The sequence below is a fragment of the Solea senegalensis genome, linkage group LG7 (assembly GCF_019176455.1).
Source record: "Solea senegalensis isolate Sse05_10M linkage group LG7, IFAPA_SoseM_1, whole genome shotgun sequence".
Classification (NCBI taxonomy): domain Eukaryota; kingdom Metazoa; phylum Chordata; class Actinopteri; order Pleuronectiformes; family Soleidae; genus Solea; species Solea senegalensis.
Window position 1 is genome coordinate 3,641,832 of NC_058027.1, and position 70,358 is coordinate 3,712,189.

At 41.2% G+C, this 70,358-nt stretch overlaps 1 protein-coding gene and 1 long non-coding RNA gene across 3 annotated transcripts; one reads left to right on the forward strand and one right to left on the reverse strand.

Annotated features, from left to right (window-relative positions):
• Positions 1 to 3,180: 3,180 nt before the first annotated feature.
• Positions 3,181 to 4,279, forward strand: LOC122772778. Its single transcript, XR_006360815.1, has 2 exons — positions 3,181 to 3,520; positions 3,987 to 4,279. It is a non-coding gene; the product is annotated as an uncharacterized LOC122772778 (long non-coding RNA).
• Positions 4,280 to 9,786: 5,507 nt separating this feature from the next.
• lgr4 (leucine-rich repeat containing G protein-coupled receptor 4) lies at positions 9,787 to 39,709 on the reverse strand. Of its 2 annotated transcripts, XM_044031133.1 has the most exons (18): positions 38,807 to 39,708; positions 29,935 to 30,006; positions 22,881 to 22,952; positions 22,170 to 22,241; positions 18,626 to 18,841; positions 17,424 to 17,495; positions 16,296 to 16,364; positions 15,322 to 15,393; positions 15,029 to 15,100; positions 14,836 to 14,904; positions 14,657 to 14,728; positions 13,979 to 14,044; positions 13,813 to 13,884; positions 13,658 to 13,729; positions 13,444 to 13,569; positions 11,889 to 11,986; positions 11,341 to 11,394; positions 9,787 to 11,244 (listed from the first exon to the last, which is right to left on the reverse strand). In XM_044031133.1, the coding sequence occupies exons 1-18, from the start codon at positions 38,986 to 38,988 to the stop codon at positions 9,836 to 9,838; spliced, it is 2,937 nt and encodes a 978-aa protein (XP_043887068.1). In that variant the 5' UTR covers positions 38,989 to 39,708; the 3' UTR covers positions 9,787 to 9,835. The 2 variants fall into 2 exon arrangements, with proteins under 2 accessions (XP_043887068.1, XP_043887069.1); XM_044031134.1 differs by lacking the exon at positions 17,424 to 17,495 and having other exon boundaries at positions 38,807 to 39,709.
• Between the last annotated feature and the right edge of the window lie 30,649 nt (positions 39,710 to 70,358).

The window sequence follows — 70,358 nt, forward strand, 5'->3', positions numbered from 1 at the left end:
TGACCAATTTTGGATGACATACTATACTGTGCTTTTTTTGACCGATTTAGGACAACATACTAGACTATGACTTTTTTGACGGATTTTGGACGACATACTATAAAATGACTTTTTAACCGATTTTGGACACATACTAACCTATGATGTTTTTGTCACATTTGTGGTGGGAGGTTGGGGCTGGGCTGTGTTCCCCCGTTCCCACTGAGAGACTACAGGAGGGGGTTATGCCATTTTATTTCACTTTTTTGGCCAGAAACAGTTATAAAAAAAAAAAAAACATAAAAATTGACAAGGATTTGGGGTACAGGTGTCCAGTAACTGATGCTTAAAAATGATCTGCACATAATCACAGAGGTCTGTGTGATTAATGCGTTCACATCATTTTTTCATTGTTAACTGACAAAAACCAGACTTTACTTGGCAGAGTTTCAACGCCTCAACAGTCACACAGTTTGGAGTTTGCCCTGCTGTCAGCCATGTTATCAGGCAGAGCAAGTGTGTGGGTTCCAGGCTGCTTCACGGACAAAGTCAGTGTTGATGATGTGTACAAGCAGACTTCAGAAAACCCCAAACTATCCCTTCAACTGCAGCTGTTAATCGGTCTTTAGTATAAATGTGGGAGTGGCTGAGACATTAGTGAAGTAGTGAACAATAATGGTATTTAGAAGGTGCAGTGACCTAAACATGGATCATCTAAAGTGTTTGAATAAAGAACGTTTATTGTCGTATCTTTTGTTCAAAATGTGTGTGTTTGTCCCAACACTGAAGTGCTACAAATAGCTGCAGTTGAGTTAGACTGACTGAAGCATGAAAAACCAGCAAACAAGTCTTTTCACTAAAGTCACATGTTAACAATGAAAACCAATGCAGACACATTAAACAGAGGCTCTGTTGACAACTGCTGTTAACGACCGTCTGAGATGATGGTATCACAGGTGAATCCTACTTTACTGCTCCATAAATACATATGTACACCATTTATGTTTGTTCTGGAGCTGCAACTAGCAATTGTTTTCATAATCGATTAAACTGTCCGTTATTGTCTCGATTCATCGTTTGGTCCAGAAAATGTTGATGCAGGTTTTTTAAACCCAAAAATGATTGAGTTTGAATGATTTCTTTGTTCTATGGAGCAAAGAAAGCAGAACTTTTAATTTTCTGCATTTAAGAAGCTGGAAAATCAGAAAGCTTGATATAATTCTTTTAAAAAACAACAGTTTCAGAGCTAAAGATGTTGTTCGTTTACACCTGACATTGAAATGTGTCGGGATACACAGTATTATCGGTATTGGCAGATATTGGCTTTGAAAAGTTTTATCGGTTATTGGAAAACCCGGCAAGATCTGCCGATATGACTAATGACTACAATAGTAGACTGAAAAAGCTTCTACCTCCTTGACTTCTGTGCTAGCGGCCCCCTAAAGCTATTTTTGATAAGATAATTGATATCCACATCTGCTGCGACATAAATATGGAAAATAGTCTGTTCATTTCACTGCAGAAGAGTATTGATATCGGCCCAAGCTTGCTGATATTTGGCATATTGGATATCGGCAAAAAGTTCAATATCGTGCATCCCTAATTTGTATTGTAATCACATAGCGCATGACAATACAACTTGACATACAGCTAATGTTGCGGAGTGTATTATTAGTGGTGGTGGAAAAACAAATACAGTAAAATATTGCGATATATCGCATTTGAGACACCAAGTATTCAATTTTTTTAGCATATATTTTTTCAAATAAATGTCAAACTTTTTTGTGGATTAGCATTAAGAAATATTTAAATGAATTAACATTTCAGTCCACTAGATGGTGCCAAGTGTTCACTTTCATTAGCGCTGTTGTGTCAGTATATCGCAATATATGATTTCGCAAATATCATGATAAATCGTATCATGGTGTCTCTGATGATTTAAAAAAAAAAATATACAACAAGTAGGGATGCAACGATTACTGCATTATTAAACTATTACTAAATTAATTGTCAAATACTTAAATAATCCTTTTTTTGTTTTCGTTAATTGTTTTTATTTTATTACAAATGTTTTCCGGTTTCTTTGCTCCTAATAATAAAGAAAGAATTACAACTGAATCATTTTTGGTTTGTGGATAAAAAAAAAGACATTTGAGAATCATCATTTCCAGGTTTGAGAAACACTGATCAACATTTCTCAAACATTTTCTGGACCAAACAAATACTCGATTAATTGAGAAAATAATGACATTAATATTTCCTGGATTCTTTGTCTTTCTGTAACAAACAGAAAACAACATAATTTGTATGTGAAGAGTAATGAAAGGTGTGTGTTTACATGTGGAGCAGTGACGTCACGTTAGCGTTAGCAGCAGGTGTAATCTGAAGACCTGTGATCGGATCGCTCAGGTCGGATGTTAACAGCAGGTGTGAACAGAGCGTCAACAGAACATCTAAGAATTGTGTGGATCATTTTTAAGCAACAGTTACCATATGTTTGTCCCCATTGCACCTCCCGTCTCCTCCTGCTCGCTCCGTGTGTGCGCACGGAAGGTCCGACTGGCAAACAGGAAGTGGATGATTCCAATTAGATTTATCGAGAGGGGAGGGCGCGGACCACACTGAGCCAGGAGGAGTCCACTTTTCCTCGTTGTGTTGTTGTGCTTTGTGATTTTCAGCTGTGTTTAATATGCGTTTGTGTTTTATTGTTATTTGTTGGTGTTTTCTTCCTATTTGCACTTCAGAGCCACCGTAGAAAATGTCTCCGTGGAACACTCCATAATGAATAAATCTATGTAATTCTTACTAGTAATAAATGAGTAAATAAAAAATAAAAAAGTATAAAGACGTAATTAAAATTATTTAATTAACCGCGGTTATTAGTTTATGTGTTGTTACAGGAATCATGTTGTTTTCTTGGACGCTTTTTGCTTAGAAAATAATGACAACATTAAGTACTTTTATGATGATTAAAAAAACAATTCCATTGAAACATGAACCAGATTTTTAGAGTTATTATATATATTTATAATATAATAGTTATATATAGTTATAAGTACAATTTAAGGTTAATATAATAATCATTAAATATTAAAATAAAGTCAGAAAACCAGTAGACTCTAACATGATCATATTATTAGGAACAATAACTCCGCATTCTTTCACTCAACATGTTTGTTTGAACTTCAATCCACACAACGTCTCATTAATACATCGATAGTAATATTTAAAAAAAAAAAATAACAATCATTTATTCACATGAAAGTTGTCACATTTTACAGTTCCCTGACAGTGGTGCTTCGCTGTGGATGTCCCCACCTGATGTACTGCGTTATTCTGTCCTCCCCTTTTTAGCCCAAAGTGACCTGGTACAAAAACAAGATGGACATCACGAACGAACCCAAGTACCGGATGCTCAGCAAGCACGGCGTCCTGACGCTGGAGATCCGTAAGCCCTGTCCGTTCGACGGGGGCGTGTACACGTGCAAGGCGGTCAACGACAGCGGAGAAGACACGGTGGAGTGTAAGCTGGAGGTCCGCTGTAAGTATGTCCTATAAGTCCACAATGGATGAATGACAACGCGTGCAGGTCCAGTGTGTAAGAATTAGCGGCATCTAATGGTGAGACTGCAGATTGGAAGAAAAACCAAAGTGTGTCAGGGAACTACGGTGGCCTTCACGTACCAGAAAGGATGACACTCACAACCTCTTCACTCCATAAAGCAAGGCCCTTGCCTAAAATGCATGTAAAAAGCTATTATAGACTTATACAAACACAAAAGATTATGCTTTTATAATTTTGTTGTAATGTTTATAACGTATTTAAATGTTTACTATTATGATTAGCGTATTCAATTTCTGCTAATGAATCTCCCTAAATGTTATGCACTGGAACTTTAATGGGCTCAATTCTGACACTCTGTTAAAATCTGATTAAATTAGGTATTGTGGACAAGACAAGACATTTGAGATCATCATTTTCAGGTTTGACCTCCTGTTTTTTTCAGCTCAAGTCTTTAAAGAGGAAAAGAAAAATGAAAAGTAAGAGGCTCCGGGCGCTGAACCGAAGAGCGGGTCCAGCCGTCTGTGAATCGTCCCGAATGTCCCTCTTCACTCTTCACCTGCATCTTCATCATCTTTTTTTCTGTGCGTGTTAGCAACTCTTCCCTCTTCCACCATCAGCCTGTGTCGAGTCACTCTCACCGCTGTGCTGATGTCGTCAATATCATATCATGAAGTCGTGGTTTAACCCACTGGAAAGTTTTAGTCCAAGAAACAAGACGCTTATTTCTCATTCATTTCAAACTGGACAATGGATGATGGTGTGGAGTCAAACTCATTTATGATAATGTGGATTATTTTGTGTGATTGTTTGTGTGCATAAAATGATTAAAAAAAAACACACACACAATACGGAGTTGGTTTTTTCTCATCGCGAGGTTAGAGCTCAGGAGCGGTTGGTGACGTGACACTAGATGGTCTTATATAAACAAACAGTGTTGCCTAGGCAACTCAGTCATTCCCATTATACTGTTCTAGCACTACTCAGCTCAGCTCAGCTTGCTTTTCCATTCGCGAAAGTACCCGGTGCTTTTTTGTTTAGTGCCTGCTCTGACGAGGTTGCATGCGAGCCGAGTCGATACTGAAGTCGACAGAGTGTCGCCACTGGACGAGTCACGAGTGCGACGTTCCGACAAAAGAATCGAAACCAAACGATTCCGAACTGTAGATCGAGTCAAAAAGACGTAAAAATCCGGAAAAAATGCATTAATCTCAAAAACATTCAGCAAAGGAAAAGTATAAAATACGTTGTTTTTTGTGTTTATTCGACCTTTAAATATATGTTTACATTGACATTTAAGCATTTAGCTTAGACTCTTTTATCCAAAGTCTGGGAAAGAAATCCGTCATCTTGCCTTCAGTGATCTTTAAAAACAACATGGAGCGAAGACCTGCTCTTGATGTTAATATAAAAGTCATTCTGTGACCATGAAAACAACAATTCATACATTTGAATGATTCTACATGATTTCCTTTCTGCCTAATGGAAATAATTCCACCTAAATCTTAACACACTGGACCTTTACGTGACGTGGATCTCCCAGGTAAATCTGGACGTGTATTCCGGGATTTGTCCCAGTTTTTCTCGGAAAATCACAAGCTTGGGAGGATTTAGCAGGCTTTAGGAAAAGACAACCACAGAGCAATCAACTGCACTTAAACTAGATTAGGTAATTACGCGGTGGCGGCGAGTAATAATGACATCAGTCTGCTGCGATGGAACTCAGGCGATGTAAAGACGGACGATCACAGACACTTAAACACGTGTGGACAAAAGGAATGAATAAAGAGAGCGGAATCACGCCAAAACAAAAGGTCTGAAGAGCCGGCGAGACAGTGCTCTACAAAGCCACTGCAAATACACACCAAACGAGTCCGATTTCCACATTAAAAGTGAAACAGACTTTTATTTTGAAATAGTCACAGGAAAGGAAATGTATCAGTGAGGTTACAGGGTCACAGCAAAAAAAAAAAAAGAAGCATACAGCATTTTTACTTAATGCAAGTTGCATATAAAGATCGGTGTAATGATAATTATTTCTTTAAATACTTTTATTTGTGGGGAAAAAAAACTTCCATCAACAAATTATTCAGCGAAACCCGAGGAGAATTTTTCTGTATAACCCACAACATTTTATCCAATCAGGGGCCAGAACATCAGAAAGAGGCGGTCCTTTCTGCTCATGAGCACATTCATGAGGAGCAGGAAGAGGGAGGGGATTTTTAAATGCACAGGAAGTTAGAAACATCAAATATGGCAGCAGCTTTAGTTTGAGGGAGAAATTCAAGTTCAAATTCAACAAGGCCGCTATTTCCACCGGCTGTGGCTCATGAGACTAAAAACAACAACATTGTAGATTAAACGTCACGTTTCCCCACGAGGCTTTGGCGCAGCCTGCAGGACTGTTGTCACCGTTTCAATTATCAGGGGATCTAACCGCTTTATTTTTATCGTCCCCGCCCCTCAAAAAAAACAAAAAAAAACACTGGTGAAACTGGAAAAGCTGCAAAGATAGAGCGATATTATTATAACAACAAGTCGTTTGATGCTTGAGGAGACGCCGTTTCCATCAAAGTGGTTTCCAATTTTTATTTGTACACAATGTATAGAATTATTTTCGCTACTTAAACAGAATAATAATAATAATAATAACAATAATAAACCTGGGGAGATCTCACATGAAAAACTACAGATAAGATTTAATTTAAACTGAAATGGTCTAAAAACGAATCCGTTAAAGGTGAAACTGAAGGGAAAATTCATAGTTTATACTTTGATTTTAAAAAATAAAAATAATAATAAAATTAATTATAATAATAATAATCACAGTTTACAGTACATATAATCCTCCCACAATAAGAAATAAAAAATAGACTATTCCTTTACAAAGCACTGCTGGTAGCCTCTACAGGTGAGGAGGTAGCTTCTTTACTTAGCATCCCATTCTTGATTGTTTGCTTTTCAAATAATTTACATAGAAATTAAAAAACTATATATATATATATATATATTTAAAAAAAGTTTAAAAAAAACTTGGTTGGCGCAGCAGTCGACGCACCCAGTCGAGGCGACAGGAGAAACAACGCGAAAATAAAAACCTAGAAAGATAAGGAAGATGATCAGGGAAACAAGAATGACATCGCCTAAATTCCTGAACGCTCACATGACACGCACTTGTGCGTACACGCTCCGAGGGCGTATCCACCTCAATGTGTACGGTCATGCTCCGGCACACCGAACATCAGTCGGTCCTTCGTCACTCACAGTTTCTACTCGGAACAAGCAGAGTTCTTTAAAAATTCAAATGGGATAAAAAAAAAAAACAACCTTATTTCCCTGCTTCTCTTCCATCATAGTCATTGATTCTGGTGCAAACGTATCTGCACACAAATAATTAAAGATGCAAACAAGACTGCCGGTACTTGTCTTCAGATGTCTGTGGTTGAATAATGAGCTCGACCACATTTCACTGATAATAATAGTGATTTCAAACTTTGACTTGGCACCGCTCTCACACTCTTGTTTACTCAGCTGGCCGACAGTCACGAAACGCCGCCGCGCAGGAGACGAATTACCCCTCGCTTGTTTCACTTGGACGCTTTTCACAAATTGTGTTTTCGACGTTTCAGAATAAAGGTGAGTCGGATTTCAGACCTCCCTGGTTGCCGCCGCGCTGTGCGTCGAAGAACGTGTGCGGTTAAAGGATCCAGTGTAACACTTACTGTCAGATATTAAAGTATGTTTGTATACGTGTATAATCTTTCTAAAAGGGAAAATTATACGGTTCCAATAACCTTAGAATAAGCCTTTATATGTACGTGAGGCAACGGCCTTGCTTTGTATGTCTCTACAGCTTAATACACAATTGTGTATTTAAAGGAATACCTCACCGATTAGCATTTAGCTAATGAAAAATTGTGCTTCCCAACCTTAGTTTCCTCTGAGCTGAGAAATATCTTCATTCTTTTTTTGTTGGGAATGAGGTCCCGCCCCCTACGAATGGGTAATTAGTATTGCAGTTTCAAGCCTCGAATGTAAACAGTGTCCGCCATCTTTGCTAGCAGTTACGCTAACAGCACCAAGTGTCACTGGTAGGCACGTAACTAAATAAAGATATTTTTCAACTTGGGAAGCAGAATTTTTCACAAATACTTCCCCTATTCTAGTAATACAAAGCTAAATGCTAATCAGTGAAGTATTCCTTTAAGTAGCAGCCTAGCTTTATAAAGCTCCCGTGTTTCTATAGACATGTTTGAAACAGACGCTTATTATGCAAGTGGAGAAGAAGATTGGCTCCGCCCACATATAATCCAAGATGTAAATCAACATAGGAGAGTGTGAGAGCGCATTTAACCCTTCCTGATAAACAAAAGCCAATTCCTGCAATCTGCAGTCTCACCATTAGATGTCACTAATGGCGCTTTTCCGTTACGCAGTTCGAGCACGACTCGGTTTGGAATCGGTCACGTTTACCTCCTCATGATGGGCAGGAGTCGGCGTAGCACGGCTGCACGAAACTGCCGTGACGTTGTTCTCGACGCGACGCGAACTAGCGACGAACGAAGTGGGTTTTTTTTCCCTCGGTGCAACTGAATCGTTAGAATCGGTTCGTTAAAAAGATTTGTTCACCTAATCGTTCAATACTTCCGGCTCACGATCGCCAGCTGTCGGCCGCGCTGTCGCTAAATATTGAGATTTTAGACGTTTCTTTCGCTAAATGTTGCAGATTAACGCACATTTTCAGGATTTTGAAGTCTTTTTAACTGATCTACAGTTTGGCATTGATTCTTTTGTCGGACGTGAGAGGCCGGCAGTCTGTTGACGTCATATTTTCGCTTGGAACCTCGCCAGGGCAAAAGAAAAAAAAAACCATCACGTACCAGGTACTATCCCTAATGGAAAAGCAAAAAAAAACAGGTTGAGTCGAGTAATTCTTCTTCTTCACACCGGCCCTTTAAAGAAGATTAGAAGCCCTTTTTTTTTCTTTTTTACAAATATTGCTCTTTGTTGCAGGAGCCAGAGAAGAAAACTAATACCATTTGATTTCTGTGTGCTCATTTGAGCATAAATAAAACTCGGAAACTGGATATGTTTAATCTGAAGATAATCTGAAACTCACTAATTCCGATGTTGCAATCTTGACATTTGAGGCTGTTGAACAACATAGTATCAAATCCACGAGTGTGTTGCAGCTCTGACGTTTAACTTAAATCAAGGAGCATGATGGAAAGAGACACAAGGCTTGGATTAGGGCTGCAGCGATTACTCGATTATTGACCCGTTTCTTTCCACGCAACAAAGAAATCATTCAAACTAAATCGTTTTGGTTTTTTTAAACATTTGAGAACGTCATCATTTTCAGGTTTGGAGACCAGTGATTTCACACTTTACAGACAAAACAGTTTGAGAATGTAAATAATTGCAGGCCTAGCTTGGATAGAAAAAAAAAAAAATAGAAAAGAACAATAATTATTCTTCAAACTAAAGATTTGGCAAACACTAGTTATACTGTGAAGTAATTATTCAAAGGCCACCTTTCTTACACCTGAAATCACCTCTGCTGCTGCTGCTCAATCAATAAATAACATCTTTTTAAACCACCCAGCACGGTCGGAGCTAAAACAGTGATATCTGCTATTTTCTTTTTTTATGCATTTTATTTTATTTTTTTTAAATCACATTCTTAGTCTTAGTAACTTGAAAGAAAAGAAGTGTGTGTGTGTGTGTGTGTGTGAGAGTGGCACATACCGTCCTCACACTGTCGGAGTTATTGCTGACGTTGTTACATTACTGTGGTGGGTGAAAAAAAAAAAAAAAATCGCCTGAAAGTTACATCCAAACAGAAAAAAAGCTAAGTTGATTACTACACTTGCTACATTTATTTTCAAAAAAAAGTATGAAATAAAATAAAATAAAATTAAAAAATCAAAGTATAAAATAAAAAAAAAAAAAAAAAAAAATAAAAAAAAAAAATAAAAAATCAAAGTATAAAAAATCAAAGTACAAAATAAAATTCAAAAAAAAAAAAAGCTTAGAAGTACAAAGACAAATCACAACATCTTTGACACGTACATTGCAACATCATGACATCCAATCAGGAGCAAGAGGAAGGCACTGAGTGACGACACTGTGTGATGATGTGTTTCCATGTTCATCTCTGTTTAAATAAGTGCTGGCTGATAGTGTTTCAACGCGCTCGTTGGCACATTTCCGACGTTTGATATAAAAGCATTTACATATTTTTCTTTTTCCGTAGCGTCCGTGTTCACGCGGCAGATGAGACGTGAGGCGCCTTTAGTCCTTGACTCGAGGTATGTTGTATGAGTAGTGTACGAGGGGAAGGCCTCTGGTCTGACAGAAGCAGGCCCTGCCGCAGGCCTGGACCTGGTCCGAGCTGTCCGACACAAACGAGTCCCCCTCGTCGGCGTACTCGGACTGAGCGGAGGGCGTGCCGCTGTCGGCCCAGAACCCGCCGGCGTGCTGGCACACGGCCGCTCCCGCCAGGAGGGTGGGACAGCTGTGAGACTTCACTAAGTGTCTGCAGACTGCCGAGGACGAGGCGGAAGAGCAGGTCCTGGCATGCAGCGCTGCGTCGCACTGCTCGCACGCGACCGTCTCTCCACAGAGCTGCGAGTACACGCCACAGTCGCAGCCCAGGTGAGTGGAGGAGCCTCCGTCTGTGAGCTCCGACCCGGCGCCGCCGTCGTCTCCGTGGCCGTCGGCGCCGGCCTTCACCTCCCTGCTCAGACCCCCGCGCCCGCGTAGCCTCAGCCAGTCCTCCCTGAAGGCCGGGCTGAAGAACACGTACAGCACAGGGTTCAGGCACGCAGGCAGCGGGAAGAATATGAGGGTGACGGACTTGGCGATCTCCGGGCCGCCGGCCGTGGAGCCGGTGAGGAGGGGGGCGAAGGAGAAAGCCGCTACCGGGCAGAAGAAGATGCAGTTGGTGAAGATGAGCCAGGCTACGTGTCGCAGGGCACCCGTCTGCTCTGGGTCAGCGAGCTCCACCCTCCCCAGGTGACAGTACATCTGCGTGTACACGGCCGCGGTGAACAGGTACGCCAGCGCGTTGAGCAGCACCAGAAACACGGTGACGCTCAGAGCTGGGCTGTCGCCGCCGGCGAAGGGCAGACACAGAGGAGACGCCGACTGCTCGCTGGTGCTCAGGAGAGGCAGGCACGCGGCGGCGGCGGCCAGCAGCCCCAGGAGCCCCGCGGCCAGGCCGAAGCGCCGGTCTCCTCTGAAACAACCTCGACGCCCGCTGCCGCTCCTCCTTGGCGACATCATGACCTTCCCGAGAATCGTCCGCACGGCCACGCTGCGCTCCACCGCCGCCAGCGACAGCAACAGCACGGCCCACTCCGACGAGAACACGGCCAGGGCTCCCGTGATCTGACAGCCGGGCCCCATCTCCCACCACACGCCAAACTCGGCAAAGGAGCCCCAGGTGGCGACGTCCAGCACCGTCAGCACGCCGACGTACACGCCCGTGAGCAGGTTGGCGAGGGCCAGCAGCCCCATCAGCAGCCGGGCCGGAGGCAGAGGCACGGACAGGGAGCGGGGGAGACCTGCAGCTCTGTACGCGGGGGAGAAGGTGGCCGCCAGCACCAGCCCGTTAAAGACCAGCGACACCAGGCAGATGAACCAGACAGTCAGGCGGATCATCCAGTTCCCCAGGAGGTGCTCGCAGGGCTTGAAAGCTCCTGGGTTCAGAAATGGGACACTTGGTTTAGCTCTCGCGCTCTGAAATATTCATTTATGAAATAAAAAAAATAAAACAAAGCAAGTTTCAGGCTCACCGGGCGAGGGAGAGCAGTGCATGATCATAGGCACGCGCTCCACGTCCTCCTTTGCTGTAAAATAATAATGAAGAAAAAGTGAGAGATGCAAAGGTTAGACTAAAGAAACATGCTGAACTCAAACGCTGGCCTCAAAATATGTATATTTATAGCCTGCAAATGCTGTTTATGTTGTGGAAAAAGGCTAAAACTACCTGGCAACCTGAAATATCTAGAGAGGAGGAGGAGGAGGAGGAATACTTTCCTATATTTTATTGCAGGACCCTTGCAATAAAACTCTAGCTTTATATCTTACAAACACCCCCTTGTTTGACGTCCATCACTGCTGCTAAAATGTCATTAATCACTAATAACCTGTACTGCGAATTGAGATTCAAAAGATAAAAAAGATGACAAATCTGCGATGGTTATTTCATTTAAAATGACGCTGACATGCAAAGATTCTAGGGGGCAAAACACTGTCGTAAAACAAAAAGCACAGTGTTTGGTTTCATGAATGCTGATGCATCTGCTCCACAGCCTCTGCTAAAACTTCAAAAAATGCCCACCTGAAGATTTCTTCACGTCACTTTCCTCGGAGGAGCTCGTCAGTGAGTCACATCCGACAAACGCGCAGCACTGGTAGGCGTACGGGACCGAGATGGACCTACAAACACACACACACACACACACACACACACACACACACACAGAGGTCCGGTGTTGATAATACAGATGGTGCAGAATCTTAAAACCACGCTTGGGGAAAAAAAAGCATAAATAATGTGTTTGTCTGCAAATATCTGTCCCTTCAGGTTTTTTGTTTTTTTTGGGGGGATGTTTCCATCGTGTGTTCACCATTTGAGGGGAAAACAGACTCAGCTGGCGTTCTCATTAAATGTTCGTGAAGAGGTGCAGATGCTGGTTTAAGGGTTTTCTGTGCGTCACAGATATTATTATTTAGACTATTTTCACTTACATTTATTTACACATGTGAGGCATGTTTGCATAAAACTAAATTTAAAAAACTAAGACCGATGTGGTGGATCACAGAAGTTGTCCTGCACTAAGCAACATATGAGCACGTTTTCTTGTTCATTGTTTGTCTCGGCGCTGCATCAACTATTTGGTGTGAAAACAACCTCAAACACATTTTAACAATTATGAATTTGATATGAACTTTAACTACTTTTGGGGCTTTTTGTGTCGTATTAGAGGCTGAAACGCTTAATCGATTATTAATCTAATAATTAATCTTCATTACTAAATGAATCGACAACTATTTTGATAATCGATGAATCGTTTTGAAGCTTTTTTTCATGATTAAAACAAGATTTCCGATTGTTTACGCCTCTTATGAATATTTTCTTAATTTCTTTGCTCTGGATAACAAAGAAATCATGAAAAGAACACAAACAAGACATCATCATTTCCAGGTTTGACAAACACCGATCAACTATTCTTTAAGGTTTCCTGATATTTTATGGACCGAACGATTCAAATACTCGATTAATCGGTTATGAAAATAATCGTTTGTTGCAGCTCTAGAGAGCAGACAACAAAAGTCACTAGTTTTAAATTAGAGATGGGATTTATGGCTCTTTGAAGGGAGCCTATGGATCTTTGTATAAAATGTATAAATAAAGCTCCTTTGACTTGTTAATCATGCCACACCTTTTTATATCTGGCACAATAAAAAGAAACTAAGCAGTCTACAATGAACTTCCATGCAAAACTATACTAAACTTCAAATTATTATATTACTATAGAAAACTCCTAGTAAACAATATTGGAGACCGGCTTGAAAGAAATATTATTTTGGCATATGTTACGTTTTGCTTTGCCCATCTTTTCATCCGAAATGCTGCTGCACTTTTTTGTTTTTTTAATCAAACCTGACATGTTGAGGTTAACCAGCCTTAAACCTCACAAGCCTGAAAGATTTCCCTTCATCCTCTCACTTCCTCCGACATCTATCACACTCCTAAACGAGGAAACTGATGAAGTAACTTTAAATCTTCGAGTGTTTTTGCCCCAAACTATTTCCCTGTGTCAACACATAAAGTGTGTAAAGTTGATTTGATTAAAAAACAAACATCCGGCAGCAGAATTTTTGAAGTTCACCTGAGTTTGGGTAGATTTTTGGCACTCAGCACGTTCTTCATCTGCGGGTTTCCCGAGAGTTTCAGCTGACCGAGGGCGCTCAGTCCGGTCGTCGGAATCACGGCGAGAGAGTTCACACTGAGATCTCTGCACACACACACACAATAACGTTCAACAGTCACATCATAGCAGGGTTCTGCGCTCGTTCGCTCACACACACACAGGTCGTACTCACAGGTTGGTGAGTCCAGTGAGGGACCGGAAAGCGTCTGAGTGGATGACTCGGATTTCATTTCTACTCAGGTCTCTGTGTAAAAATCAGAATCCAGATGTAAGCGTAGTTTTTTTTTTTTATAGTTTTACAGAGTATGAACGAGTGAGTTCACTCACAGTAAACGCAGAGCGGAGAGACCCTGGAAGGTGTCTCTCTCGATCTGACCGATGTAGTTGTGCTGAAAGCTTCTGTGGATTCAAATCCAAGAATTCAGCGTTAGAGACGAGCACGTTTATGACAAAGAGGTCTCATTATGGGGGAAAAAAGACAATCTGCGCTCACATCTCCTGCAGGTGGACGCAGCCTTGAAGAGACGGGAGCTCGTTGATCTCGTTGTAGGACAGGTCTCTGACGAAGAAACCAAACAATGACACAACGGAGACGTGTTTCCTAAGCATCAGTGCATATCAGCTTTAGTTTCTAACGTTATTACATCCTCAGTGAGTATAATTTGTAGGGATGCTCGATATTATTGGCTTTAAAATGTTTTATCAGACATCGGCACGACACAACAACGCCCCTCGACATGACTCATGACTAAAAACAGTGGGCAGAATAAACCGCCACCTCCTGGACTTCTGTTATTTATGTTTATTTATTTTGTATTCTACATCTGCTGCAAAATGAAAAATATTCTGTTTATAATATTCTGCTTCATTCGAGAAGAAACTGAACTAAATCCCTAATCATTTGCAATATCATAAGTAGAAATGTGGGTTAGAGCTGACTCAATCAATCGATTAGTCAACTACTTTAATAATCGATTGTCCGATTTGAAGCTTAAAACAAGATTTCTGAGTGTTTACGAATATTTTCTCTATATAACAAAGATATTTGGGGGACAAAACACGACATACGACATTTTTTTTAAAACATTTTATGGACCAAACGATTACTTGATTAATCAGTTATAAGCCGTGGCTCTAATCTGTGTCACATATGTATGAAACGGTCTCTTACAGCGTCCGCAGCAACTTGAGATTCTCACAAAGATTTGCAGGGATGGACGATATCTTGGTTCCGGACAAGGTCCTGGAAAAAGAGGTCGCGTACACAATCACAGATGCTGTGTAATACATGCATGCATAATGTATGCAATTAGAATTAAATATCCATTTCAATCCTAAAGCTTAACTTACAGACTCTCCAGGTTGTTAGTCCACGTAAGGATGGGGAAGTCCTGCATCATACTGGCCCCACGCAGCATTCTGAAACACACACAAATGAGGACACAAAGAAAAAGCCTTTAAAAGACACATTATGACGGACGCAGTTCAGACCAAACTAGTGAGCAGTGATATGTTAGAATGCGAGTTTGACATCAGGACTCACAGGGAGTGCAGGTCAGACAGATTCTGGAATGCCGAGGCGCCCACGAAGGCCAGAGGGTTGTCATAGAGATGTCTGTGAGGGCAGCAGAGGCAGAGGGGGCGAGTTCAATCCCAAATAAACATTTACTATGCAAGAATGGCACCATCTTCTGGACAGTCAACCACTGGAGCCTTACACCAGTATCACATATCAGCTGCGACTGTTCATAATACGTGTGCAACAACGGCAACGTTAGCGTTTAGAAACACAGTGGAGTGATTAGTGAGCAGTGTCTGGGTGGAGTTTGACCTTACATGGTTCGCAGCAGGGGGTTGTTATGGAAGGCCCCTTCAGGTATGGAGGCAATATTGTTGCTGTGAAAGCCACTGCAGGAGAAAGGTCAAAGAGAATCGAACGTAAACACTCACTTTAGTGACAAGAAAAGACGCTTCGTGCCAGATTTAGATCAGATTTAGATCCGTGTCCGACACACGTGTGAACACAGAGCTCATGCGGCACGCTGGTGTTGCAGTTAAGTCCTCTGGGTTTGAGTCCAGGTAACGAGTTCGCCAAAGAAAAGTTCAAGTCGAGTCCAAGTCAAGGTCGAGTCTGAGCTCCTCTCTGGCACATTTAAACTGCTATGAATAAATTAAAAAAAATAGTACCACAGCTTAAAAGAACTGACGTTTAATAGAATTATTAATGTAAAATTATGATAAATGAAGCATATTTCTATTCAGATACTAAGGTTAAGTTACTTTACACATCGGTTACTTGCCTGCACTTATACACAGTTACAAACACTGTCATAGTGGTCGTTCATACATTTTATTTGTTTGTTTTGTTTGTCTTTTTTGGCTTTGTCAGCTGGTGACTCACAGCTTATGATTCTTCATTTTAGGATTTAAATCCGATCAACTTTTGACTGTTTTGTCAGTTTCATTTCACCGGTGAGTGAATCTCTATTATTATTATTATTATTATGAATATTATTATTATTATTGTTATTAGTATTATTATTATTATTAATAAAATATATATATTAACAGTCTTACTTCCTGTCTGATCTGATCAGCGCTGTCGCTCACAGGTTTAAGGTAGAAAAATAGGAAGCTGGTTCATTTTGTTTTTGTGACTCAAAACGAGAGTAAAAAAAATACATGTTGTGGTGTTTAACCTTCAACATAAAAGCACAACTGTTACACGCGACTTGAATTGAACCTTCGTCGCTGTGATGACTTAAACATTCACTGATTGAAACATCGGAAAAACGAACAGAAACACTCACAGTTCCTTCAGTTTGGGCAGAGCCTCGATCGCTTTGGGAAAAACCATCAGGTTGTTGAAGTTCAGATCTCTGCGATGAGACAGAAAAAACATTATAGGACAAATCTCTCAAAGCTCAAAGATACTTTTCACAATTGAGGAAATATTTGTGAGGTTTAATGATTTCTGTGTTATATGAAGCAAAGAAACCGGGAAGATTTCTTTAATTATTGTAAAAACACTCAAATCAATTATCAAAATAATTGCCCATTGTTTTTGTACTCAATTACAATTAAGTGTTGCAGCCCTACACTGGTACATTCAAATAAATAAAGAGTTGTGGTTAGCACCACGTCACACCCTTATTACAACAACTTAGAATGACGACTGTGTTAAAACCACTTTTACTAATGACAAATATGACATTTTTTCCCCACTGTGAAGCTAAATCTTGTATTTTTAGGCTTTTTTATGAATGATTCATCTTTGGATCGTTTTGTAGAAACACATAAATTGGCTGTTTATGGTATGACCAAAGATTTAAGTGATTTTCTGCTAAATTGGTGGAGTAACGTGCTCATTTCAACAGTCGCTTTGTGGTTCGTGGTTATTTCACTGTGTGGTGCAGCAGTGAAAGGGCTCCCCCCTCAAACGCGGGTTCCGTTTTCATATACGTGTCATGGGGTATACGAAATGTACTTTACAGACATTATAACAACAAACGCTCAAAAACATTTAACACAGGACTTCTGAATTGCTAATATTAATTATGATGTAAGCGTAACTACTTACATTGAGTTATGTTAGACATATACACTAGATTAGCAAGTAAAACCAGTGGATTTTGCAAATTTAAATGCATCACATTGGGAGTTTTTAATACAAAAAGAACATAAGATAAGAGTTATGAGGACGTCCCGAGTACAGTAACAACAGTAGCTATTTGCCATGAGGTGAGGCTGTGTGCCAGGAGGAAGTGAACAGTGGGAGGGCAGAGCTGATAAGCATCGTGGTACTTTGCTCTATTTATCCAAGCGCAATTAAAGGAGGAAGAGGGACACAATGATGTCTGGAGGACGGGGGGGGGCAGAGGTGGGGCGGGGAGCCACTGGCACAAAAATGCTCGCGAGCGGGTCAACGGTCCACTTACAGTGTCTCCAGGTTCAGGAGTCCAGCAAAGCAGCTGTCGCCTATCGCTTTAATTCTGTTGTTATGAAGATGCCTGGAAAAGAAAAGGCGGTTTTACACACATCCGTGAGACTTCTCTCCGTGCTTGTGGCTCCACATTCATCAGAGCTTTTTGATCAGGTGCCTGTACAGTACGTGTGTGTATATGCAAATGTCGGTCCCGTCCTAATAGATATAAGGTCGTCTCTTCCTGTTTATCCCGACTTGTTTACACAAACCCTGTAGCTGTGTCTGTCTGAGGGCTTGTGTGTGTATATGTGTGTGTGTGTGTGAGAATCTATGACAGCAGCAGTGAAATGAAATGAAAGTTGTTGTTTTTTAACAATCCCTCCGATTGTTACGCAACACAGCAGATGGTATTTATTATTACTATTCGAAAGTTCTCTTGTGTAAAAGCTGCAGAGATTTTACCACCTGGCACTGAACACTAAGGTAATCTTGATTTTACACGACAGTCTGAGTTGAGCAACCTTTTCGGTGATGCAAGTAAACAGCGCGGGACATGAGCAGCAACCTGTTTTGTTAAAATTAGAAATGAAAAGTGATAGAAGAGTGTGTTTATGCTGGGAACGGGACACACAGTGTCTCATATATTCAGACGTAAAGTAGAGAAACTGCACGTCGATATGTCGCGTCAGGACAACGGAGACGACGTTTGGGAAATTAAGAACATGGGCAGAAAAAGTTAGTAGAAATTTACTAATCATTTGCTTTTGAACTTGAAAGATCTCCCGATCGACTTAATGCTCAATGACTTTTCTCCCGCTTCTCCCTCGGGTCATTTTAGTCAACATGAGAATGTTCTCAGTGCGTGTGGTTAATTAAGGTTAGGAGGAAAAGTACACCAGCAGGTTGTTCCTGCTCGCTTATTTAGTGTATATGTCTGCGTGGACTGCATGCACAGTTCTCTCGGTCTGTCGTGGGAAAGGGAGCTCACTTACGTCGCGATTGACTACCTTGTTTACACACGTTCTTCTGCATAATCTCTCACAGAGAGTCGATCCACTGTAAGACTGGGACTTTATCGACTTTAAACCAATATTCCCTATCAAGAGGACATTTTTAAAAATACCTCTGAAGCAATTAGAAGCCTGAAAACGGCTTTTGACGTACACATTTTGCCATAGTGTGCAAATGTTAATTAGAACAATTAATTGAACTTACAGCACAACTAGACTGGTCAGGTTTGCGAAGGCGTTGTCTGGTATGTGCGAGATGCGGTTGAGCGCCAGCGTCAGAGCCTGCAGGTTGGCCTGGTGCCTCAGGGAGCCGATGGGGACCGTCGTCAGGTTGTTGTCGTCCAGCCAGAGGTGGCGCAGCTGCTGCAGGCCTTCGAAGCTGTCGTCTGGGACCGTGGTTATGTGGTTTGCGTCCAGACGCCTGAAAGTCACAGATTCATTGCATTGAAATATAAGGCTTTCATTAGCTGACCCAAAAATGACCTTTATACATAAATACGTACGCTACATGGTATGAGATATATAATATGATAATTGTTTCATAAAACGCTAAATGGAGATTTATTGCACTTTCCCATGAAATGGTCACAGCTGATGACAGTTGTTGGGAAAAATTGGAATTCCAGGGTGTTTATTAAATACTGTAAATGTATGTGCTGGTTAATACGTAATTTATTTATATTTCCAGAATTCTACTGTCTTTCTACTGTTCAGATGTATTTAGTTACCTGTATTTTGTTAAATTCAGGTAATGGGATTTAAGATGCATTCAACCTCGGTACTCGGTTAAATAAAAGGTACATTAATGTATCTGCTACTAAAAGTTTTTTTGTTTTTTTTTTACTTTCCCAATTTTAGATCCTGGATTATTTCAACCACACTCTGCACCTGATTTTTGCTGTGCATTTACCACAGAACTTGTGTTGACTCCAGCTGCTTTAGCCCCGCTGTCGGTGCCGTGCATCGCAGAACTTTCATTGTTAACAGTGGAAAGAGAAAAAAAACACTTCCTTTTTCTGCTCGGACAGTAGAATTCACCTGCTCACGCTTTTCTATCCCAGAAGTCCTCACCTACCGTGTCTCTATAAAAGGGACAGGCTTGTCCTGTAACGTTAGGTACTTAGTCTGTGGGTTGGAACATTATCTATAATAACTCTTTGGTAAATATCCTTCTGTTTTTTTCTTTCTAGTATCGTAGTATTTGACGACCAAAATCATCTTTAGTTGCAGCTTGATGCATACTTAAGGAATCATGGGGAAATAATTGCTAATCAATACATAAGTCATTAGATTTATTTACATTTACAACAAAGGGAGTGCGGGAGCCGTGCTTTTAAAGTGAGGAAACGCAATTGAAGCCAAGCACAATGGAATCATGGAGATAAGAATCGCTGAGATCTGACAGGAGCTGTCTGTGACTGATGGGGCAGCTACAAACCAAAGGAAAACAGCCCTTTAAAACCAAATGTGATTATCTACAATTATGACAAAGTGCAGGGACCTGATGGTGAGTGTGACTGTGGTGGGTGTGACTGACGCCGCCACTCCGGTATTGCAATAACCTTGACAGCCCTATTCAAGGCACGTCTGATTAATACCAGCACCTTAAGATAACAGGTTACGGCTTTACTCTGTGGCGTCACTCCCTGTTTGCAAGCACTGCACTCTGACTCAGACAGAAACTCCTGCCGTCTGCCACTGGGTCTCCATTCTTCAACATGAATGAAACCCAAGAAAACTTATTTTTAAAAACGAGGCGGATTTCATGAATGAATGAGATTAACTGGTCTAATTTGATCATCCAAAAATGATTCAGGGAATCCACCGAGCGAGAGCAACACCCCCTGTAAACTGAATTGAAAACTTAATGAAATTCTGATTGGAAGCCAATATTTCAGTGGTTATTTCAGAGTGTTATAATTATGAATAATTCTTCTCAACTCATCACCATCACTGCACTGTTTTCTCCCGCTATCCTCCGTCACCGGGTGTCTCACCCTCCCTCAAAATTCCTCAAGTGTCTGGGCTGGAAGGAAAAACAGTCTTGATTGACATTTAGCTCTCCAAGGCTTTATACAAACCGAGTCCTGCCTCTGCCAGAGCGTATTACTTCAGCTACAGACCTTAAAACCCTCACAGAGAAAAGACATCTGTTAAAAGGAAAAGAGGCGCAAAAAAGAGAAGAGGAGGGGAAGCAAGGAGGGATGTAGAGGAGTGATAATAGCTGAACTTTCAGCACGTTTCTCCAGCTGGATCCAGTCCTCCTTAAAAACCTCAAAGGCGCAGCGGTGGAGGGAGGTGGCACGGACGAAGCCATGTACGCGCTATGATCTCAGTGCAACCGACAACCGAAATCCAGCGCCGAGGGGCGAGCGGAGCGGAACACTGACAGAGGGCTAACAGTCGTGAGTAAGGCCACGGGCAAACAGTCGAGCTCCCTGAAATAAATAAACCAACAATCCAATAAAAGGGAGAGAAGACAGAGAGAAGTTAGCTGCAGATCTGCCGAACAAGACTGACCTACATTTGCACAGGGCTGTTGCTGGGCTTAGTGCACAACAAACACTGCAGCAGCAGCAGCAGCAGCAGCAGGGGTAAAGCATGTGATAGGAGAGGAGCCGCCCCTAAATGACATCAACGATGTCCAAGAGTAAATAATGAGATTCTGATTCCTGAACTCGAGCGAGATCTTTACCCTCACACCATGCTGTTGTCATCAGTTTTAGGACATTTTAACTGTCTTTAAAGCAGACTGTGTGAGTTTGATGTTCAACATGATCAGGACTGAAAGTCGTTTCATGTTTTCAGACTTCACGTTTACTGTACATTTACGGCGTGCTTTGCGCGTGCACTGCGTTCATGTGCGAGGAATGGGAGTCTGGAGCCGAGCTGAACCCTGGGAGGTTGCAATTCCCATTCCATTTACCGGACTGATCGACTTCAATCCTGATGGCCACCCGGTGTCAGCAGTTTGGTGATCGCAACAGCTTCAAATCCAGCAGTTGTTAAGATAGTTTGCGTTCGGATGAAAATGGTCATTGAACTCAGCAGCAGTGCAACCGAGCGCCTGCCCTGGCAGAAACTGACAGACCTTAAACGCATCTCATCCACTTGAAACAGACAAATAAACTCTACTAAATGTCAACATTTGCATATTTTTTCTATTTAGATATTTCCAGGAATAAGTGGATAAAATCACTACTAATGTGGTCTTTTTGATTGAATTGGTGAGTAACTGTCTTGAATGTGGTTGCGAGTTTGGCTCAAACACTGTGAATTTCACCTTGGAATGTCGCGTGTGTGAAATATCCAACAGCGAGCTCCGGCGGCTTCAGTGTACCTTCTTGTCCGAGAGCTCGTGACAAAACATCTGCCTCATCAACCTCGAGCTGCACAGAGAACAGCCGGCCGCACGTGAAACTCAAAATTAGGACTAAAGTGACGTTATGGCTTGAGATTGTCATAATAGAGTGACTTCTTATATAAACACGAATGACTGAATCTTTGCTGCAGCAGCACCACCACCACCCTTTTCATTGTTTACATGTTCCACCCACATTTTGAAAGAAAGAGATTATTTTCGGTCCTAAACCAGAGGCTGTAGTTATTCCCCTGTCGTCGGGCCACGTATGACACTACCACCAATTAAAGCGAGATGTCTGACCAGTACGACAACGGCATCAAATAATTATTAAAATATCTGCAATGTGTTAAAGCATGTGTGTGTGTGTGTGTGGTACACATCTTACAGTGACTGGAGAGAATGGAGGCTCTTCAAGGCTGCAGCAGGCACCGTCTTCAGCTGATTATTCTGCAGCATCCTGAAGATTCAAGGGGGCGAAAAAAAAATCATGATATTAACTGAATGCAAAACTGTGTGTCCCCACAGAGGACACCCCGGGGCTAAGTCCACATCTGAATAACTCCTCTGTGTGCTGTTGTTTATGTCAATCCACACTGGTTGCAATTAACCCCCGACTTAACCAATCATTCCTGTCACAGTGTTAGTGAAAAGAAACGACTCCAAACTCCAGGGTAAGTCTCCCACAAGCCTTTGGCAGACTGATGCCCTGACTTTTTTTTTTTTTCATTTCTGTCGAGTATAAATCATAGGTATAAGCATATGCAATGCTTATATGTGTTTGCTTTTCGATCCGGTATCAAAGACCAAACCACAAAGGTTAAGCTCACTAAAGACTAAACAGGGTTCAGTGTCCACATCTTGTCAATGATGCATTTTTCTTTCAGAGACAGAGAGACTGTTTGTAGTTGGAACTGTACGACTATGATTAACATAGAAATAACTGACAGCATCACAGTGTTACCACAGGCTGCAGTATTTGTTCTCTCCACCAGTGTGTGGAAAAATGCATGCTGTCAGAGGCGCACAGTGTGTGTGTGTGTGTGTGTGTGTGTGTTTGTGTGTATACCAACACTGTTGGCTGGGGTTGTATGCTTACAGGACTTTGAGCTGATGCAGGCCAGACAGTGCTTCAGGGTGGATGAATGACAGGTCATTCCCCGCAAGGCGGCTGAGTGAGAGAAAGAGACATTTCATTAAAAAAAACGACATTTGACTCTGTAGAAATCTAAACGGCCACGGGAGTATGTCGCAGTTCCGAATAAGGCGGCGCACGGTGTCGAGAACTTCACATTCGGTGCCTCGGTAGATCAAGTTTCAGCTCACAAGCTGAACACAGGGTCTGGGGTGTCAAAGACATGTGGCTGTGTCATGGCCTGTTGTCACTTCATCTGGCACCTACAAGAGATTAGAACTTTTCCTGGATGTCCCTTCCTTAGTTCCCTTTCGGGGCCTCTCAACCATCACTACCCAAATACTAGGTCAAATACTATAGAGAAATAAAGCAACAAATCAGAGGTCAAATTTGATATAAAATAGGTGTCAAGATATGTTAGTGAATGCAATGGGTAGTATTTTCATAAAATAAAATCGACTTGCACCCACCATTTCAAAGCTATATACACATCTGTTGGAGTATTAACAAAAAAACATCAGTGTAAGAGTGGTAAATGTTGATTTATGACTGACTTTCCATTGAAATCAGCAGCATACTAATGCAATTTCCATCTGTCTTACCTGATTTCCTCTGCTAGATTTCAGCAGAACAGCACATACTTTAGTCACATGGATCGGAGCCAATAATTTGCTGTACTCAATCATTTTCTACTAGACATATAAGGCTTAAAAGAGACGGAACAAAATACAAAAAAATGAGGGACTGAGCCACATTATAACCCCCCCACCCCCCTCTGGTTCTGGCTCTGTGCTTTTCAAAGTTCCACATTGAATTTGTTTATGTCTTTTACGGGTGAAGTAACTTGATAAATGTGTCAATGGAGGAGCAGGAAAGACGTAACATTATCTTGCGAGCTGAACACAATTGTAAAAAGACTTATGTATGTGTGTGTGTGTATATATATATATATATATATGTGTATGTAATGTGCATATAACTGATTTGCAAGTCAAAAAGGTAAATCTAAGTTCTGAATCACTGCTTTTTTGACCAAAAATTATTCAATAAGGCCAATCCCCTGTAGGAATTGGTATCGTTTAAAGCTGCAACTAACGATTACTTTCGATTGGTCCTTTGGTACTTTCGATCGATTGGTCCATAAAACGTCAAATCAGTGGAAACGATGATATTTTAAAATGTCGTGTTTTGTCCTCGTACCAAATCAGTTTTAATTATTTCTTTATTGTGTGAAAAAGCTTCAAACAGTTTAATCGATTATCAAAATTGTTGACGATTCATTTAGTAATCGATTAATAATCGAGTAATTGTTTCAGCTCTTGTATCACTAAGAATTTTATAAATACTTCTACTTGGCAATACTGCTTTACATCCTGCAATAATGAATAAATATTTATTAAATTACCAAATTAATCGCCAACTATTTTGAGGTTTTTTTTAATAGTTAAAAAAAGCTTTTAGCTTCTTAAATGTGAATATGTTTTGGTTTATTTGCTGCAGAAATCATTTAATACCAATTATTTTGATTTGTGGACAACAGGGATCGCACAAAACCACTTATTTTGCATCCGATACCGATATCAGTTTGTGCCATTTCAAGTTTCCCATTCTTATCTTGCATTAAAATTGTCAATAAAATAATGAAAACTGTGGCGTTGGTAAATTTGTTGGTCCTTTTTTCCACATAGAAATATAGCAGGCACACAAATATTAAACATTTTAAATATAAAAGAAGAAAACTGTGAAGCCAAGTGAAAATATGCAGACGGCCAGTAAACCCCCCAACTGGGCCAGTGAGGAAAAAAATGTTACGTAGGACACTGATTTATCATAAGACAGCTGCTTCAGCCTCAAAATGACTTTAGGGGGAGGGGACACCTCCCTTTCCTGCTCGGTACAGGAAGTGTATAGGAAATAAGGGTGTAAATAAGCATGGGACAGACTGACTGGCACACAGAGCCCAAGTATACTATCTGCCCTGAGAGATTAGCAACAGATTTATCACTGCAATGTAGGCCAGGCTGAATTCCCTGCAACAGGAGCTGCTGGGTGTGAGAATCGAGGCTCTTACATGACCACATAAACGTCATGTTGACTCAAAACTGGACATTTGTTTGTACGCAATAAATTGCAACGGTTTCACGGGTCAAACTGCACCTGTTTGTGTTTATAATCTTGCTTTCAATTTATGAATAATAAAAAGTCCAACAAAGACTCCACCAAATGCAGACCAACTGCTCTGAATGCATGTTTACATGGTGGTTTGGGCCAGTCACAAGTTACTGTCTACTCTCTGATTTGTGGTTGACCAAAGCTATCATATGTGGACGCGAATGCTCACCAGCTTTATAAAAAAAAAAGCTGGCAAATCACACTGAATTGTCTGACACGAACTTTGACAACACAAAAAAAAACAACATATTAAACCCATTTATGTGACTCCCTGTGTCTCCTAACAGTAGTGGTGTTTTGTTCCAAACAACTTTTCAATATTGTGCGACAAACGTTCTGCAATGGATCTTTAACTCCAAGAACACTTTCTGCACTTATAGCATAGACCACAGTACAAGTTGTCACGCGTTTATGGAAGCCTAAAAATCCACATTCTTATGCTTCATTCATTCTTCTGGCACATTCGGGGTAATCCAACAGAATTCCATTACAATCACAGTCCCGACCAGCTAATCGACACATGCTAACACGGTCTGACAGAACTTATAAGTCATCGTTCAGGTTTCACAATACAAAGAGCTTCTCCTTTTCCCATCTCTCAGCAAATTCACTACATGTCCCTCCAGGCTTTGATAAGGACAGAAGAATGTGCTAAATCTCACTAAGGAAAGGATAAATCCTCTCCTTGTGAAACACCACTCCCACAGGTTTACCTTTGTCAATAGTAAACTGACAAAGAGCCCTGTGGGGCAGGCTGACGGCAGTAAGAGGCACGGACATGTGCTGCTAAGATTGCAAAAAAAAATAAAACACCTCACTGCTCCAACAGTACAATTTATTTTTTACTTGGAAAACCAATGTGGCAAAACCCAATCACAATCCCTCCTCCCACAACATGCTCTCACATGTACAACACACACCTTTTATTACCGTTGTTGGTATAGGCAGCTCGTGATTATAAACCAATGACTTCATATCCAATGTTTATTTTGTTACTGAAAATGTCATATGACCAATGTCTATAATCTTGTCTTTGTAGCAGAGTTGACAATTGCTAGAGTTGTCAGTGACTGAGTGGCTTAAATTATTTACATAAAAAAAGTACAAGCCTGTGCAAAAATGAACTCCCACTAATACTTGTCTGACACGTAATGCAACAATGAAGTGTAATAGATTTGATACTGTTTTGATTTAGGCCACGGACAGGCTTCTCCATGGAGGCAGCAACAAAGACTTTCAGGGAATTGAAGTGCCAAAACTGACATAATAGAATTTCTCTGAAACTGAACTATGTAACAGACTGTGAAATAGGGGCGGCTCGAAATATCAATTTGGTTGTATATCGTCATCCATCCTCGTGCAATATGAAAAACGATATGCCAGGGATAATGTAGATATTTTAATTAATAAACGAAGGCCTTCTGAAGTAAACGGTCACTGAGTGTTTCAAATGAATGACGGAAACTTGGGCAGAAGTTTCCGATGATGGCGGAGAAAGGCACAGTATGTTAAGAGATGCCCCATCCACATTCAATACGATGAGTTTATTATAGACTTTGTTTCTATGTTGTGAATAAATAGAAACATTCTGCACTTCTCTGGGATGTTTTGTTTTCTTAAGTTAGACAGATATTGTGATGTCTCGCTGAGAAAATAGGGTTTTATTGTTTTCCTGGGCTCTGCCAAGCGGATCAGCACTTCCTTAATTTGATGTCGTCATCAGAAATCCTCACCACTCCTCTCACCACCGTAGCGCCTCCTGGTGCGTCACTAGTCCGGGCACATCCGGTTGCGTACATTCTACCACAGAAGAAGAAGAACTACTCTCGTTGTAGCTGCTGAGATGCAGAGCATCCACCGTGCCAGAGGGGGAGCTGTGTATCTGAGAGCTGGCCTACCAATTACGTCACTTCCAGGTACCTGGCTAATCACAGGACAGTGGGAAAGCTCTCGTTGGCTGGCCAATCACAACACAGTCCACGTTCTGGGGGTGTGGTTTTGGTCTGAAACAGCGCGGCTGACGAGAGCGTCAGTGAGGAGATATTTTGATCGGCTCGTTTGCAGCGATTAGGAGGTTTTTAACCATGAAAACAAGTTAATATATGTAAGTAGACCTCCATAACTAACATATATGTGTGATACAAGCATTCAATGTCACCTTTAACTCTCTCTCTCTTATTTAAAAAGTGTGCCACAATGGGTCACTCTGGTGTGCTTGACCGTTCGAAAGTGAGGCCTGTGTTCTCTATCCGCACTCAGGGAAGGCCACTATAGTAGACCACACTACAAGACGACATGTTGAAAGATTTGGGTGCACCTAAATTTTGTGCTGTGTAGTGCAACCCCTGCAACAAAGTGAGTCTGGGGCCCTGCAGAGAGACACAGTTCAGAGCCTGGACCGCAACATCCATCCATCTTCTACCAAGTTATCCTCTACATGAGGGTCGCCGGGGGTGCTGTGCCAATCGCAGCTGAAAGGCAGGGTACACCCGAGACAGGTCGCCAGTCCATCACAGTGCCACATACAGAGACAAACACAAACAACCATCCACTGCATGTTTTTGGACTTTGAACCCCGGTCTTTTTGCTTACCACTACACCAACCATATGGCCCATTGGATAGCAACATAGAGCTAATAATCAGAGGGGAACCAACCATGAGAAGCTTCCATCTTATTCTCTGTCAGTGCCATAAAGACAGGGAGTTACTATTTAGGTAAACTTGATGTAGTCGGGACTAGGGAGGTTAAGTAATTAACTGTGAATTTAACCTATAAAGAATGAACGAATGAATGAATGAATGAACTGAAAACATGTGTTTCTTTTCATCTGTGTCATTTGTATGGACCTCACTAAAGGTGTAGTTGGTGATATGATGGTATTACCATTTTGTACCATCGCCCTTGTGCTGCAAATTCAAGATTTTCAAGTTATAAAAAGGTATGAATTTTTATTTCATTTCATTTTATGGGATATAATCTGACCAAATTTGACCTACCTCGATTACCCCCCCCTTTATACCACAACACAATCATACCACAAATGACTGAGAAATGAGCAGAGAAATGGAAAAGAGAATTGCTTAGACAATTGCAGAGAAAGATACACAGAATCAAAATTATTATGTTTACATTCATTTGAAATGAAATCCGTTTTTTAGGATTTATTTATTCTAACGATCCACGTAGTAAGAGAGGCAGGAGATGTTTTGAGGGGAGGCATTATGACAATGTTTTCTCTTTCTCTTCCAATAAACCCATGTTATTGGAAGAGAAATAATGGATTTTTTTTTTTCAGTCTCTGCATAGGCTGCTCACTGTCTGGGTGTGTGTGTTTGCAGCAAACCCAGAGGTCAGAAACATTAACACGTATACTTGCATGTTTGTTTATTTATTGAAAGTCATAACATCATTGCAATATTCAACCATTACCACATATCTCGTGTTTTCCTAAGGTCGTGCAGCCCTAATTCAATTTGTATGAAATGAAACGTTAATTGCACACAGATGATGATTAAATGTGGAATATAGGAAGAATAAACTGAAATGATGTTCTAAATTGAAATCACTGTTCACCAAATGCAACATTTCAATACTGCGGTCTTGGTCACAGGTTATTTTCAACAATATACACAAACTGCACGGGAGACAGAGAATACCTGTCATCACTTCTGCTCGGCTTTGTGGTGCCTTTGGCAAGAAAGACAGAGAGCAGAGGAGATTGCGTGACTACGACGGAGGGAATATTCCTCCCTTTTCTTCACTCCTGACGTGAATGAGGATAGCCCAATCGCTCTCTCTGTCAACTCTTACTCTCCCCGTCTTTGCCCCCTGGGGCCCTTGCTCTGGTTCACTGACACTGTCACAGCCCTAAAGCGAAAAAGTCAACCACCAAAGTTCACAGAGACGAGCCTGAAGACGTGTTCCCAGAAAAAAACAACAAAAGGCTGAACAAACTCGCATGAACGAAGGGTACATGTCAATCAAAATACCTTCCTTCAAGAAAAACAACAGATGCAACAGGAGTCCATCCATTTACTGTGATCTAAGACAAGAAGTAGCAGTGAGAAAGGGTTGGTTTTTAGCCTCATTGCCATGGAAACCATTGTTTTGCCCTCTTCCTTCCTGTCTTGCATTCCTGCGTACAATGCGACGAAAAGTAAATTGCCTTTCAACAAAGCAGATTGGAGTGTTCTATGGAAAAGAAGAGGGTGAAGACCGGATCGGTTGAAAGACGCATGAGAGCTAAAACAAAAAAATAAAAAGACCAAGTGGAGCTGTGACTGCTGTTCACTCGCTGGTCAGTTTGAATTCCCAGGGCCGCATGCTACCTGATATCAGGTAGACAGATTTTATCTCTGACTGCCAGCAGCACCGAGCCAGACAGCAGAGTATTTAAAGAGTAAAGAAATAACAAACACCCACTCAGATCAGATCACCACTCAACAAAGTTCCACAGCAGAGACATGCTGTTGCCACCCTGATAATCCTTTAAAAGCAAAAATCCACACAGGATGTCACGTGATTGCAGCTTCAGTACACGGTGTCTCACCTCATCTTTTTAATTGAGGTTTACTGCACCTTTTTTTTTGTAGACGCCCGTTTTTCAATTCATGAATGGTGAGTGATTCGCGACCTCACGCAACGCCGCGCTTATCTGCTTCAGATGAGCGTGGACGGGAGTGAGCTGTTGTGTGCCCATGCCGATGTGTGTGTGTGTGTGTTTTTCGCAGTTCAGACTCAAATACCCAGGTGCATATCATAAAGCCCGGCCCTCATGTCAACATTGCACAGAGAAAATACATCATTAACAAGGAAAGACGGGGGGGTGGGGGTCATGTACTCACAGTTCCTCGAGATAGGGGAAGTTCTTGAATACATAGGCTGGAAGCTCCGTGATGTTGTTCATGCTCAGGTCACTGTGGAAACAGAAGTCAAATTAGAAACCTTTGAATCACCGTTGGCTAAACCTTCATTTAAGACCTTGGTCAAACTTGTTTTGGCCATTTAATATCCAATATTTTTTACCAAGTGAAAGCTTATTTCCCCTGTTTAAGTGTCACATGAATCATTTTCCTCACCATTATTTGGGAAATTCAAAATAAAGTTGTTTGTGTACGGGGTCTTTATTTTCCCTGCTTAACTATAACAAACATGCAATTACGACAGCGAGGACTCAGAGATGGAGCAGATAGATTTGGCCAAATGTAAACTGCATACATGGATACAAACAACGGGGCAGCTCGGGTCACAGATCTCTTCTGAGTTTTGTGTTTTCAAAACTGCGCCTGCATGTGTGCAACCTGAACTAGAAAAAGTCTTGAAAAGGCCCTTCTCTTTAGCCGCAGGGAACTTCATTTTTCAAACCAACTTCAAGTCAAGATAGGCATGTGGCAGCATGAAAAATATGCACAGGACTTGATTTGCTTCCCCCACCAAAGCTAATATGAGTTTTTATCTTCATAGTGGTAATGCAAACAAAAAACAGACACATGTATGCAACGGAAAATGTGAGACCTTTGGGTGTTTACACCTGGTAATGAAACATAATGTTAAAAAAATACTAAATTATAATTACTAGCCTAAATAATGCCATTTAAATGGACTGATGCCCTTGTCCCAATTCAGATACACACACTAGTGGGGAATCTATTTATTGAATTAAGTATGTCCACCTCCACTACACTAGGTGGCAACATGGCCCCTTTAAGCTAGTTAGTATTAGGCATTATACAGTTGACCTTGAGCGTTATTTATTCAATTTAACTTTATGTGTATAGTGTGTCGATTCATAACATACTTTATCTCACAGCACATTTTACATGAAAACATGTTACATGTAGAGCTGAAACAATTAATCGATTATTAATCGATTACTAAATTAATGGACAACTATAGCTTTCTTCATGATTAAAACAAGATTTCCGATTGTTTAAGCTTCTTAAATGTGATTATTTTCTTCATTTCTTTGCTCTGGAAAACAAAGAAATCAAAGTGAATCATTCCAGGTTTGACGAACACCAATCATCATTTTTAAGGTTTTCTATATATTTAATGGACCAGCTCTAGTTATATGGGTGTGTCTGCCTGACTTTGAATCGAACTAACGTGTTAAACTTGAATTTTAGTCCAGTTTAGGTGAGAAAAACACATTCATTCAACACTTTCTTCCATCTTATAAACATGAGTGAGTGAATGGCAGTCAACTGCCCCCCTCAACCCCCAACCCCACACACCCCCCCCCCATCCCCCATAAGAGATCGTCCATGCCATGACTGAAAAAAACATCCGGGATTCACAAATGTATCAAACCACCCCCCCCCCTTTCACTCTCCAACTGGCCATCTTGAATTTCACTGCCAGATCTCTCTAGGACCTTGTGTGTGGGCCTCTGAATCCTACGAGGATCATATTGCCCTTCCTCTGCAGTCCCAAATACACACACAGTACACACCGTGTACACACACACACACGTAAAGCAGCCTTAAAAGGCGGGCCCTGAAAGAACCCTCATCATCCCTGCAACCTATGTCCCATCTCCACTTACCTGGTTATCCAATTACCGTAGAGACTGCACAGCTACAACAACACTTCCTTCCACATCTACAAACTCCTTATGGTTTTGGCTTTTTTTTTGGGTCAGACAACATGGTGGTGTTCTGCAACCACTGCTGCCAATCTGCCACCACCTGAGGTCAGAAGGATGCATCCATAACCACATTTTAAACCGTTTTGACTAAATCTTCTGCAGACTGTTGACTGGTCTGAACCACATTGCAGGCTTGGGGAGCACGGGAGGCCTGCATGACTATATCACACTTCCTCCCTCCCTCTGTACTTGGCTGCTTTATTCATCAAGGTCCTGGCTTGTCCCCGCTAAGACAGATTGAGGAGGACACTAAAAATGCAGCTGTGATAAATGGTGACGAGCTTTAAACGCTTCCACAAACAGGTATCAGTACATTTCAGCCACCAGGACTGGACACAGTATCCCGGGGGTGATAGGAAATTCTCCTCCCCACAGGGTCCAACGTACAAAAGCAAAAACCTTCTACCATGGAGACATCTGAGGACATTCATAGGACAATCATGTGTGTTCTACATTAATGTTTCTGTAACCTAGTTAAGTCCTGGGACTTTCATTGCAGCAGACCTGCAAGGAAAGCTTAGGGCTCTGGTTGGTATTTTGTAATATTAAATAAGCAAATTTAAACTGCACAAAAGCTAAACCTACATAAACCTATATTTGTTATAGCCACACAGTTATTTTATGAAAGAGTGGTGGATTATAGATGTTTTGCTCCAGTTCAGGTTTACAACCATTTCTAAGTGAATCAAAAACTACTAATTTAGGGTCTTGGTCCAAATCCAAATTCAACAGGGGAATATTTAAGTGATGTTTTCCTTAGGGAGTATCTATCTCTACCAATATCAGTGTGCTACAGTCATTTTACATGCATTTAACTACTAGGCTTTTAGAAACACATTTGCTACACTTTCAAAACCATTACTCTCCAGTGGCGTAACAAGTATTTAGTTTCCATAAAGAAAGAAATAACCAGCATACGACATGATTCAGTTGAGATGCTGTTGCTGCTTTTTATTTACATTTCTACCGTATGTGCTAAGTGGAGCATTTCTGTAATATTTAGGGTTTTCGGATGAGATATTACATTTTCCTCTCTCTCTCTCTCTGATATCCAATCCGGTGATTTTGACCAGTATCGTCTCAACTTTCCCCCGGGTTAGCATGTTTTCCCAACGTCTCTGTGGGTTCTCTACAGGTACTCTGGCTTCCTCCCACAGTCCACAGGCATGCAGGGTGGGGTGAGGTTAACTGGAGGCTTTAAATCGGTAATTACCAGGGACTGAAGGTGGTTTTTTTTTTAAGCCAAATGAATTTGCAGATTCATTCAGGGTTGTGATTGATTTATCGATTTATCGGACACATACTGTATTTCTAAATGTCTGGTTTACCCATTCAAAAAAACACTTCCCAAATGAAAGGTTTGAGAGACACTGCTCTAAATTGACCATGGGCATGAAGGCGAGTCTGAATGGTTGTTTATTTACCCTGCCTCTTCCCCAATGCCAGCTGCAAATAGCTCCAGCTCCCCTGTGACCCTCAAAGGATAAGCGGTATAGATAATGGATGGACGGGAATCCTAAATGTGCTCTCCATATGCAAAAAACTGCCTGTTTAGTATATTTGCCATTTTTCAAACCAACTTCTGAACATTGTTCATTCATCATTCTGAAACTGTCAAATCCTCTTAACTGTGCTCAGACCTAAGACTCTGTTTTAATGGTCTAAGCACATGGTCTGTTGCTCATGAAATGTGTTGAGGACGCATTCGAATTTCACTTGTGCTAGCGAGTGACATCCGGTATCATATGTGAAGTGACACTGGTATCATTATCAGTAATCAACTGGCTTTTTTTAAACTTTCTTCTCCTTGTTTATTTTTCTAAAAATAGGTCTAAACTCCAAACTAACGGTAAGTTTATATTTGAATGTTGGGCACAAGGTTGAGAAAAACCCACATCTGCAGTAAGAAACTATGTGATGTGGGACGGGATTAAGTAAACAAGTGAAAGAAAAGGGTTAGGGACAGAGATTTAATATTCTCCCATCCCCACGTCGTCCTGTTTGTGAGCGGGAACCACAGAGTGGCTTCTTTCACCTCTGCTGACCAAGAACAAAAGTATCATTCATTTAAAAATGGACCGAGGGCACCGAGCAGGCAAGCTCCACCAGCAGAGAGCAAGACCCCTGACTCCACCCCCTCCATTTTCTTTAAGTCTCGACCTTGTTCACACTATGAAAGGCCCTGTGAGATGTTTAGCTGCTGACTTGCTCTTGCACTGAAAACGCTCAGCAGTTCACGCAGACACTGTGCCAAGAACGAAACCTGTGCAGAGACTTGGTGGCAGGTAAACTACATACCTTCCAAAGGAGTGTTTGCTTTGTAACAGACTCAGGGGCCTCCTCATTTCTCTCATCTGCTTTTCTGTGACAGGGCCTTTCCATTACAGATGCCAACACTCAAGCCCCTGTGGGCTCTAGGTAAGAGTCCACTCCAACACTCCAGCCATAAGATTTATTGATGAAAATATGCTTTTTCCAAAGTAAAAGGTACAGGTTACCAGGACTACTGCATAGCCTCAAACATTACTTCCTTGTAATGTCTCTGATTGTAGGGTATTACCAAACACTAACCTGCATTTTCTTCTTTCTTCTATTGGGTTTCCATGGTTGTATACTTCAAATATACCTACTGTCTTCCCTGTAGCTGATGATAACTAGGCAAGAGACTTTATTGTAACTTAATGCAAGCACACTAATTGTAAAGGCACGACAATTACAAATACATACTGCAGGTTCAGTAAAGATATCGCAATGACAAAACTTTAATACAAGGGACTTTTCCTTTACACATCAGCAGACTATTGTCGGTGCATTAGCCAGGAGAGAAGGAGTCTTTGCAGCTGCGACATGTCTCACTAATCCATTATGATCCCTAACCCCACTGCTTCACATACAATAGACGAAGGGAGTGGGAGAGGACAACTAAAGTTCAAGAGACCAGGAGAACAAATGAGAGTGGGACAGAGAGTGGGACAAACAACCTTTCACATACTTTTGAAGAGTTTGAGGTGACTGAATTGGGGACTTCACTTTTAAAACCTGCCCCAGAGCATTCCGATAACTCTGCGCATAGACAAGAAGATCTTAAAAAACAACTTGTTGTTTTCCATTTTTTTGGCATAAATTAGGCCAGTGGAGTGGCGGTAAGGGGTATGATATCATTCTGTGAAAACATTGTTTCAGACTGCCCTTAATGCAGTGTAGCATTTTGCCCAGATGAAAAAGTATGCTTTAACAGTTTCAGCTGTAAGCTCTGCAGCAGGCCTAGTGTGACATGTCTTAACAGCCTGTTATATTAATCCCCTCCCTGTTTACTCTACCTCACACGATCTTCACATTTGTGATTCCAAGTGGCACAGTTCTGGTTCTGGTGTACAGCAAGGCTTTGACCACCATTCTTAAAAAAAAGGTGGCAAAACACCGCAGACCTTAACAATTTAGGGCAAGGTGCCGGTGAGACGCATTCTATTCCCCTTAACCACGTAACACACGCTAAATTAGACAAGTGGTTGTGTAAACTTTAAGTTAAGAGTTTCTGCTTTTTATAATTCAAGGAAGCAAAGTAATTACAAGAAGCCACAATAAATTGCTGTTTTCAGCTGGGTTGTAGAGGTGGTTACTTGGGTTTATGATTAACCCAGTGGCTGTGAAACACAGTGAGGCATTTCTTCATGGGGCAATCATCAACTGTATCTGCCACCGCTCCATCCAGATCTAACCTGCCTGGTGCCTTATTTGCTCCACATGTTTCAAATGCCCTTGTAGAAGTGCCTTCACCAGACGTCCTTCTTAAAGTGGCACAATTTTGACTCAAAATGTAAAGCATTGGAACCGAGGCAGTGCTAGCAACAATCCATGCAGCACAACTCACCCAGCTCTACCCCAAACATTACTCATAGTCATACAGTCATTCCAATCCAAAGCTTAAGGGGAAATTGTTTTTCCTGTAACACGTTCTTGATAAAAAAGGGTTTTTGTGCCCTCAGAAAAAAAAAAATGGTTGCCATGGGCCAAACTAACATTTAAAATCAACGTCTGTTGGTTTAGAACCTGATTTTCCTGGCTGAAAGCAAGCGTCATTAAGAGCTGTAAAATATTTATTTTCAAGGGGTGTATGCTTCAAGGTCAATTGTTTGTTACTCTGCAACAATTTTCATAACTGACTTGGACTTAGATCAAGTGAAATCTAGCCAACATTCACTGGTTCCAGGCTCCCATACTTGTACTTGCTTTTCATTATTACAATTTGACTGCTACCAAGTGTCCACGGAAAAACATTACAAAACCTTATTAATCGATGTAACAAAACCATGTATAATATTACACACAGTATGTTTTCAGTACATCACTTCATCGACTAATCAGCTCTATAATGACAAAACAGTCAATTTGTCAATTTGTTGATCGTGCAGAAAATTAATCCGAGTAAATTACAACTTATGCTCATAAATTAACCATGCCAAAGTGTTACTGGCTGCTGCTGCAGCTTCTTAACATGATGAACTATTTTTCTTTACGTTTTAGACAATTGATATGGAAAGATATGACATTTGGAGACTCCACCCTGGCACCATTGTCTAGACAGAACAAATTAAGCTAGAATGTAATTGGACGATGATTACTTGATAATTGTTACCTCTGCCAAGGAGGTGGTTATTTTTGTCATTTTTGGCTGTGTTTACCTTACTTTGAGCAGCATGCCTCCAAAAGTTAAGAAAGGACTTGACTGAAAATGTCTGAGGATGTTGGTTATAATCAAATCAGGAGATTATTAGAACTTGGTGTTGATATGGATTCAGGATTTCTTTTAAACAGTTAACCGTGCCAGTTAGTGTATCAACACTGCAAGAAACTGAGCAGCCTTGGCGAAAGGTTAGCGCACTCCGTGTGCTTTTTTTCGTTTATAATAATTACTAGTTTTGACGATACACTGGGTTAGCTTCAGGATTACAAACTGTGAAGATTGAAAACTGTAATGTGGTTTAATATTGTCAGAGTTCAGAACTCTATGTAACTTTTTGGTTGTACTGGAAAGAGAGCTAGGTTCAATTTTAAAGCTGTCGTGTAGTTGCCCAGTATATAGTTGTTTTATTGTTGTGTCTGTGGTGACACAGAGTGATGTGTTTTAAATCACAGCTGACACAGGGAAGGTGGAAGCAGAATAGCTACGCTAATGAAGCGGTACAGCAGCAAACTTTAGGTTAAGGAATTACGCCCCAGTTCTCAGGAATTCACCCTGGTTCTCTGAAACATGAGTGAGGTAGTGATACCAAAAGATAGCGTGAATAATATGGACACAGAGTTCTCGGTTCAGAAAGCTCTGCAGGCTCACCTGAGGAGAGGGGAAAGTCTGGGGTGGTAGCAACACTAGCAGTGTTTTGGCAACATAAGTTACACACTGGAGCTTTAATAATTCCCACAATAGCATTTACTTCAATAGCAATAAAACAAACCTTTGTCAATATAATGAATTGCACTGTAACACAATTGTTTTGAATGTTTAACCTTAGTTTTTTTGATTGTTAATTGTAAATAAAAAAAGGTTTTAACCCCCCAATAAACTGCTTTCTGTAAGTTTTACTCAAGAGCAAAAATCTACAATTACTAAACTAACATTGTTCCACAATAATTATCTGTGACAACTGATTTAAAACGTTATTTTTCCAGGACAAAATATCCTCAAGGAAGCATTTACAACCACAATTTTCCACAACAGTGCAAGAGCTCAAGAGATCACAAGATGCCATTTTCTGTGGTCGACAACTAGGATTCAGAACATAAACAAACATAATTACTAAAATCAAAAAGCACTGTCACTAATTTGATTATGGTGAATCTCCATTATCTGGATAAAAATGAATGGAGAAAATCATCAATACTTTGTGTGAGTTACTTAAAAATACTGTTTAGCATACAGTCCTAGTGATTTATTTTGAAATGTCACAAGTGGGGGACCGCCATTGAGGATTCTTGTCATTCAAATTAAAATGTTGATGAGAAAATATGTATTAAAGTGATCGGTTTTTGTAACGTCACATTTTAGGTTCCTTCAGCGATGTATTTAGTAACATTGGTTCTTCGGTTTCCTTGGCGTTCATCTGTATTTGTGCACATTTTCTGAAGTCTGAAGCAAACGATGACCGAGAATGGACAGGCGGCCCGTTATTGCATTCTGCAATAACACCATGGATTATTTTGATCTGGAAATGTTCATATTGCCACATGCCAACACTTGAACCCAAGTATAAACAACCGTCATGGACGTACTTTAACCAAACACTACAACCAGTTTACTATACAGAGAGAAAGGCTAAAGTTACACAGAGACAACCAGAGTTGTCAGCCCACTCACTGCTCCTCACAGTGTTACTAATACCTCTATTGCGATAACTGTCTTACTGTGGAAATCCGGGCTAATAATTTATCACAATAAATATTTCTTCGCTATCAACATCGCAAAGGTTCAATACTATCCAAGCACAACATGAGCGGTTTGCTTTAGACGCATGACATGGTTCTGTTTTAACAACTGCTTGCATTTTTCTGTCAGTAAAAGAGTTTGTCCTCATCTTTCTTTCAATCAGGAACAAAACTGAACATTTGTGGTGATGATTATGGATATCAACTGAATACTATATTTTTGGACACTATCTGTCAAACCTTACTGATACTTGATACTGAAACAGTCATACCATGGATAAAATCATAATAAAACAACTAATATCTTACTATAGACACTATCACAAACTCCCAATAACCCTTGTACCAGGATTACTATATAGCAATACATTATAAATTAACTCATTACCGCGGTATTATCATATCTTATCAAGGTTTTTTATATCTTTACTCCCACTACAGGTCTTTATTATCCGGGAGACTCGTACTGAACACCCTTGTGAGTGGAAAGTTTCCCCGGTGATGTTGACTGTCCATCACTCAACTTCCAAACACAACAACATCCCACACATGCACAGGCCCTCGGGGTGAGACATGTGGATGTGAGCACAGCCATGTTTGGAGTTTGTACTTCATTGTAGTGTGTTGTAGTTGGTGTATTGAGCACTTACAGATAGTAGGTGAAAGCACTGAGTCCGGGCGGGACGGTGGTCAGTCCTCTGCCGGAGCAGTCTGCACCTCCATCTTCATCGCAGCTGCATGCGGGGGAACAAACGGCCGTCGACTGCCCTTGACCGGCGGCACCAGGACGAAGGAAGCACCACAAACATATCCAAAACAGTCCCACACGCATTTTCTCTTTGTCGGTTCAGGTGAAAGCGACAGAAAAAACGCGGTTCGCGGGGGCTTTGTTTGCGGTTTAGTCTACTCCGGACGTCGACTTCTCATGTGGTTTGCTCGGTTGAGGCATGAAGGAGAGAGAGGTGAAGCCTGACCTACAACAAAATGTTAGCGTTCAAACACCTACAAAAAATATCCCCGTCCACGTCCAGTTAGTGCTAGAAACCGAACGCTGCCTTCGTCGACACGGAGTTTATCTGGCTAGTAAACATTTCTCAACCCCCCCGTGTGTCGTTGCTCTATGTAAATGAAGTAGCAGTGCTGGCGACAGGAGCGGAGCCTACCTTGCGTTTTTTGCGTTTTCGTTGTCCCATTAAATAATCGCCCCCACCCCCTCCTACAAAAAACGCGAGCGGCGCCTGTGAACGCGTCTGATCCGGTGACAGTTGAAACCTTCGGTTACAGGAGAATGACTTGCGGTGCTGGTTTGTTTCCCTGCAGGAGATGACCGTCAGTTTTCAGCCAGTTCCCCCTCCTCTTGCTCCTGACATCAACAGCGTGCTTGTTTAAGGCTCTGCAGGCACAGACTCAGACACCCTACCGGACAACCTGCAGCACTGGGCCCGGCCTGTGCACCAGCAGTCTGCCCGCCTCTGCTCTGCTGCACACCCACCGCCGACAGGGACTCTCAAAGAGAGAGAAAACAATACCGTCAGGTAAAAACTTTTCCTGCGGTGCAAGGAACGTGTTCAAATCCCAGCACCACACTGCAAACTTACAAGGCAAGCAGGGGCGAGTGTAGGGGTCCTGGCGGCCAGGGTGGGGGCCCCCCAGGGTTCCACCTGCAAATAATGAAAAGTAAATAGTGCAATAAGTTATTTATGAGATATTACTCCTTTATACTAGTGGTATCTTATTAAAAATGAATTTATAAATATCAAGTAAATTGTTCATTAAGCAGAATCTGCAAAGATGAGAGATAAAAGAACTAAAAAAAAAGAAAAGATGAGAGTAATATTGCAAAAAGGCAGTCTGTGTCTGACTGATAACATATCATATCAGACATGACAAAGTGGTATCAAGCCATATCTAACAAGGCAGAGCCACCAAAAACAATACTTCACCCCCACTCCGTGGTAAGATTACTTGTTATATGATGATTATGTATAGTACTTTTGTAAATGTGACCAAAAAGTGATGTACAGCCAGTGTCTTTTGGAGCTGAATCCACTTTTTGTTGTAACCAAACGTAATTTTAAATTTGTGCCCAGGACGCGACAGGAGCACTGGCTGCAAGTTGCAAGTCGCCATATTTTAAACAATAGTTTAACGGCCATTTCTTTTCACCATCAACCACAGCAACGTTGCACTCTCTGTTGTGGAAACATCTGCAGAGAAGAAGCCACCGTCCTGTGTGGTTTCACCAAGCTCCCGGAGTTAACAGTGAAACTCATCACGTTGTATCCGGCTCAGCAAAAGCAAAATCTGTCTCCTCCAGCTTTCAATGTTTTCTGCACTTTCTCCATGGCAACAGGAGTATTCATGCTTTTACAGAACAGAAAGATTTTCTCATTTTCTCGCACAACTGCTACGTTGTGCGGCGCATCGCACACCTTCTGCCACGCTGTCATGTGACCAGGAGTCTCCACGCGAGCGGCTGGCAACCGGGACGCCACAAACTATACGCGGCCTTTCACCAGGTGGAGCCCCAGACTAGTGCGTCTCGTCCACCACATCATGAAAACACATGTGGTCATAAAAACTTATGAGAAGTGACACAGTGAATGATGCAAGAAACCAGGCTTCATTTAGCTCAAGTTTAATGTCTTCACCTCAGATGCTGAGCTGTTTTTGGAGCAGAGCTCTCTGTGATCGCTGTCATGTTTTTTTGATATTGTGTTTTTTTCTTCTCTCTGATGAAGTGGTATTCTTGATTGGGTTTCAGCCAGTCGTTTGTTTCTAATCGGTCGGGGTGGCTTGAGTCATCACAGGCTTTGATCACAGATCAGGTTTTTCCACAACATCAATGTTCCCTCCATAAAAAACACCCCAGAATGTCCTCGAATCACTACAGAAATCTGCTGAACATCTTCCGACGCTTGGTCTTCTGATTAGTGGACGTGGCATATAAGTGGAAATGTCATTTTCTTTTCTAAGAAATAACTAGGCTATTTTTTAGGCAACAAACGTGCTTCAGAAATTGTTTTGAGCCACTGTCATGGGAATTCAATTCATGAGACCACAGTTGAGCTCCATTTTTCACACATCTCAAGGAATTAGTTTTGTCCCTTGTACACCCTACCGTTTAATTCATGCACTTTACAATTCACAGGTTACTCTGTTTTTATTTATTATTCATTACACTCCTCATCTTTATGTTTTGTACATACAATTTCATTCCATTCAGTATTTGTATATTTTTATTCTATTCTATTTTTCTATATTATTGTGTGTCTTGCTGCTGCTACACTCTAATTTCCCAGATTGGGATCTATTCTATTCTATTCTATTCTGTTTGATGTGCCAAAACAAATAGTCTATAACAAATAGTCTACAAAATAAATACTAAAAGTATTTAATTAGTATTTGGTTTTATAAATGTGGGATTTATTTATTTAAAATGTCCTTGTTTTTCAAACCCTGTAAAAGGTTTGTGAACTGTTTTTTATTTTTTTTTAAATTATTATTAACAATAATACTACTATTACTACTACTATTAATAATAATAATAATAATAATAATAATAATAATAATAATGCATTTAATTTAAGTGTGCCTTTCAAAGCAGAACATCACAATAAAAAAAGGCAGCAAAAATACAACATTCAAAGCTAATGTTTAAAACTGAAAACAACAATTCTACATTGAAAAATACTATTCTGTACTTTTGTAAAAGTGATGTATCGGTGGAGGCTTCAAATAAGCACAGGCTTCCCACTGGTCCTTGAAATCCTTGAAAGTTTTTGAAAACCACCCCAGAACAGACATGGGTCATTGAAAGTGCTTGAATTGTGTGCAAGAAAATTGCACGTTTTGTGCAATATACACATACATCGGTGTATACTGCAGAAAAATCCTTACTAGCAATAACAAGTGTTTCATTAACGCAAATTAAAATGCTGTTTTGCCATTGGCTCGTTGGCCAAGGTGATGAAGTTTAATGAGTTGTAGATTACAGGGACAAACATTACACCTGCTGCTTAAAGAGGATTGCACTGTGTTGTTTTTAGGGTTACCTATTACTTCCTGTCTGTTTAAACCAACAAACACAGGAAAGCACAAGAATGAGGGGCTGACCTTTAGCAGGAAGACACTAAAATGTCCGACAGCTGCTGCTGACGTCTTCAGATCTTATATTAACTGCTGTCATCCACATTGTCTGTTTGATTTGACTGCATGAATGTATCCAGTTATGCGGTGTTTGAAACAACTACAACTAGAGAAAGCACAGACTTTCCCTAAGGCTGGTCAGATTACCACAGGGACAATGCGCTCTTTATCTTGCATGGTAAAAAAAAAAAGAAAAGAAATCCATGTCTGGATTAGCAGCAATAATAATATTAATAATAAAGCATGACTTTTACACAAATTCACAGCGAAACATGTCGAGACAAACACACGGTGCCTGCACCTTCCAACATATGAAATTACACAGTGAATTATTGCCACAAAATATTCAATCTGTTAATTCACTTGAACACACGAAAGGACAAACAAGATTTAGATGTTTTTTTCTTTATCATCTGTGGATATTATTTGTTGCAGCTTTGTACTTTTGTGTAATATTTCCCCATTCTTGAGTAAACAAGACTCGAGCTGCTCAACGATCCATGGTCCCCATTGTCTGATTCTCCTCTTTATAATGTGCCGTACATTTTCAATAGGAGACAGATGTGGACTGTGGACAGGGCAGTCAAACACACACACACACACACAGTCTGTGAAGCCACGCTGGTGTAACTCGAGCAGCGTCAGACCTGGTATTGTCCTGCTGAAATGGACACGGAGCTTCTGGTAAAAGACGTCATCTGGACGGGAGCATATGTCTCTCCGAAATGACAATATAAGCGTCAACGGCACCTTCATATTTATGCAGATCACCAGTGTTGTAATGTACCCGAGTACAAACATGTATACTTTACTTTGTTATTCATATTTGTAGCAGCTTTTACATTTACTCTATCTACCTCCGTTACTCGTTGCTACCAAATAAAGTCAGAAGAAGAAGAGTTGGTTAATGGTCTGTATTCATATCGTAATTGTCTGCTGCTTTTGTCATTCATTAGTGCAGCTTCTATCACACATCTTTCATACCCATTCAGCTCAAATGGAGCTGGGAATTAAACCCACAACCTCCGAAGAAAATGACTTAAAATTGTGTCATAAAAGTGACATCATTTTCTGGTACTTTTACTCAAGTATCCCTTTTAGGTGATTTATAAGAGGCTGCAGATCAGCCCTGCTGTGCGGGCACTCACGCTCTCACATGCTGGCTTTTGCACCTGTCATTGGTAACAGCGTGGATGGTCTTTTTCCACATTTTTGGCGAGTAGAGTCCACATCTGTTTTTCCCCCCAAAAAAAGCTGACACAAGGACTCCTCTGACCATAGAACACTTATCTACTGTCTCTCAGTCCATCTCAGATGAGTTTGGCTATTCCCCTCCTCGCCTGAGGCGGCGCTGCATCAAGAATTACTGAAGGCGTCGACAAGACAACAATGAACAAGAAAACTCGCTCATCTGTTGGGTAATGCAGGACAACGTATAAAAAGTCATATCGTTTTATGCAAACATACAACACATATACGCTCCAGCAATGGGCTCAGCCATTGGTTGTATTTACCCACAATACCCTGCGTTGTAGTCTACTTCCTGCACAAAGAAAGCAAACAAACTATAAGGATTTAATTTTAGTGTGAAATTTTAACAAATTCATCCTGTGGGCCGGTTCTGGCCCCCGGGCCGTATGTTTGACACCCCTGCTCTAGAACATTTTCAGACATGTAATCTGTTGCAAAACACTATCGGTTTGTCAGTAAAAACACTAGAAATCTCTATGTAAATTTATCTGTTAAATAAAGGTTCAAGTGATACAAGAAATTACAGATTTGTTTTTGGATAGCTTTTTGAGAGAGTGCTTCACAACCATGATTTGTCAGGTTTCTCCACTGTACATAGTATATGTAAATATAAATGTTTTGCGTAAAGGCGAGCACGTATTTACAGTGTGAACATAAAAGATCTGGGTCGAGCTATTTAAGTGAGACACGAGTCAAAAGGTCAAAACATGAGAGAGAATTAGTTGAGGAAGTTCAATGCGGGTTGAGCTGGCTGACATTCAATTCAAAGAACTTAGGATATATCCACACCTGACAAACTTCAATTTGTGTTGCTTCCCAACTCTTGCGGAAATTTGGTTAGTAGTGAGTGAGTTTATATGCATGTTAAAAGTCTGATTTTAGTCAGAATATAGTCGAAATACTACTTTGTGGCCACGAAATAAGTATAACGTCCTCTGCCTTTGACCTTAGAGGAGGTGTGCTCGATTTGCTTACCCAACTGTCCAGGAATGACGATGATACTAGCATTTCCACAAAATAGTATTTTGTGCACACGTTATAGCTATTTCGTGGGCACAATTTACCATGTCATGTCCAGGGCTCCGTAATTTTGTGATGCGATGGACGAGATTGAGATTGACGCAATGGGAGCGGAGGCCGTGCAGAAATAACAGGCATTTCTTTTCACCATCAGCCAAAGCTCTGTTGTGGAAACAACAGAGAAGAAGACACTGTCTTTTTCTCTGTTGTTTCCCCAAAGTGTCACACAGCTCCGCCTGTCCACGCACATAGCGGGCGGAGTCTGGCCGCTGGCAAGTACGTGACATCATTTGGAGAATCCCATCGCTGATTATCCTCCGCATTGCCACGTCAGCAGGACTTTTTTGCAAAAGTAAGAAATATTGCAGCTCGAGTGACAGACGAGATTTGTGCGATAGGCGCGGTTTTGTTGCGTCATTGCATTGACTTTGTATGCGCCGCGATAAATTCACGTTGCGTCCGGTGTAAACACAGCACAAGTCTGACTAAAATCAAGCAAATCTTGATTCATAGTCAGATTACTCCTGCATGTATACGCTTGGTCGGACTGGAGTCGGACTTGGGGTTGAAGGAAGGAGACAGAAATCATACAGCGACGCGTCTTTCTTTGGACAACACAGCAACCACAAGAGCCATGCTCCATCTAATTTGTATCACATTAACATGAACAGCTGGTACGAAACATACGGAACCCACAGCGCGATCCATCCCGTCCATCCATTCTGTGATGTGAAAATCAACAGGAGACTGATCCAGTATGCCCTAGCTTATAGAGAGAAACAGCGCCACCTACAGAGGTGGAGTCAAACATACAATAAATCAATTTTCTCCTCCTCATGTATGCTGGGGACTCGGCAAGTCAGACTACGGCCTTAGTCTGATTAAACTGATCCAGTGCAGTGTCAGCAGGACAAGCTGCTTGACGTGCTATGAAAGAATACATTAAACCTCTTATACATGAGTAAATATCAGCCCTTTTCTCCAACAACGTCCAACAGGACATTGTCTTCTCTGTGTTTATTCCCACCGGGAATGACCTGCTCCTCTTCACACACCACTTACAAACGTACTGTGATAACACCTGACAGCACCTGGCACTGACAGCATCACCACCTCTCACATTATAGGATAATCAGTGGTGCATGGGGAAAGGGCACTCAACCAAATAAAGGACAAGGTGCACAGGGTGTGGTGACAATGTTTGGTATTCCTGCAGCCAGAGGCGTTCGTGAACACCTGCTGCACATATAGAAACTGGGGTCGGATTACAAGCGATACATTATCAGTGAAGTGGCTTCAACAAAGAATGAACCAGTGTCTCATTTTTACTGCCATTGCTTTTATTATCGCTCTGGTTTCTCTCTGATTTTACCTCCTTTTTTATTGTTTTACTATCTTTCATTGCCATTACACGTTCTGTTTTTAAGCAACTGCTCGTTTGGCCTTAATTACGTGCATATGTAGAGCAAATGAAGCCTCACTTTATGTCGTGGAGGAAACGCTTTATAAGGAAGGCTTTTATTAGAAGGATTAAGAATTCAGAGAATGCAACGACGTACCAACAACTGCATCTCTGTTCATTATAGTTCTTCTACTGAAACTCAGATCTTATTTCAGGTCTTATTTTACTGCTATTTCCATGACAAACAAGCATGTTTTTCCCACAAAGTTCCTGTTGTGATCATCCACTTCTGGATGGATTAATTAGCCTCCCTTCTAGGCTAAATACAAACACGATAGGGTTGCACAATAATTGCATTTCAGGTCTTGTATTGTGCCCGTATTACCACCTGTAAAGTAACAGCGATGACTTCTGGCCTCATGATTTGTCAGCTTTCTCCACTTGAGAAAAACAGACCATAGGTGAGCTAGGCATTGGTGAAAAGTGCAAAATATACTGTATATAGTATAAAAAAACGATTTGCATAAAAGCCAGCACTTATTTATAGTGTAAATATAAAAGATCTGTGACGAGCTGTGTAAGTGAGACCCGAGACAAAAGGTCAAAACACGGTCAGTCATCCATCCATGGGAGAGAATTAGTTGAGAAAGTTCAGTGCGGGTTGCGCTGGCTGCCATTCAATTCAAAGAACTTGATTTCCCTCGTTAGGAGCATCACATGTGGTGCAGCCGCAGGGTCTTGTATATTCACACCCAACAACAGCCCACATTAGACATTAGACACATGGTGTCAAGCTAACTAAGCCTAATAAAAAGTAGTTAAAAGAGACCAAATATGAAAAAGGACCGTTCAAAAGCTCTGTTAGTCCTGACTATGAGGGACCAGTCTCTGTGGCCTGAGGGTAACAAATGTGTGTGATGTCCAGGGTGATTTGTGTTGCTTCCCCCCCCCAAGTCCTTTTGTTGTGTGTGTGCCGATAAGTGGTTCCTGCTCTTGTCCAATTATTTCGCTGCTCAGTTTCATGTGCTACATGTTATGAATCCTCCGGTTCTCAAGCTGTGGCGCGCGTAACCACCAGTGCTACTTGGAGGAAAATCAGAAAATACTGTTTACTGTGTATACCAGGGTGTGGGATCGGAGTGGAGCTGAGGAATTTGCGTAAAAAAAAAGTGACAAATAACAATGAAATAATATATCGGGATAGATATTTGCAACACATAATACGAGCAAGCAGCAAAAAAACTAGAAAATGGCCTCCAATAATCCTTGATTACTGTTGTTACAGGAACGCAAGGGAACGATTGACCTTTGACATGAACCGGGGTGACTGTTGTTTACTTTCTTTTTTGGCATCTGTGCATTTACGTTGTAAAATAAAGTATTATTAAATCAAATAATAATAATTGGAGTCACCTTATCTCTTGCTCCATCTTAATTCTAGAAAGTAGCAAAAATTGATGAAGAAATGACTTAAAAAACATTTCCTAGCAGAGATGGCAGCTAAAATCCAAGGGATGCTGCCACTCCTATCAAGATATATAATCAATCATCATCGTTTTGGTTTATGTTTATTTATGTTTGTTTGGTCTGACCATCATTGATATATGTCACGTTTATATTAGTGCTGTCAGTTTAACGGGTTATTAACAGCATTAGCGCAAACCCATTTTAACGGCGTCAATTTTTTGGGTTAGGGTTAAGATTACTCTCGTTCTTTTTGGCCTCGCAAACTTTTTTTTTCACATGCTGTTGCAACAACTAGTAATGTTAGAAAAAGCACTACACCACACCAGAAACAAAACAACAGGCGTGCTGCACACACTTGTTTGGGCTTGCGAGCCGGCTAAGGAGTAGCAGGCTAACGAGTAGCAGGCTAACGTTACGTTTTGAGTGGATGGCGAGCGCTGTGCGGGCTCTCCGTATCCAACGCAGCCTGGATCATTTCTTGACGCACTCCCCACATCCAAGTCATGATGTATGCAGTGTTACCAACCAAGCTGGCAGACCTACGAAGACCGCTAGCTCCTTCAGCTCGGATTAGCTCGAGCTAAAGGACGGGACGGGACGTTTACGTTGAAGAACATCATACGCAGCCTTTCTTATTATTGTGCGGCTATCACAATAAGAGGAATAACTCAAAATATGCAGGGTGACAGTTATTGTCTCAATTGAAAAAAAACATTAGCACAAAGCATTTACCGAATTTGCTATTTACACCACTGTTTTTTAATGTTGTTGATAAAGTTGTTACTTCGAGAGCTCAGTATTTTCTCAGGTGATACTTGGTATGAAAAAGAGTTTGAGAACCACTGATATAAAGGGTAAAAAGCTGCGAGCCTTTAAGAGCAGTAAGCAAGGTCCACTATTATTACATATTTAATATTTTTTCATATTATTGTGTAACACTATTTCCAGAAAAAGCACACACAGAGGTGAGGAATACTTTTTTCATCTCATCTCCTTTTTCATCATGAATGTGGCTGAGGCCTTGTGAAGGGAAACACTACCCCACAGTGGTTAGACTTTCTCAGTGCTCCTTCCCACACTGTTCCTCCTCTCACACACTCAGCGCTCGCCATGAATGTGGCCGCACGGGAGCACTGCACCGTCGTCGAGCTGCATGCTGGAACAGATGCCACGCACATGTTCCCCCCGTGTTCACTGAGAGGGAAAGTGTGTGCGCTGATTTATTTCACCCGAGATAAGATTAGGGAACTGGAGGAGATTGATGACTAAGAACACTTTCAATTCTTTGCATGTGTCACAGATGTCCCATCCGGTTGGAGAAAGAGGAAGAGAGTAATTTACAATTAGAACAGATGAGATAGATAGATAGATAGATAGATAGATAGATCTATTAAAGGTACAGTATGTAACATTTGCTGGGTCAGTTCTATGGTAGCCCACAGTGGACAAACTAAGCGTCTTTTGATGCTAACTCAAGTACTTCTCGTACAACTCATACAGTGGTTTAAACAGATAAATAAATAAATATTATCAGGTTCACAATAGTATTTCAATTCAGGGGGAGAACATCTCTGTCCTCGGCATGACAGACTAACTGAAGGCTACACAGGTTGAAAGGGAGGTTGAGGTGAGGTGTAAGAGATATTCGGCTGCAACTTCGCCAATAAATGTTTCTACATTTCTCACGTTGTGCCCTGATGAAGTGTTTAGAATGTATTTTTCTTTTTTTTTAAAGTGTGATATTCAGTGCTAGACCAAAAATAGTGCATACAGTTGTATATTAAGGGGCAAAAATAGTGCAAATGGGATGTATTTTTACATGGCGAGAGTGGTGCAGATGGAGGGGTGACGATGGCTCAGTGGACGAGCGAGTCGTCGTTCAACTTGGAGGTTGTAGGTTTAATTCTCGGCCCTGCTAGCCTAAATTCCGATATATCCTTGGGCAAGACACATAACCCCATGTTGCTGCTGATGGCTGTGCCCGTATAAAAAGTGGAATGAAAGATGAGTGAGTGGTCATCAAAACTAGAAAAGCGTCAAAAATATAGACCTCACGTGTAGACTCAGGAATCTCTTATCTCTTATCTCTTAGGTCTTATGTTCTATAAATTTGGCCACATGGGTGTAGTGGTTAGCACTCTTTGCAGCAAGAAGACCCACGTTCGAGCCCCAGTCGGAACCCAGTCTTTATGGAGTTTGCATGTTCTCCCCATGTGTACCATGCGACCCTTGTGTGGAGGATAAAGTGATATAACATGGATGGATGGACTCCACTGAGAAAACACTGATAAAAAGCATTTATAAATGGCCAGTAAATTGGTTGTTAGCCTTAAAAAAAAAGGAAAAGGGCAGGGTTTATGGGATTAAAGCTGCTCTAATGAATGATTTTATATCTAGGATTGTGGCCTCAGTATCTGAGGTCCCAATCCATCCAGGTGAACTGACACGAACCCCGTTCCTTCTTTTTTTCTCGTCACAATTACTACGGCTGCCGAAGGTTGCATAACAATAAACATAAGTATGAGTCATGACAAGCTGCTCGGCTCATTTTTTTTAAAAGCGGACAATCTCATCTGAATTCAGTGTGCATTGTATACAATTAAGAGACATCTGTTTCTAGGTCGAGTGATTTGTAAATCATTTAAATTAAGTCCAAATGCAGGTGTCAAACCATTTTTGATAAAGTGTCGACGTGGCCTTTTTTCCTCCCGCGTCGCGTTCGTCCAACGTTCCATTTTTAACCTCATCTGACAGCACAGGTGTTTTTAACGTTCCAGTAATCCAACATTAATACTAATGGCTACATTATTTTTTAACTTCACTTTTTATTTGATCCTTTTCTTTTGGGGCTTTTCCATTATACAGTTCTAGCACGACTCGGCTTGACTACTAGTCTACTTGTTTTTTCCAAGGTTTTCCGAGGTTCCAAGTGAGCTGAAACTGATATATTCTAATATGATGTCAACAGACTGCCGGCCACTCATTGGTCAGAGAGTGTCGTCACATGAGAATCAAATGCTGAACTGTAGATCAGTTAAAAAGACTTAAAAATCCTGAAAACATGCGTTAATCTGCAACATTTAGCAAAGGACATTTCTGAAATCTCAATATTTAACACAGGGGTGTCAAACATATGGCCCGCAGGCCAGAACCAGCCCACCAGAGGGTCCGATCTGGATTTCAAATACTATATTTTTCACTTCCAGATACCTGTGACTACCTTGTGCCTTCACAGATCCAGTGTGATGTGTAAATGGTAAATTTAGGCATAGTATTGTTGAAATTGATTGATTTTTTTCATCAAGAATTTGCACGTTTTGTAAAAAGATACTTCATTAAAAGTAAATCAAAGGAAAACATTAAGGCGTTCTTGTTGTATTATTTTACTGGTCCAACCCACAGAGTGGAATTTGGATAGAAATAAACTGTGCAGAGGTTGGTAATCTTGTGATGATATTTTGGTTTCTATTTGGGTGTCAAATGTCAGTGTTTACCTATAGGCAAAGCTGTCCAGTTTTATTTGATTTTATCGTACTTTTCATACACAAAGGGCAGATTCAAGATCCTGTAGAAGAATATTTAAAAAAAAAAATTGTAAGACGTCACACAAAGTTAAAAATTACAACCCATACTACACTATCAAAAAAGAAAGTGTTAAATATAGTTAAAGGAGTCGAAAGACAGACAATCTCAATGTGTCAAATAGATCAAATTAAATGTTTTAGTCTAGACTTCAAAACTGCAAAAGATGGAATGTTTCAAAAACCATCATGTACACTTTTTTTATTCGTTTTTTTTGTTTGGTAAATCTTATCGAGGGTGACAAAGCACAAGAGCACTAAGTGATAGCAGTCGAAACTGCTGTGATATTAAGAATACACATTTTAAATAGTCCAGTAATTGTTTGTTCTATTATAACCGTGACACCCAGGTTTCCTTTAGCTCTAATGCTCAATAAGAAAGGCAAGCCCTGAGGGACAATTTGACACTAAGGCTAGAGTTCTTAGGGATAGTGTGACTGTAACGCCAGATGACGCTGTCTGTCTGTCTGTCTGTCTGTCCTGGGATGAGTGTCAGTGTCCACAATGATCACCTTCTTCTGGAGATGCACTGCGCGTCCGATATTCGTCCCTCGCAGACGATAATAAAGCCTCTTTTGTTGAGCTGATGGCCGTCGCGGACACAAATTAGGAGCATCTCAGACACAGCGATCATGGAGACGGCGTGCGCTGTGAATTGAACTTGAATAAGTCTCCATTGATGTCTCAAGGTAATGAAGCACCCTTGAGTTTGTTCAGACGGCGTTATATAGAAACAACCCCGGTTCAGCGGCGCGTGTTTCTGAGCCTGTAAAAAAAAGAACACACATGCGTCGAGTTCTTCCGGCCTCCATGCGCTGTTGTTGTTGTTGCTCTGTTATTAAAATCATTTACACCAATTTCATTTCTCTTCCAATCAGAAGCTGTGTTCATGGAAGGAAATAGAAATTGGATCAGGTTGTCCTGACTCAGACAGATGAGGCGCGCGGATGTGGCGACCCAGAAATCTTAACTATTAAGGCCTTCAGCTAACATTCTCATATTAAAGGTTGCTCATGGATATAATTCTCTAATTAATAATTACTTAAGGCCTTAAAGCTGCCAGTCTTATTTAAACTTACTCATGGATATAATACCTTACCTGCAACAGAGGGCACATTGTTCTAGATGTATTTTTTATTATTATTATTTTTAATAAAAAGCTGGTTTAATTTAGCATAACTATTGGTAAGTGCCAAAAATCTCTATAGCGACAGCTGTGGCCGTAACTGACAGAGGAGACAAGAGTATACATTAATGTAGTATAATGATGTCGTGACAAGCGTATACATTAATGCATAATGTAATGACTCATTTACAGCCATATGTGACCAGCCACTTGCAATACAGCAATAAGTCGGCCCAGCACAAGTCAGGTAAACAAAGAAAAATTAAGAAAAAAAAAAAGAGTGATGAGTTTTGTTTTTCTGGAATATTCCAGAAGATGAAATCACAACAAAGCCACTCCATGCTTCAAATAACAGTATTGGGGGTCTTAAAACCTAAACTTTGTATTTGACCTTAACCCTAACCCATGAATTGTGGTTATTTAAGAGGAAATTCCTGGTGATACCACAGTAAATTAGGTGCTACAGATTATACAGATATATGTAAACTAATTAAAATGTTATTGTATGCTTGGTATTTAAAACATACTCAAAAAATAAAATGTTGCAAATGAGTCATCTCCCACGACCCGCCTGTGGGTCCTGACCCAGTCTTTGTGAACCACTTCACTCGTTGGCATTGGTCACTTTCCTGGGCTGTGACTGATTAAACTTTCTTTTGTGGGGTTTGCGTTGGAGACTGTGTTGTGTCGTGCTGGGAGCTGCTCATTAAATACTGTAGCTCAGCTGACTCCATTCCGACAAGTGACAACTGGTCATGACACCACCCGTAAGAATTTGAACTCCCGCTGCGAAAGCCTTGAGATTTGTGACTTGGCCGCCACAGCGTTGACGCTTTGGCACCCAAGTTCACAGACATCACCTGCAACCAGTGACACTGGCCTTCAATCATACAGGTGTCCACTCATAGGTGCTGTACTTCTATTTCCCTCTAAATGGGAACAGAATGGATTGACCTGACACTGTAGTGATTGAGATCATTTATTTTCTAATTTACTGATGTAAAGTCATGTGAGAATTAGGTTAATTTTCCCATAAACTTCCATTCAAACTGACTCTTCTTTGCAACCAGTGGAGTCGCTTTTCAGTACATTAGTGAAATTTTTTTCAATATACACATATATATGTTTTTAATATATGCAAACTACAATGCACACCAGTGAAATAAATAAACAATCTTTGTTTTTAAACAGGGCATCATTTCAGGAAACAATGTCTCCGTCCACAAACGACTCAACACGCTGTAGTACATATGCCAGGCCTGCGAGTGGTGCTGTAACGCTACAATGAAAACAGAGAAGAAGATTTTTTTGTCTTTGTTTTTTGTCCCACGTCTTTAGGTGTAAAATCACATGCATGTATGTATTGTTTATATTCACATCAGGAGTCAGGTCTTCTCTACAAAGGCCGCCATGTTGCAAACTAAACACCTTAGAGCTACCACAGGTTCGAAGAGTGAGGTGAGAGATGTTTAGCATCATGTAGCTTCGCCAGTACGATGGCGCTAAATCCCACTGTGTGTCAGGGACGACGTCTCAGGAGGTTTTAATCCTCACATTATTTCGCTCAGATTCCAGTACTCGCATTCTTGCATGATCGGCCTATGTGGTCCTGTCAATCATTCCGTCTGTCTGCATGAATGCTCATTGTGAGACACCGACCCCCCCTCCAGCTATATTAGCCACTAGCTGCGTACGTTAGCATCAGCACAGTGCCCACTCTTGTTTCTCGTCAGCGGGTGACGTGTCATATAAAGAATATGCTCTGAGATTAACAAGATGCGCCTTCATCAGTCACTTCTGACCGCAGCGCTGGTCAGACGTGACTGATGAAGGCGCAGCTTGTTAAAAAATAAAGCGCGCTGCAGTTCACTGTCTGTGTTATTGAGTGAAATTACAAACGGTGTCATTCAGAGCATCCGTGAGCAGATGGATGGAACCGTGAAGACAAGACGAGATCATTACAACGGGCTCTATTGTGACGGTTTACATGACGAGAGGCTTCATTTTTATTTTCCACACATTGTTGTGGTCGATGCAGCTGTGATTACACTGTCACAGATAAATATTACAACTGAACACGGCCTAAAAATGTTTTATCGATAAGCAGATTATCATCATTACAGACACACACATATATATACAGTGTTTGTATATATAAAGAGTCAGTGGTAGGAAAGGCAGTGTAAAGGAGCATCGATGTCTCCACAGTGAGGATATAAACCTGATTGGGCCTGAATAATACAGTTTTGTGAGGCTGTCATCCTGCACATAAAACAATGATGTACTCTTTTTATTTACTTCCAGATCTGTAGTTCCTATAAGTTTATGGGGATATTTTAAACTTTTTATACTACCGTGAGTCCGACAGCAGAATCTCCAGGATATATGACATCAACACAAATCAGATACTTCCTGTAGGGCCTTTAAACTCTCTCTGTGAGAATGACTTGTCCTCTATAAACTCCAAGCACTGCTTTATTCACTTTAAAAGTGTCCATATTGTTTAAAATCAGGTTGAATTCATGAAATTTGGAAATGTGTCACAGTTCAAAGTTCACTTGGCTGTTCTGACTTCTGCACAATTATTGCTACTTTATATCGCGACTAAAACACGATATAAAATGAATCATAATTTTGCCTCGACAACACAAGACAACCAGGATGTCCATATAAGGAGTATTATTCAAACCCAGTCGAGTCAAACCAGTTCTATCAGACATACGTACAAGCAGTTTAATTACGATAAGTTTGTGTGTATATGTGTCTGTTAAATACTTTGTTTGACTCGTCAACTCAAGGGAAACTAAGTTAAGCTAAGTAGAGCTGCAATTTACGACTATTTTCATAATCGATTAATCTGTCGATTATCTTCTCGATTAATCGTTTGGGCCATAAAATATCAGAAAACCTTAAAAAATGTTCATCAAACCTGGAAATGATGATGTTCTCAAATGTCTTGTTTTGTCCACAAACCAAAATTATTAATTTTTAATGATTTCTTTGTCATCCAGAGCAAAGAAATGAAGAAAATAATCGCATTTAAGAAGCTTAAACAATCGTAAATCTTGTTTTAATCATGAAAAAAGCTTCAACCCGATTCATCGAATATCAAAATAGGTGTCGATTAATTTAGTAATCGATTCATAATTGTTTCAGCTCTAATCTCCACTCACAAACTGTCCGTAGACAAACATCGTAGTAGAAAAAGCCTCCAGTTGATGATAAATTAAATACGGACCTCTTTAGAGCAAACCAGTGTGAAACACTGCTCAAACAGTCCAAAAACCCAATACTTGAAACCCACAGAGGCTCGAGGAACACAGAAACAAATATTAGGCCGTGTGTGTCCTGTAGCTCCAGGCCGTCTTTTGAAAGCATGCTGTCAGATTAATTTTCAACCTCTCAATCTGAAGGTCCTGCTGATGGCGAGGTTTAGGTTTCTCCTCCCTGTTCATTGTGGAGCGGCATTTGCAAATGACGGAGCGCGACAGGGCCGCGTATGTGTGGACGGGGTCGGGAAAGAAAGTCAGATAAAAGGTTGCAGGTTTTTTAACATGTTTGGGCATATAAACATACGCAGACACAACGCAAATGTCCTACGATTCACCGCGTCCCGTTTTATGATGCATTCAGGAAATAAAGTACCGGAATTAAAGTGTAAAATATCCCATTTTATTCCCCTTCTGAATACTGAATGATTTTCGTTTTTCTTTCTTAAACTTAAAGCCATCATATGGCTCGCAAAGTCCACTGTTTTGTAAACATCAGCATTTGCCGTCTTCCAATTCTCTCAGAGAAATCCGGAATGTTTTTCTCATTTATTTCCAACAGTAGCATTTCTGAATATCCTTATAAAAGAGTTTAAAACCTGGGAAGGCCGAGCACTTCTGAGTTGAACTGTGACCACCATGAAATATGTGAATGAACCCTTTATTTTCAGAATCTTTCCTCTTGAATTTAACCTTGAATGACTGTTTTGAGGTGAACCCAATGAAACATGAACAAGAAGGTCACGTTCCAATCACAGTTCAACCAAAGTACGTCCTGTGTCGAGGGTGAATGTTCCTCCCGTTCATGCAGAGGTGAATTGGACAATAATGTAAGTAATGTGTCCCATGTGTTCCGCTGAGTGTCCTAATCCCTTTCTTCTGGATTTTGCTCTTCCCCATTGTTCTGTCTTTAATAAAGCTGAGCTGGGTCTTCACTTGTCCAAACCTTCATCCCACAGTCCAAAAACATGCAGAGGTTCACTGAAATCCACCAAGGGCGACCTGTCCAGGGTGTTCCCTGCCATTTTCCTCCAGTGACCCCGTAACCCTCATGTGGAGGATAAAGTGGTAGATGCTGCTGTGGAACCTTGAGATTCAGGCGCATATTGGACTCTCTACTCATAGGAACTGTACTTTAACTTTGAGTTTTTTGGAGCAGTAGAATTCACTTCTGAAAAGTATTCTATACTATTTCTTTCGTATACTTTATTGCTGGTACGGGCCACACGGTGGTGTAGTGGTTAGCACTCTCGCCTTGCAGCGAGAAGACCCGGGTTCGAGCCCGGGTTGGAACAAGGGCCTTTCTGCATGGAGTTTGCATGTTCTCCCCGTGTGTGCGTGGGTTCTCTCCGGGTTCTCCGGCTTCCTCCCACAGTCCAAAAACATGCAATGTGGGGATTAGGTAAATTGGACACTCTAAATTGACCGTAGGAGTGAGTGTGAGTGTGAATGGTTGTTTGTCTCTAGTTGTGTGTGGCCCTGCGATGGACTGGCGAACTGTCCAGGGTGTACCCCGCCTATCGCCCGATGTAGCTGAGATTGGCACAGCACCCCCCGCGACCCTCTGGTGGAGGATAAAGCGGTTAGATGATGACTGACTGACTGACTTTATTGCTGGTATTTTTTGAGGGAAACGTGTTTCTTTACTGTGCATATGACAATAAACATCTTGAATCTGTCCTGACATTAAATGTTGGGCTTAATCACCACGGTGTGTGAACTCATTTGACTCCAGCTTTGGGATTAGGATTAGGGTTAGGGTTAAACAAGTCCGTCCTCAGGGATGATGATCTGACCTGTAAATGGCACGACGAGTGCTCATTCTGGTGGTAAAAATCTGTTGCATCATGGACACGTTGCCGTATTATGACACACACAAACACTCCTGTTGTTTTTTGAGTCTATGATGTCGCATCACTGCCTCCTCCTCCTCCTCCTCCTCCTCCTCCTCCGTCCTTTGCACACCTTAGCTACAATATGTGCTAAAACGCTGCTAATCTATAAACAGTCCCTGCTCTCAGAACCTCCTCTGACCTGCCTGGGAGTGCATGCGAGGCGCTCGCCGCACCAAAAATCCGAATGTCACTCTGCGGCGACCCCGACGTGCGTTGCATAAGCTGACTCCCCCTTCTTTCTCAAATCACCTGATTTCCTTTTTTGTCCTTTCAGAGTTAACCCACTCCCTGGTGAGAGAAAACAAACGATTTTCTATTAGTTCTCAAGATTCAAACGGTGAGTGTGACTCACTGTTGGCTTATACAACACAAACCTTCAGAGTTCTCTCAAGCTCTCAGCTCCCATCCTCTCTCCCTCTGTCACTCCTCTCATTCTCCCTCTGTTTTCTCCTCCATCATGTAAAGTCTCAGGAGTAGACTGAATGTCCTCTTCCATTTGCCTACTATTTTGGTCTCCATGTCAACAAACCATGAGTCATCAGAGCCTCCTAAAGCATGCACACGATCACTATTAATACACCCGTCAACAGCACATAGGCTAACTGCGTGTCAGTCGTGCTTAAACTGGCCTTAATGATGCGGAGACGAGTAAAAGTACACGTACGTTGGAGCCGAGCATCAGAGTGTAGGCATTTTCTCTTAAAGGAGCTGTTTAAAGATTCTGACTCCTCTGAGCCTATTTTTACACGCGGCTCTTAAAGCACTTTCAGCAAACAAAGTGTAGGATCACAGACGCGCTCTCTCCGTCGCACCCGACCACTTCATCCGCGGTGAATCTCCACGAGGGCAAAGAAGAGGCAACGCGGTCCGTTATATTCGCCAAATGCGCAGTATCGACATTTGTTTGAAGAGGTTAATTTGAAATTATTCATCTGCTAATCCGTAACCAGTAATAATTAACTACATATCCTGTTAGCCAGGTTGCATAATTAAACCTACTGATGAATGTGTCAAAGGTGAAGAGAATGGATATTTAAATGGTTTTTATAACAGCGTAGGGGGTCGAGTGATGTAGTACTTACTCATCCAGAGTATTAAAACTGTCCCGGTTCAGAGGACTTGCACTCCAAAGCCAGTGTAGTAGGTTAGTGAGATGAGTTGAGCACAAAGTCAGAGTTTTCAGTGTCACGAACAAGGCTCTCTCTCTCTTTTAACCCACATCGCCATGGCAACTTAGGCTCTGAAGAATACACTGACCCAAAACAGTGCTGTTATTTCACCGTTTCTCTTCTCGGCGATGTGTTCTGTGAGAGATTAAGATTCTCAGATCAAGAAAAATGGTCTGTTGTGTTCGGACAACAGTTGAACAAACAGTGATCTCTGTCTCCCTCTCTGTCACTCACACACACATCATCGGTGTTAAAACAGTGAAAACACTCGTCCCCGTCTTTGAGATGAACACAACTGCACCAAATCCAACTGCACAACTTTATTAAAACTTCATTTTGATGAAAACAGCGGGAGACGACGCGGCGGCTCAGTGTTTTTGGTCAAACATTTTTGATTTCCTTTTCTATTTTAATTATTTGACTGAACAGTTTAGAAGCAGCTGGAGCTCCTTCCTTTTACTGTGTTTTTACAGTTCACGGGTGCAGAGACCAAGAAGTGACGACATGCAGAAAGAATGGAATATTTCAAATTGGTTTATCATACAACTTAAATTTCCCTGTGACATGTACAGAAGAGTAAAAAAAAATCTCAGAATTCTGATTTTTTCTTTAATCTCAGAAGTCAGAATTCTGAGATTTAAGTCATCTTTCTGACTTTTTAATCTCAGAATTCTGAGCAGTTTAGATTCTGAGATCTCAGAATTCTAGATTAAATTCAGAATTCTCACACTTTTAAAAAACGTGGCCCTGATATATTTTGAATATAATCTCAGACTTTAATCTCAGAATTCTGACTTTAATCTTAGAATTCTGAGATTAAAGTCAGAATTCTGAGATTCTGAGACACAATTTTTAAAAAAGTCTGAATTCTGACTTTAATCTCAGAATCCAGACTTTGATCTAAGAATTCTGACTTTAATCTCAGAATTCTTAGATTAAATTCAGAATTCTCAAACTTTCATCTTTCTGACTTTTTCTTTAATCTCAGACACAATTTTTCTTTTACGTGGCCCTGATATAGTTTGAATATAATCTCAAAATTGTGATTTTAATCTAAGAATTCTGAGATTAAATTCAGAATTCTGAGATTAAATTCAGAATTCTCACACTTTTAAAAAAGTTTACGTAGCCCTGATATATTTTGAATATAATCTCAGACTTTAATCTCAGAATTTTGACTTTAATCTCAAAATTGTAACCTTAATCTCAGAATTCTGACTTTAATCTCAGAATTTTGACTTTAGTCTCAGAATTTTGACTTTAATTTCAGAATCCATGCTGTTTATTTATTTTAATTTTTTTTACACGTGGCCTTAATACTCTTCCGTAGACATGCAATACAAGGGAAATGAAAATAAAAACACATTAATACATTAATGAAATGAAACAATCAGATATCGTGAAATGCAGTCGGCTTTATCCCCTCTTGTCTTGATGGCCTACTTCAGCCCTAGCCATGGACCAGAAATTAGGAACCCCTGGCCAAGAACAATTAGGACATATCTGAATCCTTTTTTCTTGGTTTACATGGCAAACAAATGAAGGTTGAATGGTTAAAAGTGGTTGTACCTATAGTTTCTTTAATGGTAACACTTTAAAGGACTCCTCTGCTCACTGTTTCCCACGCACATTAAAACTCCGGTGGTCTTCGCATACCAGAAATAATATAAACACACTCTCTCTCTCTCCACTCATTCATCCACACACTCTTAAATACGGCTTAAATATTCCTCTGCGGAATGCCAGGACTCTTCAGTAGGATGCCATTCACATTTCACAATAAAATACATCACGATACAGAGTGCTTTTACTTTGAAACAGGAACAGGGGGGCGTTGTGTTTGTGACATAGGTGACAGGTGTGTACGCTCAAACTGTGACGAAAGATCATTTACGGTAAATCATAATAATGGTTCAGGACATATGAAAGTCTTATTTTAAGGCTTCAGAAACCAAATGACTATCATTTTAAAGTGAGTATACTTACGCAAACATATGTATGGGTGCTATCGCTCTTTCCTTTTCAAAGACAGGTGCATTTGCACCTTGGTGGATTGCTATCACAAGGCTGAGTAGTAAGCAAGAGTGCTTCTCTGAAGACGGAACGGAAGAGAGAGAGGGAGAAAAAAAAAAGAAGTGTAAATGCATTTTGCACCTGCCTATACTGGAGATGGGCCTTTTATGAGAATCAAATAAGTAGACTATATATAGATAGATATTCAATACATGTCATTACTGTAAGCTATTATGACATTAATACATTGGACAGGAATACACAGTTTAAATATAAAAGCTACAAACAAGTCCACCTGTCCGCTGAGAGAAACCATGCCACTCCATAAGAGCCAAAGTTTATAGCTCTAAGTATAGCTGATAGTATTTCCACCCAACCACTCTTGTGCAAAACTAATTAATAATTTCTTAGCCGATGTCCTCTATGAGAAACATCAGAGGGCTGAATCACGTCCCTGGATCTCTCATGCGCGCACATTTTCTGCCAGCACAGTTAAGCAAGGCTTTCCCAAAGACCTCCAGGCATGCGTTTGATGAGATGCTCTTAATAAAGGAATCATGAAGTAAAAAGAAAAATGCAAAAGGAAGCGAGAGGGACTAGAATGAGGAGTAATGAGGGAGCGGTTGCGTTGTTGTTGCCGGTGCTCAACACAGTAGCTTTAGGCTTCATCAATTCCACATTTCAAACGCACGAAAACTTGACTTGATTTTTTTTTACAACAGCTGTGAGCCACAAGGTCATCGCCTCTGTCTTCTTTCAGCGGGAGATTCGTCGGGAAGTCGCCGCTCACGACTGTCAGTGTGCGTCATCGTGCAACACAAACACCCACACCCACACACAAATATTAACATAAATACTTGTATATAGTTTTCCACATTTATCCATTTTTCTACCAGTCCTTCACAGGACAAACAACCACTCACACCTGTGGTAAATTTAGTGTGCGTCCAGTGAATCTAATCCCCAGATTTTACATGTTCCTGGACTGTGGGAGATTTGAACCAGTGACCTTTTTGCTGTGAGGCGGCACGTGGCCCTCACATATGGACACACACATGCAGAGTTATATACACATTGCACACGTTCTGTATGTTTATCCATATTTCCACAAGACAGACTGGCCATTCAGTCTAGTTTTGTATATTTAATCTTTCATGTAAAATAAATGTGTAACCATGATGTTAACAATCGTAACTCATGACACTGAAATGACAGCCATGTTGGCCACGAGGGGGTAGCAGGTTGTTGGCAAACTAACATTCACTAGCTTTTAGCTCTAATTTTGTCTTTTTATAAATAAATTAGTCCTTTATTGGAGGAAATTACTTCTCTGCATTTAACCTCCACTAGAAACCTTTCTAGGATTAGGAGTAGTGTCCGGGGAGCAATGGGGGTTGGGCCCTTTTATTTGATGTGGTGGGGACTCAAACTGGCAACCCTCTGGTTACAAGCCAAATTCCCTTTCCACTTGGCCATTAGCAGCTAAATATGCTAACATGTTCCCCACATAGCCATAGTAGAGTGTACATACAGATTAATGGTGATATTATTAGGAGCCAGAAGCTGTGTCCAAATTTAAGGGGCTGGATCCTCCAGAGTGTACGGTCTCCGGAGGACCTGGATGTCAGGTGCTGCGAAGTGAGACAGTTCAATCTTTCTTCTTCTTTGGCTAATCAATTCTGGCAGGTGGGTTACGTCACCAATTTTTCCCTCTCAAAGCCATACAGCTGCCTCATTAAGCCATACCAGCCGCGAAGGATCCACCAGACGTATCCTTTGCAGCCAAGCTGATGCCGGCCACATCCAGTTGACTTTCAATATTGGTAACGGTGCGATACTGGCTAAAATCACTGGATTGGACATTGCTAAAAGAAATATAAATTCACATGCAAGTAGTTTTGTGATCGACTGTTAATAGAGGTAGCTGAGAGATGATATCACATAATCCCATCATACACTCAGAACCAAAACAACGCCATTTTGGCAGGAAGTAGCGCCGTTCACATCCGTTCGGCAGCTAACGGCAGAGCATTTTACGAGATCACCAAAGTGTGAGTCTGAGAGTGATCACTTCGTGTCAGGCACTGAATCATGAAACTGAAGTTAGCATCCAGATTCACAGCAGCGTGTTCAGCAGTTAAGGGGGAAATTAAGGGAAACATAACCTACAATTAAAGTGTCATTTCCTGCCAACATGGCGGTGGGAGCAAACTGCGTCTCGTCCCGTCCAGAGACGACTGATTGTTTCCTCTTCGTACTGTTTGGCAACACACCACTCGACGCCGCAATAAACAATCAAGCGTGCGCACAGCTTGTGAGTGATCATGCACGAGCGGAATTTATGAGGACATTAAGCTCAATTTTGTCACTGTAAAAATTGAAAACAGTGAAGCTTAAAGCAGATTGCTTCACCAAAGAATGGTCCCCGTATGAGCCACTGAAGACGTGTAAGTAGGGATTATGTTATGTAAACAAATTATTGTTTACCTTTTTACCACATTATCTAAAATTTGACACAATAAAGATGAAGAATAAAAGTCATAGCACCCAGATAACAGATGTAACAAGTTCCTGCCTAGCACAGACATCAATTGGCAGCTCCGGAGCTAGATCTGGCCTGCAATTTTTATTCATTTTTTTTGTTTATCTTTTTAATACGCAAGCATTTCACAATAGCTTAAGATGATTAAGTGAAGTTACAGTCCAGAATTCGAGAACAGGCTGGAGAATTATCATAAGTGAGTAAGCTGCTCCATAAAAGCAACCATAGGTGAGAAAATGTTTGAGCAAACTGCTCGTCACTGCCCTCAAATAATGGAAAGTGCAGATGATGATTAAAAACAACGCCGATGCCAATTGAACCCACATAAAATATGACAAAAGCTTGGTGAATGAATTCACACCAGCCTATGAGCAAACCCATCAGAATACAGATACGTGTTCTTTCTCTGTCATTAACTAGTCATCTTACTTATTGATTTTTCTTGAGCCCTGCACGCCCACATGGGTGTTTTCACTCACACTGGCTGATTAAGACCTCTGCTGGAGTCGGAGTCGGATGGAGAAGTCGGTATGAGGGGAAATTTTGAGTTGGCAGAAGTGCAAAATAAGGACAACGTCAGCTCCACTTAACCCACACACTCCTGTGAAAAGCACAAGTCAAGTGAAGACACCTGTGTGGGTGATCTGTTCATTTTATCAAGGTCACGGGGTTGAGAAAATAATCAGTTGCATCATATCATTGTCACCATGTTGTTCCATGGTTGCCTATAGAAAGAAAGCCACGGTTCCTATGTAAATTGTTGCCACTGGGTTTATGGGCTCAGTATTGCTCACACAGAATTGTTCATATACACACATATCACATATACTATTATCTTTTATACCAACAGGGACATCATAATTTCAAGTTCTTTACGTTAAACATAGAATAAAATATGGTGAATTCAAATTATTATTTGTTTTTATTGTTTCATTGACAATTCAGTGTCAACATGTAATAAATAGATGTATAATGAGTACAAATAATAAGTGTTAACAATGTAGAAAAGTAATTGACCAATTCAGTAAACGCAACATACAGGCTATTGAATCCTTTTCTCAAACTGAACTCAAAATAAACCACCATGGTTGGAGACATCATAAGTGACAGAAGTACCGCGGTACCACGAGTGGGGATCCCAACTTAACGGCGCTGCTAACCTCCAAACATTTCATAGGGTTTATTGTCAAGAATGGAATATACTAACCATAATAATGTCCGTGTAAGTGTATTGTCACTTGGAAATATAAAAAAAAATAAGCCCTTGATTTGAACTTTTTGTGTTCTGAAGCAGAAGCTTCAGGTAAACCAACAACAAAAAAAGCCTCTGCCCACATAATGACAAAAACAGAATGTATGAACTAACAAACAATGAAGGGGAAATTGCAGAGTGAGTGGGGAGAGTTGTGAAAGTGTTTTTTACTCTTTCTGGTATGTGAAGGCCACTGACTAACTTTGGAAAGGGAGGGATGAGCAGAGGAGTCTTATATTTGTTTCATGACCAGAAATTGTCAAACTTAAGAGGGATGTCACATTTTGGTGGGTGCCCAGTGTCAAACAGGAAAGCTCTTCTGAGGACCATCAAGTCTCCCTACAGTCCATACCCTCACCAGACTCCGCCCACCCTGTACACCACCTGCAGCACAAGCTACAATTCCACTTAAACCTGCACCATATTCAGAAATAGCAATGAAATTAGAAAACAAAAACAGTAACCAGCACTCTATTATGACCCTCACTATACTAATATTCATTACAACAATAATTGTACTCAATGTATTTACTGTATAAACTACAGTAGAATAAAGTGTGCACCGTACGTGTTGTATCCACTGTCAATTTCCTCAATTATGATTTGCCCTCAGCTGATTGCTGAAATGTTGTGTTTGAGGGCAACATCTTACTGATGCACATAAATCTGTGAATTCAAGAGAAGAAGAAGAAAAAAAAACAAGCTGCCCACGCACCTGCGGGCCCTTTGAAGGACAAGTCCTTGTCGGTTAGCTCTTTCGAAAAAAATCCACCTTCAGAAAAGTTTTCATCCACTTCAGTTAACTTAATTTAAACAAGTCAGTTTTGGGAATTTGGGAGTTTGGATGACATTAGAAGAAATATGTCTTTCATGGGGTGAGACAAGGGTGAGGATGGCAATGAGTTTCAGAACTAAATCTGAGACCAAGAAGTCTTCTATGATGGACGTTTTCCAGCCATATATTTTCCAGCGCTCTCTCTTAGTCACACATACACACACACACACACACGCACACAGATTTCACACGAGTCATATCAATTAACAAACGTGTGAACACTGGCTGAATTGACAGGAAGAAAATATCATTTTGGCCGCTGTAAAATGAAAGAGAGCCACCTTTGAGTTCTCTCTCATAATAAGTGCAAGAAATGTGGCATCCTCACCATCACCTCTGGTGTGGTTAAAAGGTGAACAGTGAAAGATGAAGAAAAAAGAAAATCCAAGAACGCTGCAGTTCCACCATAAAATGTAAGGCTCTGATGGTAATAATAATAATATATCTTTCTTAAGTTTTGAAGTATTTGTTTCCATTTTCAGTTTTAAATTCAAAGAAACTTGTTTTCATTAAATAAATGTATCGAAGAATTTGGGTTTTCCTTGAAGCACTCATCGACTGATCAACTCAATGTGCTTGTTGACGCCAACATTCTGGTATGTGAAAGCCACCACACCACAAGTAATTCAAAGTAGTCTCACCATTAGATGTCACGAATTCTAACACAAAGCAACACATTGTAGTATTTCAACCTTCAAATAATGTCCCCAAGATTAATTTGATACATCACCTTACAACAGGGTAAATGACACCACTATCACAGCCTGAGCAGGGGCCTGTTGCACGAAACTAGGATACGGTATTAAGCCGGGCTATGTTACTTATCTTGGCTGAACTTAGCCTCAAGTCATTTGCACGAAAGCAATGGCACATACAGTAAGTTACCATGGCGATTTAAAATTTGTGGTTAGCCTGGTCCCGATCAAGCTAGACAACAGGATCCTGCTGCTCAATCCGTTCAGTCAGCTATCACTCTGATCAGAAATATTCATGTTATTCATGATTTTCTGGATGTATTTTTCCTCCATTTTATTTAAAGAACGTCAACTCTTATGCAAGGACATGGCTAGGTGTCCCTCGATGCCTGAGGTGTACAGCCCTGTTATGGTCAGGAGCTACTCCAGCTACCCCTCTCTAGTCTTTCTGAGGAGTTTAAATGCACCAAAGTGAGGCTTGAGTTAACATTGGTGGAATCAAAACACAGTACTGCTCCACTGCTCCAACCCCATCAACAGGACAGAAGTAGACACACAAAAACGCTGTCCACCAGGCAAAATCTGCACTCCAGCACAGTGACATCATGGGCCAAGTCGAACACAGATGGTGGCCTGGGGTATGGCAAAGGACCACCCTGCTGGAGTAAGGCAACCACAGCAGAGCAGAGGAAGATGGGGGTGGCCTGAAGTCCGAAGACAGGAGGAGGAAATTAGGCATACCAAGGCTGTGTCACAGGCCAAACGGGGCCAATGGATGAGATGGGAGACTTTGGACAAGCGCAAGATCAGCTGGAAGGATATGTGGGCAATGGAGGTGAGGAGGATTAGTTTCCTTACTCAAGTCACCTATGATGTCCTCCCTAACCCTCAAAATCTCAACCAACGGCTGGGTGAAGATCCATCATGCCCCCTGTGTTCAGCGCCAGCTACACTCCGTCACATCCTCACAGGCTGCAAGGTAAACCTCTCACAAGGACGATACACCTGGAGGCACAACCAAATGCTTAAGTCTTTTGCAGCAACCCTGGAAACCAAGATAACCATCATCAATGCCTTACCACCCAGACAGACCAACTGTATTCCTTAGGGAGGGGGAGCAGAGAAATCACCGGATCCCATCAAAGACCAGGTCAGGAGAGATGGACTGGCAAATGCTGGTGGATATAGGCCAACGACTTACAGTAACACCAGAGATAGCAGTCACAAGCCTGAGGCCAGACCTGGTCCTTTGGTCCAATGCACAGTGTTTACTTTGTCGAGCTTACCGTCCCCTCGGAGGACGCTGTACAGGCAGCCTTTGAGAGGAAAAAGCAAAGATATACCAAGCTTGCAGCAGAGGACGAACAGCTAGGCTGGAGTATAAAGATCTCCCCGGTGGTACTTGGATGTTGGGCTTTGTCGCAACATCTACTGTGAGGCTAATGAGGGATCACTGGGCAAGCCTTATGCCAGGCCACCAAGGACCTATCAAGGGTGGCAGAGTGGTGCAGCCACTCGGTATGGCTCAAAAGGAAAGACCGTACTTGTTCTCCCAAATGAAGAGGCTGGACAGGGGGGTGGTTCTGGGACACCAGAATCCACTGCTGAGCCTACTGGAGACATCATGGGCATAGTCAGCAAAACTTTGGTGAAAGTAGGAGCCCACTTGACAACCCTGGTGATGTGTCAGACCTGAGTAGTGAGTCTGTTTGGGCCACACGGTTGGTGCACTGGTTAGCAGTCTTGCCTTTGCAGCAAGGTTCGCGGCCCAGTTGGAACAAGGGCCTTTCTGCATGGAGATGCATGTTCTCCCCATGTGCGTGGGTTTTCTCCGGGTTCTCCGGTTTCATCCCACAGTCCAAAAACATAAAGATTTAGAGGATAAAGTGGTAGCTCCTCCACATGATCCAATGACAGTTGCATCAAACAATACTGTTTACCAACTCTAGGGGGACCTCAAGAGCAAATCCAACATTGTGTTACTTTAAAGCTTTTATAACCTTCAACAGAACAGCTGAAGATTGTCTCCTCACCTATGTTATGTCTTTGGTTCAGGAACAGGAACAGGAATAGCTTGATTGTTATGAATGAAAATACCACACTGTCTAAACTGTGTATCATAACCAAACAGTGTCATTAGATGACTCTGGCAGTCAAAACTGTTGAATGGGCTTATAATTAACATCACATTTACTGTAACGTTTGAAAACAAAGACTTCAGGCCACGGATTTAACACAGGCACGGAAAGCTCTTCTGTCATAATGGCATTTGGTGGGATACGGAAGGAATGTTATTGCCCGAACTCCAAGTCTGGCTCATCAATCAGGTTGATATGAAATATATAAGTGAGCCTAACATGGTTAACATGACTGTTACTCTCTGGGGGAAGCGTTTTCAATAACAGTTATGTTTGTATTAGCCTAACCAAGTAGAGGAAAAAGTATGAGGGCAGGTCCGTAGACTCCTGATTAAGGAAAGGCATCTTTGGGCTGGAATGTGTTCTATGCATGGAATAAATTTGCTCCTTTCAAGATTTGTGGTGATCCCGATGTTAAACATTGCTCTGAAGGCAATTAATGACGTGTTTCAGGAGGTAACCGTCAGTTTGCATTCCAACAATTCTTCAGCTGTGTGACTAGTAGTGGTAAAAAAATAAAATAAAATCTTCAAATTCAGCATTATTCAATTAACAACGACATCTCTCATTCCCTGTCCTCTTTTCTGTTTGTGTTTTCTCTTCGTCCCTGGCTTCCTCCTCCCCTCAGTGTTATTCTCACCTCCAGCTCCCAAAACTGCTGCCTGGCTGACTCATCACTGGCCTTGCCATTAGGCAACTGCCAACATTCGCTGATTAAATCATAAAGGAAGAGAAAATGAGTGTTATTGAACATACTGGGCCCTACGTATGTGCCAGTAATAAATACAGAGAAGACAGTAAACAGGGTGATAAAGCCTGCACAGGCAGCAGTCAACAGTATATTTAAAGCGTTTTTGAAAAGTTGAAGTCTCCCATGTCTGCTTAGTATATAACATGAATAATAGATGTATACACACACAGCAGAGAACAAATTCTGTGGATGTGGAGTCTCAGCAGTGTTATTTCAACAGTGACTAGAGACATGATGAGTTCTACACTTAAAGATGCAATCATCAACTTTTGGCCACCAGAGGACAGAAGAGCTCCAAAACACTCTCCTGCATGCTATTGGATTATAAATATTATCACCTTCTAAAGCCGACAAACACGGCGACTTGTATTGCCCAATTACACATCCAGCAGACACTGAACAATATTATTATCCTGTCTGAGTTGTATTTCTGTAACTAAGTCCTGCAAATTAAACAACAAAATCAATTTTCTAATATGACGTCGGACAACACTATTTGTCTGAGTCCGATGGAAATCACTGTTTGGAAATAAATCTGCTGTGGGATGTGACAAAGCTACGGCGGAAGAGGCTGTAATCGACATTTTTATAGTAACAGTGCGTCAAATGACTCATAGTGATGAACCAACAGAGAATTACAAAATATATCAGCTGAATCAGCAGCTCCCTCTGCCTTATGGAACTTTATAGGCACAAAGACAACTTTGTTTGGCGAACAAAGAGATCAGAGATTGACTTTGTTAAAGTTAGAGCATCTTCATCATCAAGTTTGCAATAAGCACCGGGTTGTGGCGACTGAATGATCATCATGGTTTAAAGCATGGGGGATCATCGGCCTCTGTCGCCATCAACACAAGCCCTGCTGATGGATTGGAAATGACAAAGCAACCAAACTGCTCTGAACTTTCTTTCTTCCATACCTTCCTTATATAATTTGGACAGAATGCAACTATGACATGGTCATCTGGAGGGAGTATCTGAGTGATGACCCTGCACTTCACTGCCAAATAGATCGTTCACTCTCACTCACTCATTGTCTACCGCTTTATCCTCCACATGAGGGTCGTGGGGAGCTGGAGCCAATCCCAGCTGACATGGGAGGAAAGGCAGGACACACCCTGTACAGATCGCCAGTCCATCATACAGAGACAAACAATCAACCACTCACACAGTCACACCTACGGTCAATCGAGAGTGTCCTAATCTGCAGGAAGCTGGCGCACCCGGGTTGCAAACTCCACACACAAAAGGCCCCTTGGTCGAACCAGGATTCAAACGGGTGACCTTCATGCTGTGAGGCAACAATGCTAGCCAATTCTCTGCCATGTTGCCCATATATCTGTCAGTTTCCCCATTTTCAGTCATCTGCTGGTAGAACATCCCTGCTGGTTGCTCGATGACTTCAGTCAATGGGCATGTGCAAGTACAACCTGTGGCAGATTTGTTCTTTGCCATAAGAAAGCCGACAATGACACAGAAAATCCGTAACAACAAGTCACTTGCATTGTTTTGGGACTTACTACTACTAGTGATGCCATCATTGTTCTTGGAAGGACAGTCTTATTTTTGGCCACATTATAAACTCATTTTATTTTAACTCCAATTTGGACTCCACCATCCTCTGGAAAAAACGTCTGGGCCTTTAGT

Coding starts and splice junctions, on each gene's coding strand:
- lgr4 (XM_044031133.1), bottom strand. CDS start 38,988: ATGCGTGTGGGACTGTTTTGGATATGTTTGTGGTGCTTCCTTCGTCCT. Junction 18,842..22,169: donor CTCCATTCTCTCCAGTCACT/GTAAGATGTGTA, acceptor TGTGACTTTCAG/GCGTCTGGACGCAAACCACA. Junction 13,730..13,812: donor CTCTCCGCTCTGCGTTTACT/GTGAGTGAACTC, acceptor ATTTTTACACAG/AGACCTGAGTAGAAATGAAA.